At 45.2% G+C, this 65,000-nt stretch overlaps 2 protein-coding genes across 4 annotated transcripts in view; both read left to right on the top strand.

Moving 5' to 3' along the window:
• Positions 1–11,111: 11,111 nt before the first annotated feature.
• gc2 (guanylyl cyclase 2) lies at positions 11,112–40,279 on the top strand. 3 transcript variants are annotated; one of them, XM_029754502.1, is made up of 28 exons: positions 11,112–11,232; positions 11,368–11,444; positions 11,975–12,442; positions 12,751–12,852; positions 12,952–13,027; positions 13,102–13,281; positions 16,675–16,792; positions 17,340–17,527; positions 17,800–17,913; positions 18,217–18,348; positions 18,979–19,082; positions 22,529–22,647; positions 26,274–26,358; positions 26,647–26,743; positions 26,998–27,129; positions 27,387–27,467; positions 27,668–27,844; positions 28,224–28,380; positions 28,730–28,879; positions 29,376–29,524; positions 30,047–30,210; positions 31,001–31,193; positions 33,019–33,193; positions 33,330–33,428; positions 35,161–35,255; positions 35,544–35,632; positions 35,731–35,834; positions 38,513–38,649. In XM_029754502.1, exons 3-27 carry the CDS (start codon positions 12,090–12,092, stop codon positions 35,822–35,824), a joined length of 3,423 nt encoding a protein of 1,140 aa, XP_029610362.1. In that variant the 5' UTR covers positions 11,112–11,232; positions 11,368–11,444; positions 11,975–12,089; the 3' UTR covers positions 35,825–35,834; positions 38,513–38,649. The 3 variants fall into 3 exon arrangements, with proteins under 3 accessions (XP_029610362.1, XP_029610360.1, XP_029610359.1); XM_029754500.1 differs by lacking the exon at positions 35,731–35,834 and having other exon boundaries at positions 11,368–11,412; positions 38,513–40,279; XM_029754499.1 differs by lacking the exon at positions 35,731–35,834 and having other exon boundaries at positions 38,513–40,279.
• A 6,991-nt stretch (positions 40,280–47,270) lies between these two features.
• LOC115194642 (insulin receptor substrate 2-B) overlaps positions 47,271–65,000 on the top strand; it is a 20,166-nt gene continuing 2,436 nt past the window's right edge. The window contains exon 1 of the mRNA XM_029754498.1: positions 47,271–51,735. Within this exon, the coding sequence (XP_029610358.1) occupies positions 47,583–51,735 (4,153 nt within the window). The 5' untranslated portion in view covers positions 47,271–47,582. The remainder of the gene's footprint in view (positions 51,736–65,000) is intronic.

Raw genomic sequence — 65,000 nt, 5'->3', positions numbered from 1 at the left:
CCACTGTGGAAAAGGGAGACTCTCTCGAACACAATAGTGTTCTCTGTTTCGCTCTATGACCGATGTCCCCTCTAAGCAGCTCCCCCGGGACTGCCGGGGGAGCTGAGAAGCACGAGATTGAACTTCTCTCAACTTTCTAGAGTTTTCCCCATTAGTTAACACTATGAACATTTCCATTTACTGTGGGAATTCTGATCGAATAAAAACAATATTAGCCACTTTCAATGCAACATACTGAAACAAAACAAACTATGCAAGAGATTGTGTTGTAGGCAGAACGCATTGGCGTAAGATTCTATTGCATTGGCAGGCAAATACTCTACACAGATCGATGTGCCATTAACCAATCAGAGCTACAGTAGGCCTATATGCAAATAGATCAATGCCATATAAGGATCTGTGGCATTCACTTTGAACTGGACTGTTTTAAAAAAAAAACATTTTTAAAATATATTTTTTTGTGGTACTTTATACCGCCAATTTCGTTATATACAATTGGTAGTTACAGTCTAGTCCCATCGGTGCAACTCCCGAACGGACTCGGGAGAGGCAAAGGTCGAGAGCCATGCGTCCTCCCAATCATGACCCTGCTTCTTTGACACACTGCTCGCTTAACCCGGAAGCCAGCCGCACAAATGTGACAGAGGAAACACCGAAGTCCACGTACATGCGCCCAGCCGCCACAAGGACTCGCTAGAGCGCAATGGGACAAGGACATCCCATCCCACCAAACCCTCTCCTAACCCGGACGACACTGGGCCAATTGTAAGCCGCCTCATGGGTCTCTCGGTCGAGGCCGGCTGCAACACAGCCTGGGATCGAACCCGGGTCTGTAGTCACTCCTCAAGCACTGCGCTGTGCCACTCGGGAGGCCCGAACTGGACTGTTTTTACAGCATGAGCAGTTGTGAGAAAATGCACTAGTTTTGAGATCAAAGCGAGAGCTAGATGTAGTGACTTGTGTACATTTTGTTTATATCCTTTGATAGTGAGTGAGTTATTAGCCCAGTTATAGATCATTTGTAGTCAGCAATGGGGGAGTGATTGCTTCCTACAGAGCACAGAAAGTGTGCATTTCTAGACATCTTTGAAAAGCGAGTCAGATAAAGAGCTTTTTCTTTTGTCTTAAAGGGGCAGTGTTGTATTTCAGACAGGCTTGAATAAGCTAAGTAACCAGTAGGCAAAGGGTAGCATAATCTGTCTGATTCTCTATAATAATGGTACAGGAATAATGATGCAGTTTATATGTAAAGTGGTTTCTTGCATCAAAGAACAAAACAACATTTTCAGTTACCTCCTTGTCTGAAGGACAAGTGTATAAACAGGTTAAGCTACAGGACTGCTTTGCTAGCACAGACTGGAATATGTTCCGGGATTCGTTCGATGGCATTGAGGAGTACACCACATCAGTCATTGGCTTCATCAATAAGTGTATCGATGACGTCGTCTCCACAGTGACCGTACGTACATACCCCAACCAGAAGCCATGGATTACAGGCAACATCTGCACTGAACTAAAGGCTAGAGCTGCCGCTTTCAAGGAGCGGGACTCTAACCCGGAAGCTTATAAGAAATCTCGCTATAACCTCTGACGAACCATCAAACAGGCAAAGCATCAATATAGGACTAAGATTGAATCGTACTACACCAGCTCTGACACTCATTCAACACCATAGTGCCCTCTAAACTCATCAATAAGCTAAGGACCCTGGGACTAAACACCTCCCTCTGCAACTGGATCCTGGACTTCCTGAAGGGCCGCCCCCAGATGGTAAGGGTAGGTAACAACACATCCGCCATGCTGATCCTCAACACAGGGACCCCTCAGGGGTGCATGCTCAGTCCCCTCCTGTACTCCCTGTTCACTCATGACTGCACGGCCAGGCACGACTCCAACACCATCATTAAGTTTGTGTCACGACTTCCGCCGAAGTTGGTGCCTCTCCTTGTTCGGGCGGCGTTCGGCGGTCATCGTCACCGGCTTTCTAGCTACCACCGATCCACGTTTCTTTTTCCATTTGTTATGTCTTGATTGTTCACACCTGGTTCCCATCTCGTTATGATTGTTTTCCCTATTTAACCCTCTGGTTCTCATTATGTTTTGTGCGTGATTGTTTGCTTGTGATCGTGTTCGTTGTTTTGTGGCAGGATTATTTATCCCTGCGTAGATTTTGACTTACGAGTTTCTTCGAGAGTAAAGTACGTTATTTTACTCAGTTCTGTGTCCTGCGCTTGACTCTATCCTCACCTCCACATAACTGACACTTCCTGTCACGTCCTGACCAGTATAAGGGGATTATGCGATAAATCTCCTGGTAGACGCAGCACTACCCAGGAGTCACGTGTATCCTCTGTCACAGGAGGAGACGGCAGCTATGGAAACATATGTCTCCGAATCTCTGGGACAGGGATACATTCGGCCTTCCATTTCACCTGCCTCCTCGAGTTTCTTTTTTGTGAAGAAGAAGGATGGATTTGCGCCCGTGCATTGACTTAGAGGTTTAAATCAGATCACTGTGAAGTATAGTTACCCTCTGCCTCTCATAGCCAGTGTGACTGAGTCATTGCATGGGGCGCGCTTCTTCACCAAATTGGATCTCAGGAGTGCTTACAACCTGTTGCGTATCCGGGAGGGGGATGAATAAAAGACAGCATTTAGTACCACATCTGGGCACTATGAGTACCTTGTCATGCCGTACGGGTTGATGAATGCTCCATCAGTCTTCCAATCCTTTATAGATGAGATTTTCAGGGACCTGCACGTGCAGGGTGTAGTGGTGTATATAGATGACATTCTAATATACTCCGCTACACGCGCCAAGCATGTGGCTCTGGTGCGCAAGGTGCTTGGTCGACTGCTGGAGCATGACCTGTATGTGAAGGCTGAAAAATGCTTGTTCTTGCAACAGTCCGTCTCCTTCCTAGGGTATCATCTGTCAGAGTCAGGGGTGGAGATGGAGAATGACCGCATTTTAGCCGTGTGTAATTGGCCGACTCCAACCACGGTAAAGGAGGTGCAGCGATTCTTAGGGTTTGCCAACTACTACCGGAGATTTATCCGGGGCTTTGGGCAGGTAGTGGCTCCCATTACCCCACTGCTTAAGGGGGGACCTGTGCGACTGCAGTGGTCAGCTGAGGCAGACATGGCTTTTAATCAACTGAAGGCTCTGTTTACCTCGGTTCCTGTGTTGGCTCATCCTGATCCCTCCTTACAGTTCATATTAGAGGTGGACGCGTCCGAGTCTGGGATAGGAGCTGTGCTGTCTCAGCGCTCGGGTACACCACCTAAACTCCGCCCCTGTGCATTCTTCTCGAAGAAGCTCAGCCCGGCGGAACGAAACTATGATGTGGGGGACTGGGAGCTGTTGGCTGTTGTCGGAGCTCTGAAAGCGTGGAGGCATTGGCTTGAGGGGGCTAAACACCCTTTTGTCATTTGGACTGACCACCGCAATCTGGAGTACATCCAGGTGGCGAGGAGAATGAATCCTCGCCAGGCAAGGTGGGCCATGTTTTTCACCCGTTTGTGTTTACCGACCATACCGACCAGGTTCCCAGAACACTAAGGCAGACGCACTGACTCGAATGTATGACACAGAGGAACGATCCGCGGACATCGAGCGGGCGTTACGTGCGGAGCCCACTCCCACCCAGTGCCCAGTTGGATGTAAGTACATTCCGTCTGATGTTCGTGATCAATTGATCTGTTGGGCTCATACGCCACCTTCCTCTGGTCATCCTGGCATCGATCGGACAGTGCGCTGTCTTAGTGGGAAGTACTGGTGGCCCACTTTAGCTAAGGACGTGAGGGTGTATGTATCCTCCTGCTCGGTGTGCGCACAGTGCAAGGCACCTAGACACCTGCCCAGAGGGAAATTACAACCCCTACCCATTCCACAACGGCCCTGGTCACATCTATCGGTGGATTTTGTGACGGATCTTCCTCCTTCACAAGGAAACACCACGATTCTGGTTGTTGTGGATCGGTTTTCTAAGTCCTGCCGTCTCATTCCTTTGCCGGTCTGCCTACGGCCCTACAGACTGCGGAGGCCCTGTTTACACATGTCTTCCGGCACTACGGGGTGCCTGAGGATATAGTGTCTGATCGGGGTTCCCAGTTCACATCAAGGGTCTGGAGGGCGTTCATGGAACGTCTGGGGGTCTCGGTCAGCCTGACCTCAGGTTTTCACCCCGAAAGTAATGGGCAGGTGGAGAGAGTTAACCAGGATGTGGGTAGGTTTCTGCGGTCTTATTGCCAGGACCGGCCGGGGGAGTGGTTGGTTTTTATCCCCTGGGCAGAGATGGCCCAAAATTGCCCCCTGCCACTCCTCCACTAACCTGTCTCCGTTTCAGTGTGTACTAGGTTATCAGCAGTTCTGGCACCGTGGCATCAGAGCCAGATCGAGGCACCTGCGGTGGATGATTGGTTTAGGCCCTCGGAGGAAACCTGGAATGCTGCCCATGTACGCCTGCAACGGGCCATCAGGCGACAGAAGGCGAGCGCCGACCGCCACCGTAGTGAGGCCCTGGTATATGTACCGGGAGACCGGGTCTGGCTCTCGACCCGAAACCTGCCCCTTCACCTGCCCTGCCGGAAGCTGGGTACGTGGTTTTTGGGGCCATTTAAAGTCCTGAGGAGACTGAACGAGTTATGTTATAGGTTACAGCTTTACACCATATTATCGTATTAACCCCAGAAATTTCACCGTCTCCACCCGGATCGCCCTGGGCCTCGTCCTCCGAGTCGTCCCCGAAGCCGGTGTCATCGCGCTGCTGACCTCTGTGATTGCCAACAAGGGTTTTGCCACCAAATACTAAGTCATGTTTTGCAGAGGGGTCAAATACTTATTTCCCTCATTAAAATGTAAATAAATTTATAACATTTTTGACATGCATTTTTCTGGATTTTTTTGTTGTTATTCTGTCTCTCACTGTTCAAATAAACCTACTATTAAAATGATAGACTGATCATTTCTTTGTCAGTGGGCAAACGTACAAAATCAGCAAGGGATCAAATACTTTTTTCCCTCACTGTAATGCATATGAACATATTGCCATTTTAGTGCATATTCTATAAAGAAGCATGTTGAAATATCAGTGATGTCATTTGCTGTGGAGTTCTGCAGGCGAGGCCAAAGTCATTTTCCTTCCTTAGAGACTGTATCTCCATCTGACCTATCGTCTCCTCCCTCCTTTCCCTCTCTCCCCCCTCCTTTCCCTCTCTCCCCCTCCTTTCCCTCTCTCCCCCCTCCTTTCCCTCTCTCCCCCTCTTTTCCCTCTCTCCTCCCTCCTTTCCCTCTCTCCTCCCTCCTTTCCCTCTCTCCCCCTCTTTTCCCTCTCTCCTCCCTCCTTTCCCTCTCTCCTCCCTCCTTTCCCCCTCTCTCCCTCCTTTCCCTCTCTCCCCCTCCTTTCCCTCTCTCCTCCCTCCTTTCCCTCTCTCCTCCCTCCTTTCCCTCTCTCCCCCTCCTTTCCCTCTCTCCCCCTCTTTTCCCTCTCACCCTCCTTTCCCTCTCTCCTCCCTCTTTTCCCTCTCTCCTCCCTCCTTTCCCTCTCTCCCCCTCCTTTCCCTCTCTCCCCCTCTTTTCCCTCTCACCCTCCTTTCCCTCTCTCCTCCCTCCTTTCCCTCTCTCCTCCCTCCTTTCCCTCTCTCCTCCCTCCTTTCCCTCTCTCCCCCTCCTTTCCCTCTCTCCCCCTCTTTTCCCTCTCTCCCCCTCTTTCCCCTCTCTCCCCCTCTTTCCCCTCTCTCTCCCTCCTTTCCCTCTCTCCCCCTCTTTTCCCTCTCTCTCCCTCCTTTCCCTCTCTCCTCCCTCCTTCCCCTCTCTCCCCCTCCTTTCCCTCTCTCCTCCCTCCTTTCCCTCTCTCCTCCCTCCTTTCCCTCTCTCCTCCCTCTTTTCCCTCTCTCCCCCTCTTTCCCCTCTCTCCCCCTCTTTCCCCTCTCTCCCCCTCCTTCCCTCTCTCCCCCTCTTTTCCCTCTCTCCCCCTCTTTCCCCTCTCTCCCCCTCTTTCCCCTCTCTCTCCCTCCTTTCCCTCTCTCCCCCTCTTTTCCCCCTCTCCCCCTCTTTCCCCTCTCTCCCCCTCTTTCCCCTCTCTCTCCCTCCTTTCCCTCTCTCCCCCTCTTTTCCCCCTCTCCCCCTCTTTCCCTCTCCAAGTAAAACAAACAGAGAGGGGTAAAAAAAATAAGAGGGAGGGCTTGTTTACACGGCCGTTCAACCTCTCCAAAATGTTTTCAGAACAGAACAGATCATTATTTTCACTGAAACGTCACTTCTGCACCACAACTGCAAACAATCTGAACCATTCATAGACACCAAATAAGTTTCAACGTGTTTCATTGAGAACATTCTCTGAATGGATCATCACAATCACAATCATTACAATAAAACAATATCCTCTAACGACTCTCTAGTGTACATTCTGTGATGATGATGATGATGATGATTATAGTTGAATAATAATCATCCCCTTGAAGAGAGCCAGACTGTTGTGAACAGCAGCATCAGGCATGTCAGGACACTGTGGGAAGATGTCTACATGGAGCTGCTAAGAGCCAGACAGTCCACATGGCACCCTATTCCCTATATAGTGCACTACTTTTGACCAGAACTCTATGGGTACTTGTGAAAAGTAGTGCACTATATAGGGAACAGGGTGCCATTTGGGTCGTATCATCAATCCTCAATCTTTTCATCCAGATAGACCTTCTGAGTGACTATCAGACCAGCTGTCCTCACCTGGGCAGAAGCCTGGGCTTGTTTTCAAAACGCCACCCTATTCCCTATGTAGTGCACTACCTTTGGCCAGGGATCTTTTGACCAGAAGTGCACTATAGGGAATAGGGTGCCATTGGGACTCAAGCAGCGTGTAATTTGAAGGAGGAATCCCCCATGCTTGAATCTGTAGTACTATAACAGGATACTCCCCACATCTAAGAGTGGACATTCAACTCCCCCAATTCACTCCGATTATAATGTAATGGGTGTGGGGCTAAGTTGGGCTGGGCTCTTCATGAGGCCATGAGAGAAGCCAGTCTATCCGCATCCTCAAATGACACCTTATTCTCTACATAGTGCACTACTTTTGACTAGAGCTCAATGGGTCCTGGTCAAAAGTAGTGCACTGTATAGGGAGACATTCTGTAACGGGGTGAGTGACTGGTTGCCGGGAAGTCAGGTACAGGAGAGCAGAGATGGGTGATAACAGGAGAACTTTAATATACACCCTGGCCCAAAGGCACAGGCGAGGCAGCACAAAGCACAACCACGGTAACATGAACCGGATTAAACAAAAACAAACCTAGGTTTGAAACAAACCTAGCGCAAGCCAGCCTGTAGCGTAACACCCTACACAAAGAACAATTCCACACACAGACATGAGGGAAATATACATTTAGTCTGATGAGGGAATGTGAATCAGGTGTGTGGGAAAACAAGACAAAACAAATGGAAAATGAAAGGTGGATCGGCGATGGCTAGAAGACCGGTGACGTCGACCACCGAACAAGGAGAGGAACCGACTTCTGTGGAAGTCGTGACACATTTGGAACACGGCCCTTGGCAGTCAGTCTCCCTACTAACATCTGGACCTGTTAGTGTTGGCAGACTACTGATGTTACTAATGTCAGGGAGGAGAGAGAGAGAGAGAGAGAGAGAGAGAGAGAGAGAGAGAGCGAGAGCGAGAGAGAGAGAGAGAACATGTCACCTCTGCTTAATAAGGCTACAACCTCTGTGGTGTAAAGCTTTCTGTCTTTCATTCTCTCTCTCCCTCACACACTCACTCTTAACACTCTTTTCTGTCACTTTGTTTCCCTCTCTCTAATTCTCTTTCACACAGTTTATTCTCTCTGTCACTTTAATATGACATTTTCAGAATGAGAGAACAGGCGAGAAAGAGAGAGGGTGAAGGAGAGGGAGAGTGAGAGAGAGAGAGAAAAAGAGAGAGAGAGAGAGAGACGAAGAAGGGAACAGATAAAGTTAAACAGTGCTTGCCAAGCCCAAAACATTACGTTCCCTCACTTAAATCTTCTTGTTTGTTCCCAACACCAAATAGTACAAGCTAGTTTATCACAGTGAATCGGTTGAGTAGGTCTGGGAGAATGAGGAAATAGTACAAGCTAGTTTATCACAGTGAATCGGTTGAGTAGGTCTGGGAGAATGAGGAAATAGTACAAGCTAGTTTATCACAGTGAATCGGTTGAGTAGGTCTGGGAGAATGAGGAAATAGTACAAGCTAGTTTATCACAGTGAATCGGTTGAGTAGTTCTGGGAGAATGAGGAAATAGTACAAGCTGGTTTATCACAGTGAATCGGTTGAGTAGGTCTGGGAGAATGAGGAAATAGTACAAGCTAGTTTATCACAGTGAATCGGTTGAGTAGGTCTGGGAGAATGAGGAAATAGTACAAGCTAGTTTATCACAGTGAATCGGTTGAGTATAGGTCTGGGAGAATGAGGAAATAGTACAAGCTAGTTTATCACAGTGAATCGGTTGAGTAGGTCTGGGAGAATGAGGAAATAGTACAAGCTAGTTTATCACAGTGAATCGGTTGAGTAGGTCTGGGAGAATGAGGAAATAGTACAAGCTAGTTTATCACAGTGAATCGGTTGAGTATAGGTCTGGGAGAATGAGGAAATAGTACAAGCTAGTTTATCACAGTGAATCGGTTGAGTAGGTCTGGGAGAATGAGGAAATAGTACAAGCTAGTTTATCACAGTGAATCGGTTGAGTATAGGTCTGGGAGAATGAGGAAATAGTACAAGCTAGTTTATCACAGTGAATCGGTTGAGTATAGGTCTGGGAGAATGAGGAAATAGTACAAGCTAGTTTATCACAGTGAATCGGTTGAGTATAGGTCTGGGAGAATGAGGAAATAGTACAAGCTAGTTTATCACAGTGAATCGGTTGAGTAGGTCTGGGAGAATGAGGAAATAGTACAAGCTGGTTTATCACAGTGAATCGGTTGAGTATAGGTCTGGGAGAATGAGGAAATAGTACAAGCTAGTTTATCACAGTGAATCGGTTGAGTAGGTCTGGGAGAATGAGGAAATAGTACAAGCTAGTTTATCACAGTGAATCGGTTGAGTATAGGTCTGGGAGAATGAGGAAATAGTACAAGCTAGTTTATCACAGTGAATCGGTTGAGTAGGTCTGGGAGAATGAGGAAATAGTACAAGCTAGTTTATCACAGTGAATCGGTTGAGTAGGTCTGGGAGAATGAGGAAATAGTACAAGCTAGTTTATCACAGTGAATCGGTTGAGTATAGGTCTGGGAGAATGAGGAAATAGTACAAGCTAGTTTATCACAGTGAATCGGTTGAGTATAGGTCTGGGAGAATGAGGAAATAGTACAAGCTAGTTTATCACAGTGAATCGGTTGAGTAGGTCTGGGAGAATGAGGAAATAGTACAAGCTAGTTTATCACAGTGAATCGGTTGAGTATAGGTCTGGGAGAATGAGGAAATAGTACAAGCTAGTTTATCACAGTGAATCGGTTGAGTAGGTCTGGGAGAATGAGGAAATAGTACAAGCTGGTTTATCACAGTGAATCGATTGAGTAGGTCTGGGAGAATGAGGAAATAGTACAAGCTGGTTTATCACAGTGAATCGGTTGAGTAGGCCTGGGAGAATGAGGAAATAGTACAAGCTGGTTTATCACAGTGAATCGATTGAGTAGGTCTGGGAGAATGAGGAAATAGTACAAGCTAGTTTATCACAGTGAATCGGTTGAGTATAGGTCTGGGAGAATGAGGAAATAGTACAAGCTAGTTTATCACAGTGAATCGGTTGAGTATAGGTCTGGGAGAATGAGGAAATAGTACAAGCTAGTTTATCACAGTGAATCGGTTGAGTAGGTCTGGGAGAATGAGGAAATAGTACAAGACGGTTTATCACAGTGAATCAATTGAGTAGGTCTGGGAGAATGAGGAAATAGTACAAGCTGGTTTATCACAGTGAATCGGTTGAGTAGGTCTGGGAGAATGAGGAAATAGTACAAGCTGGTTTATCACAGTGAATCGATTGAGTAGGTCTGGGAGAATGAGGAAATAGTACAAGCTAGTTTATCACAGTGAATCGATTGAGTAGGTCTGGGAGAATGAGGAAATAGTACAAGCTAGATTATCACAGTGAATCGGTTGAGTAGGTCTGGGAGAATGAGGAAATAGTACAAGCTAGTTTATCACAGTGAATCGATTGAGTAGGTCTGGGAGAATGAGGAAAGCATCAGCGGAATGAGCATTGTGTTCTATCATTCCATTATAGAGTTCTAGAATGAAACTCTCTGCTCAGAAGGTTCCAAAATGGGAATCCCATAGAACACTTAGCCGGGCTCCAGACTGGTGCAGTGGTCTAAGGCACTGCATCTCAGTGCAAGGGGTGTCTTTAGTTCGAATCCAGGCTGTTTCACATGAGGCTGTGATTGGGAGTCCCGTAGAGCAGAGCACAATTGGCCGGGGTAGGCCGTCATTGTAAATAATAATAAAGGATAACTGAGAATGAACCACTGTAGTTGCTGTCTTCTGCTGCCCTCTAGCTTCAAGAAAAATAACTGTCCATTTAGACACCAGCTAAATTGCCCAACTGTTGGTACACGTCTATGATCAGCTTATTCGCAGATCTTTAGCTTTACCATTACAAGGTAAAAACACAACACTGACTTTAAATCGATGTCTAATGGTAATTCCATCAAATATCTAGCACCACGTCCATTTGCAGACACCCATTAAACAAGGCAGATGCATTCCATGTTTCCATCTGTTTCAAAGACGGAACGGATGGAACATACCGACTAAATCAGAACGTCTCCATGGATGATATAGGCCTACAGGGGAAGTCCAGATGGAACGCCGAGTTGGAATCTAGAGCCTGCAGGGGCTGTGTTCTGGTCTGTACCAGAGAGTTCAGATGTAGAATATGTTTATTATGTTGCTATCAATTATCCCACTATTGTAGCATACAGATTAGCCTAATGGCCTGCAATGGATCTGCATGATAAGAACTCCCACAGTGCCACAGTAAGGTGTTACAGGCCTACCATATAGCCAGCTGCAGAAGATTGGATTTGATCTAATCTGAAGGGTCACTTGTTCTAGGTCGCTAAGGTTGTCACACACACTCACTCGCCATTGAGATGATACTGGTGAGAGGATTATGAGATTTGCCGCTCACTTGTATGGCGCACCCCGGACCCACTGGAAGAACTTTCGCTCGATAGGCCAAAATACAACTCAAATATAAAACGATGTACGTTTTAAAACGTTGCATTTCTATAGGCCCAATAGTCTTTGAGCTAGTATGTGAAACTTTGTTTTTTTTGTGTCGCTGAGGATGTAACTTGGATAAATTTGACTGCGCTGACACTTTCCTTTTCTGTGATAGGCCTACTTTTGTGCAGAGGAGGCGACGCCATAGAGGAGAATTCAAGTAAGCCTAGTCCTCCTTCTCATCCTAGCATGGTAAGTGATGTATTTGTATATTAACTCGTAAATAAAGGTGAGTTAAGAAGTTATTGTTGGCAATATTTTATAGGTTTAACACACAAAACCAAAAATATAATCAACATATGTGTTCTTTCTAATACCAAATAGACTAGAATTGATTGATACAAACATTAGATCAATTATTATTTAAAACTGTACAACTATAGTTAAGGCCAGTCTTTCCAAAGTTTCATATGAGACGCCTATGCGGGATAGGGATTATGGATGATAAATCCACGGTCATATTTAGTCAGATAATCCTGAGTTTTAGTAGAGCCGTTTACACCCTGTAGAATTACAGACATCAGTGTGAAATCATTTTTGCCAATTCATGAAAATGTAGAAACAGTGTGTAGAACGAATGGTTAGACAGGTGATGTCTACATGACATGATCTTGTAGGGGCTGCTTTTAAGCACTTTCTAACAGATGGATATGCGAACGCAAAATAAACTAATTTTGATTGATCACAATATGTGAATGCTGATGGTCCTCCTATTGTCTCAGATTTTCAGGAAGTTGTGGCCGACACGTTTAGAACTTTGTCTTCTAAGGACCTGTGACTGCAGTGACACGCGTGGAGCAGCGGCTTGGCGTGTGCATAGCGTGTGTTATCCTTGAGATGCGACCACCGCTCTGTGCCTTCCACAGCAAACCTCGGACATGGGCCGCGCACGGACACACAACCCCTGACCACCCTAAGGCACACCCCGCCCCCCTCCCTATCTCTTCCCCTCTATTTTCTTCCATCCCTCGCTCCCTCCAGCTCCCTCACTATCTCCAGCTCCCTCGCTATCGGTATGGTGTCCTTTGGTTCCTCCTGCTTGCCGCCCTGTGCCTTTGGCCCATTGGACCCTCCGCTGTTCACGCTGCTCACTTCCGTGTCGGGGTGGTAGGGCCGTGGTCATGTGACCCTCTCTTCTCCAAGGCGCTGCCGAGTGTGGCGGCCCAGCTGGCCGTCAACCGTATCAACAGGTAAGGCTGAGTTCAACACACGTTTTACCAGAATCAGCAGGTAGGGATGAGTTCAACACAAGTTTTACCAGAATCAGCAGGTAGGGCTGAGTTCAACACACGTTTTTCCGAATTGTTTAGTTGTTGGTTGCTAAGGCCGATTAGTTTAGGAAATATGCTTACTTAAGTTATGCAGGGGGAAAATGCCACAAATACTTTGAATTCAGAACATAATCTTGTTTATTTAAAGGTATCTGTCCCTAATTTTCAAATCGCTATGGATTCCTTCGATCAACTAATCGATTAATATGTCTGGTATGTCTCAATAGAGACCCTGTCCTCTCACTGGCAGCCACTTTTGATTATGTCATTCTGGAAGAGAAGTGTGAGACATCCAGGGCTCTGGATGGGTTCTTGGGCTTCTACACCAGGTTTGTTGTAATGTACATTACTTTTCTTTACAAAATGTCAAAGAAATCCTGTCAGGGTGCTACAGGGCGACATGACACGTTCACTCATTAATTCACCAGGGCTACAGGCTTCATCGGGCCGGCTAACCCTGGGTACTGTGACGCTGCATCGCTACTGGGCAAGGGCTGGAACAAGGTGGGTGATGGTAGTAAATGTCTTGGATTCTATTCCATTCCGTTATGTTCCATTCCATTCTCTCCTCTCCCCAGGCGGTGTTTTCATGGGGATGTGTTGGCTATGAGCTGGATGATGTCCGGAACCACCCTACCTTTGCCCGTTCCATGCCCCGACCCACCTGGGTGCTGATCAGCCTCATGCAGCACTTCCGCTGGGCACAAGTTGGCATCATTGCCTCCTCAGAGGACAGCTGGGTGGAGACCTCCAGCAAGGTACACACACATACACACACACCTGTGCATGTGACATTAAAACTTGAAACAAGAGGTGCTATTTGGAAATGGGGATGGATACAAGCCGAATGGAGTATGCACTGCAGTGGCGCAGCAGTCTAAGGCACTGCATCTCAGTGCTAGAGGCGTCACTACAGACCCTGGTTTGTTCCCAGGCTGTGTCACAACCAGCTGTGATCGGGAGTCCCATAGGGCGGCGCACAATGGGCCCAGCGTCGTCCGGGTTTGGGGAGGGTTTGGCCGGGGTAGGCCGTCATAGTAAATAAGAATTTGTTCTTAACTGACTTGCCTAGTTAAATAAAGGTTACATTGTGAATAATGCAGAAGCATGTCACTGTAAAAGCCTCAGGAGTAGAACATTTAGAAGCCTTTTATGGATCGACTACTTGGCTAATGCATGGCCAGGATTAGACAGACACCAGAAACACTACTTGGCTAATGCATGGCCAGGATTAGACAGACACCAGAAACACTACTTGGCTAATGCATGGCCAGGATTAGACAGACACCAGACACACTACTTGGCTAATGCATGGCCAGGATTAGACAGATAGAAACACTACTTGGCTAATGCATGGCCAGGATTAGACAGACACCAGAAACACTACTTGGCTAATGCATGGCCAGGATTAGACAGACAGACACACTACTTGGCTAATGCATGGCCAGGATTAGACAGACAGAAACACTACTTGGCTAATGCCTGGTCAGGATTAGACAGACAGCAGAAACACTACTTGGCTAATGCATGGTCAGGATTAGACAGACAGCAGAAACACTACTTGGCTAATGCATGGCCAGGATTAGACAGACAGAAACACTACTTGGCTAATGCATGGTCAGGATTAGACAGACAGCAGAAACACTACTTGGCTAATGCATGGTCAGGATTAGACAGATAGAAACACTACTTGGCTAATGCATGGCCAGGATTAGACAGACACCAGAAACACTACTTGGCTAATGCATGGCCAGGATTAGACAGACAGCAGAAACACTACTTGGCTAATGCATGGCCAGGATTAGACAGACACCAGAAACACTACTTGGCTAATGCATGGCCAGGATTAGACAGACAGCAGAAACACTACTTGGCTAATGCATGGCCAGGATTAGACAGACAGCAGAAACACTACTTGGCTAATGCATGGCCAGGATTAGACAGACACCAGAAACACTACTTGGCTAATGCATGGCCAGGATTAGACAGACACCAGACACACTACTTGGCTAATGCATGGCCAGGATTAGACAGATAGAAACACTACTTGGCTAATGCATGGCCAGGATTAGACAGACACCAGAAACACTACTTGGCTAATGCATGGCCAGGATTAGACAGACAGACACACTACTTGGCTAATGCATGGCCAGGATTAGACAGACAGAAACACTACTTGGCTAATGCCTGGTCAGGATTAGACAGACAGCAGAAACACTACTTGGCTAATGCATGGTCAGGATTAGACAGACAGCAGAAACACTACTTGGCTAATGCATGGCCAGGATTAGACAGACAGAAACACTACTTGGCTAATGCATGGTCAGGATTAGACAGACAGCAGAAACACTACTTGGCTAATGCATGGTCAGGATTAGACAGACAGAAACACTACTTGGCTAATGCATGGCCAGGATTAGACAGACACCAGAAACACTACTTGGCTAATGCATGGCCAGGATTAGACAGACAGCAGAAACACTACTTGGCTAATGCATGGCCAGGATTAGACAGACACCAGAAACACTACTTGGCTAATGCATGGCCAGGATTAGACAGACAGCAGAAACACTACTTGGCTAATGCATGGCCAGGATTAGACAGACAGCAGAAACACTACTTGGCTAATGCATGGCCAGGATTAGACAGACAGACACACTACTTGGCTAATGCATGGCCAGGATTAGACAGACAGAAACACTACTTGGCTAATGCATGGCCAGGATTAGACAGACACCAGAAACACTACTTGGCTAATGCATGGTCAGGATTAGACAGACACCAGAAACACTACTTGGCTAATGCATGGTCAGGATTAGACAGACACCAGAAACACTACTTGGCTAATGCATGGCCAGGATTAGACAGACAGAAACACTACTTGGCTAATGCATGGTCAGGATTAGACAGACAGCAGAAACACTACTTGGCTAATGCATGGCCAGGATTAGACAGACAGAAACACTACTTGGCTAATGCATGGCCAGGATTAGACAGACAGAAACACTACTTGGCTAATGCATGGTCAGGATTAGACAGACAGCAGAAACACTACTTGGCTAATGCATGGCCAGGATTAGACAGATAGAAACACTACTTGGCTAATGCATGGCCAGGATTAGACAGACACCAGAAACACTACTTGGCTAATGCATGGTCAGGATTAGACAGACACCAGACACACTACTTGGCTAATGCATGGCCAGGATTAGACAGACACCAGAAACACTACTTGGCTAATGCATGGTCAGGATTAGACAGACAGCAGAAACACTACTTGGCTAATGCATGGCCAGGATTAGACAGACAGCAGAAACACTACTTGGCTAATGCATGGCCAGAAAATGACTGACATATTTCTAAATACCAGTGTCACCGAGTTATCTAATCTCTCGTTCCATGATGGACATATAGTAAAAATAACGAACAATAAAACTACATAGATAAAAAGGGATATCCGATGACTGTTTTGCTTCTCCCAAACTTGATCTTTTCATAAAGCTTTGGTGATTAAGATTTATTTCAAAGCGGTCTCACGAGCCAAACTCTTTATCCATAGTCTTGACTACTTGGCCAAGGCACTAGGCAGGACAAAAAACAGAAGCCTTCATTGAGAGGAGGGAAGGCTATGCTTGATTTTTAATGAAATTAAACGAAATGGGATAAAACATTTGTTTTTTATGTTTCTAAATGCAAGGTTTATGGGCACAAAAAGCACATCTCTCTTGTTCCAATTGCATATGGGCACTGTGCGTCACGGCTGGATAGGCTGCGCATTCGTTGTCAAAATCCATAACCATTAGACCAACCATTCCCACTATACTGAAATTGGCACTTTGGCGAACCTCAGCGCAAGCAAGCTCATATAAAACAGGTAAATTACCACTCGTGGGTTTGAAAATAGAAGAGCGCAGGCTTTAACAGATCGTTAGAGTTCGGCACTAACGCCACTTTAACGTCAGCCGAAAAGGCTTTTCCAAATATATTACTAATGTTTTATTATTGTTATTGTTGTTATTATTCTTATTATTATCATTATTATTATTTATTTAAACAGAATGTTACTGCGTTGGGCACTAATAAAATACAAGTCACGTTTTTATACTGTAACTTTGTCCAATAAGGATCTATGACCTCTGACCTTTCTGCAGGTGGCCAACTCTCTGAGGAGTCATGGGATGCCGGTGAGGCTGGTGGTTACCATCGGTAACGACCCTGGTAGTGTCAGGAAGACCCTGGCCAAGCTCAAGAAGGTGGAGGACCTACGATGTGAGTACTGATATCATACACAAGGAAGAATGCTACTTTTGACTGTATATCTTGTGAAGGGAGGAAGCCACTTTACACTATCCAGAAAGACTTATGTTCAGTTTGAATATTTCACAAAGTGTGACTGGTTGTGATGTAAAAAAATATGGTGGAACTCAAACGTTCACTTATTCAGTCAAGTCAAGTTCATTTCTTAGATTGCCAGTAAGCTATAGGCAGGTAGCCTTGAGGTAAGAGCTTTGGGCCAGTATCCAAAAGGTCGCTGGTTTCAAATCCCAGAAAGACAAGGAATGACATGGTGAAAAATCTGTAGTTGTTCCCTTGAGCAAGGCACTTGAACCCAGTCGCTTCAGGGGCGCTGGACAATCATGACCCCACTCCCTGCGGGTGTCTCAGGGGGAGTTGGGATATGCAAGACACATTTCATTACACACTTGTGTGTAACAGGATACATATAAGCACACCCCCCCCCCCCAAAAAAAAATTATAAGCTCTTCCTCTTTTTTCTTTCCACTTTCCCCTGTATTCTCTCGTTACTCCCCCCTAGTGGTGATCATGTGTATGCACTCTGCCCTGATCGGAGGGGGACCTCAGAAGCTCCTGCTAGAAACAGCCCAGGACATGAGACTGACCGAGGGATCCCTGGTGTTCCTACCCTACGACACCCTACTCTACAGCCTACCCTACCACAACGTCACCTACCCTGCCCTGAGGAGCAACAGCAAGCTACTCAAGGTGATCAGTCTTGGTTTTTTGTTGTGTGTCAGCATATGTAAAGAGTATTCATTGCATAGTGTATGTATTTTCAGTTGAATTGTATGTGTGGATTGACACCCATCTTGCCCTAACTGTCTATTCTGTTGCCCATCTAATAACGATGATTACTAGTCTGACTTTAATCTTCAATCCCTTTATAATGTGTGTATTGTTGTAGTCACATGACTGAGGAAACTGTACATGTGTTCTAAATCTGGCAAATAAAATGGATTCATTCATTTAATTTAAAGGCCTACGATGCAGTGTTGACAATCACTATAGACTCTCCCAAGACATCTTTCTACCAGGCCTATCAGGAGGCTATAAACAGGGGAGAGATAGCGGGGAATGTCAAGCCAACACAGGTAAATACATACGGTGTGTGTGTGTGTGTGTGTGTGTGTGTGTGTGTGTGTGTGTGTGTGTGTGTGTGTGTGTGTGTGTGTGTGTGTGTGTGGTACGATACGTTGAAAAATAAGAATACTTTCAAAGTCCAACCAAGCATCATTCTTTGATTCTTGAAGGATTGCGGAAAACCGTCTGGACTGAGATTTGTACAAACATGGATGTGAATAGGTTTACGCCTCATTATTTCTTCGTTGTTCACCATCTTGAACTTCCTCTCTCTCTCTCTCCATCTCACTTTCCCGCCCATCTCTCCTCTCCAGGTGTCTCCTCTGTTTGGGACCATCTACAGCTCCGTGCTGTTCATGGCCCATGCTGTCCACAGGGTCAAGGCCTCAGGGGAGTGGCTCTCTGGGGGGAACCTGGCCCGACACACCCACAACTTGGCCTTCCAGGTACATGGATGATTCAGTGACTTATATGTATCAATACTGTATTCACTGTTGGGCACTGGCCACCCGGGCTAGTTTGATACATGGACACTGATGATTTAAAGGGGTAATCTGGGATTCAAACAACAAGAAAGTGGTTACCCCCACCACTTTTTTGGGGAAACAGCTGAGGCTTGATGCTGGAGAAATGCAACCACAAAGTTATAGATGGAAATATGGATGCAAGGACTGACCGTCCATGATGTCAACATGATCGTTTAAAACCATGTTTTGAAGGACTGACCGTCCATGATATCAACATGATCGTTTAAAACCATGTTTTGAAGGACTGACCGTCCATGATATCAACATGATCATTTAAAACCATGTTTTGAAGGACTGACCGTCCATGATATCAACATGATCGTTTAAAACCATGTTTTGAAGGACTGACCGTCCATGATGTCAACATGATCGTTTTAATCTTGTTTTCAGGCTGTATTATTATTAAATGCTAAACTCTGCCAGGGCTCCAGCCACCCTGACACACACACACACACACACACACACACACACACACACACACACACACACACACACACACACACACACACACTCCTAACCCTATCTAAGCAGTTCTGTGATCTGTTCCAGGGCTTCAGCCACCCTGTGAGGACTAACATGTCTGGAGCTGGTTTGGCTGACTACGTAGTACTGGATACAGACGGAAAAACCTGGGACCTCAGGCCCACACACAGGTAGGATGGGAGAGTGACCCTAACACTACTGCATCCGTACAGAACAGACAGGTAGGATGGGAGAGTGACCCTAACACTACTGCATCCGTACAGAACAGACATGTAGGATGGGAGAGTGACCCTAACACTACTGCATCCGTACAGAACAGACAGGTAGGCTGGGAGAGTGACCCTAACACTACTGCATCCGTACAGAACAGACAGGTAGGATGGGAGAGTGACCCTAACACTACTGCATCCGTACAGAACACACAGGTAGGATGGGAGAGTGACCCTAACACTACTGCATCCGTACAGAACAGACAGGTAGGATGGGAGAGTGACCCTAACACTACTGCATCCGTACAGAACAGACATGTGGTTGACATGGTGAGGTTAGGATAACGGTTATATGGTGACATAGTATGTTGATGATTTTGGTGGTTAACGCTTTGGTATCAAACTCATTTTGCCCCGGGTGCTGCGTTCTGTCTTCAATGTGGATATATTTTCTCTCCGTCAAAATTAGCAAAAAAACAAGTCCTCTAACCTTCGTTTTGGGAGTTTTTGTAAGCTCTTTGACTATCTAGCTTTCATTTTGGTGATTATCAGTGAGCTAGACACTGTGTGAATATACAGTGGGGGAAAAAAGTATTTGATCCCCTGCTGATTTTGTACGTTTGCCCACTGAAAAAGAAAGGATCAGTCTATCATTTTAATGGTAGGTTTATTTGAACAGCGAGAGACAGAATAACAACAAAATATCCAGAAAAATGCATGTCAAAAATGTTATAAATTGATTTGCATTTTAATGAGGGAAATAAGTAATTGACCCCCTCTCAATCAGAAAGATTTCTGGCTCCAAGGTGTCTTTTATACAGGTAACAAACTGAGATTAGGAGCATACTCTTAAAGGGAGTGCTCCTAACCGCAGCTTGTTACCTGTAAAAAAGACACCTGTCCACAGAAGCAATCAATCAATCAGATTCCAAACTCTCCACCATGGCCAAGACCAAAGAGCGCTCCAAGGATGTCAGGGACAAGATTGTAGACCTACACAAGGCTGGAATGGGCTACAAGACCATCGCCAAGCAGCTTGGTGAGAAGGTGACAACATTTGGTGCAATTATTCGCAAATGGAAGAAACACAAAAGAACTGTCAATATCCCTCGGCCTGGGGCTCCATACAAGATCTCACCTTGTGGAGTTGCAATGATCATGAGAACGGTGAGGAATCAGCCCAGAACTACACGGGAGGATCTTGTCAATGATCTCAAGGCAGCTAGGACCATAGTTACCAAGAAAACAATTGGTAACACACTACGCTGTGAAGGACTGAAATCCTGCAGCGCCCCCTGCTCAAGAAAGCACATATACATGCCCGTCTGAAGTTTGCCAATGAACATCTGAATGATTCAGAGGACAACTGGTGAAAGTGTTGTGGTCAGATGAGACCAAAATGGAGCTCTTTGGCATCAACTCAACTCGCCGTGTTTGGAGGAGGAGGAATGCTGCCTATGACCACAAGAACACCATCTCCACCGTCAAACATGGAGGTGGAAACATTATGCTTTGGGGGTGTTTTTCTGCTCAGGGGACAGGACAACTTCACCGCATCAAAGGGACGATGGACGGGGCCATGTAACGTCAAATCTTGGGTGAGAACATCCTTCCCTCAGCCAGGGCATTGAAAATGGGTCGTGGATGGATATTCCAGCATGACAATGACCCAAAACACACGGCCAAGGCAACGAAGGAGTGGCTCAAGAAGAAGCACATTAAGGTCCTGGAGTGGCCTAGCCAGTCTCCAGACCTTAATCCCATAGAAAATCTGTGGAGGGAGCTGAAGGTTCGAGTTGCCAAACGTCAGCCTCAAAACCTTAATGACTTGGAGAAGATCTGCAAAGAGGAGTGGGACAAAATCCCTCCTGAGATGTGTGCAAACCTGGTGGCCAACTACAAGAAATGTCTGACCTCTGTGATTGCCAACAAGGGTTTTGCCACCAAGTACTAAGTCATGTTTTGCAGAGGGGTCAAATACTTATTTCCCTCATTAAAATGCAAATCATTTATAACATTTTTGACATGCGTTTTTCTGGATTTTTTTGTTGTTATTCTGTCTCTCAGTGTTCAAATAAACCTACCATTAAAATTATAGACTGATCATTTCCTTACCTCCCTTATCCTACCTCATTTGCACACACTGTATATAGGCTTTTTCTACTGTATTATTGACTGTATGTTTGTTTATTCCATGTGTAACTCTGTCTTGTTGTATGTGTCGAACTGCTTTGCTTTATCTTGGCCAAGTCGCAGTTGCAAATGAGAACTTGTTCTCAACTAGCCTACATGGTTAAATAAAGGTGAAATAAACATTTTAAACAGTGGTGGAAAAAGTACCCAATTGTCATACTTGATGTAAAAGTAAAGATACCTTAATAGAAAATTACTCAAATAAAAGTGAAAGTCACCCAGTAAAATACTACCTGAGCAAAAGTAGGTATTTGGTTTTAAATATACTTAAGTATCAAAAGTAAATGTAATTGCTAAAATATACTTAAATATCAAAAGTAAAAGTATAAATCATTTTAAATTCCTTATTGAGTAACCTAGACAGCACCATTTTTTTATTTTTTTTATTTACGGATAGCCAGAGGCACACTTCAACAGTCAGACATAATTTACAAACGAATCATTTGTGTTTAGTGAGTCTGCCAGATCAGAGGCAGTAGGGATGAGCAGAGATGTTCTCTTGATAAGTGCGTGAATTGGACCAATCTCCTGTCCTGTAAAGCATTAAAAATGTAATGAGTAGTTTGGGGTGGCAGGAGTAAAAAGTACAGAATTTTCTTTAGGAATGGAATGTGGAATAAACATTGTCAAAAATATAAATAGCAAAGTAAAGTACAGATACCCCCAAAAATGACTTAAGTAGTACTTTTTAAAGTATTTTTACTTAAGTACTTTACACCACTGATTTTAAAGTATATTGAGTTTGTCCATTTTTTTTTTTATTACTCAAACCACCCATGGGTATTTGACACCCCTGTTCTACAGGATAGACATATTTCTGGCGTGGTGAGGTTAGTACTCGTACTACTAATGTTAAAGACGCACTCCAGCTATGTTTGAACTTTAGTGTTAAAAAACAAAATCCCACGTATAAATGCAGTAAAGTACACACACTTAAAAAATATGTTGTGAGCAAAATAGTTTTTTGTTGTTGTTGAAAGAACTGCATACTTCATGGAGTAGGCCACTCACGGAGTTGATCTGACGGTGCTCTCTGATGTCATCGGCCTTCTCCCTTCGCTTGAAGAACAATAGAGGAGCATTAGAGAACTAAAGAGGAAACACTCACCACTCTACTTGTGATGTCATGACTGACCTGGATCAGTAAATCAGGTGTTAAATGAGATGAAAAGGAGACAGGAGTGTGACTTTAACCACAACCCCTTCCCGTACAGGATAGAGATGGCTGCTGACATGGTGAGGTTCCTGGGTAGAGATATCCACTTCCCACACGGTATCTCCCCCAAGACTGACTCCAACTGTTGGTTCATCAAAGGCATCATCTGCACTGGAGGTACACACAGTTAATCAAACTGCTCAAATCTGATAACTACTGAACCAAAATGATATAATGCCTAATTAAATCAAATCAAATTGTATTATTCACATGCGCCGAATACAATTGGTGTAGACCTTAAAGTGAAATGCTTACTTATGAGCCCCTAACCAACAATGCAGTTTAAAAAAATACGGATAAGAATAAGAAATAAAAGTAACAAGTAAATAAAGAGCAGCAGTAAAATAACAATATCGAGACTATATACAGGGGGTACCGGTACAGAGTCAATATGTGGGGGCACCGGTTAGTCGAGGTAATATGTACATGAAGGTAGAGTTATTAAAGTGACTATGCATAGATGATAACAATAGAGAGTAGCAGTGGTGTATGCAAAAAGTCTGGGTAACCATTTGATTAGGTGTTCAGGAGTCTTATGGCTTGGGGGTAGAAGCTGTTTAGAAGCCTCTTGGACCTAGACTTGGCACTCCGTGCGGTAGCAGAGAGAACAGTCTATGACTGGGGTGGCTGGAGTCTTTGACAATTTTTAGGGTTTTCCTCTGACACCGCTTGGTATAGAGGTCCTGGATGGCAGGAAGCTTGGCCCCAGTGATGTACTGGGCCGTTCGCATTACCCTCTGTAGTGCCTTGCAGTCGGAGGCCGAGCAGTTGCCGTACCAGGCAGTGATGCAACCAGTCAGGATGCTCTCGATGGTGCAGCTGTAGAACCTTTTGAGGACCCTGAGGGGGAATAGGTTTTGTCGTGCCCTCTTCACGACTGTCTTGGTGTGCTTGGACCATGTTAGTTTGTTGGTGATGTGGACATCAAGGAACTTGAAGCTCTCAACCTGCTCCACTGCAGCCCCGTCGATGACAATGGGGGCGTGCTCTGTCCTCTTTTTCCTGTAGTCCCCAATCATCTCCTCTGTCTTGATCACGTTGAGGGAGAGGTTGTTGACCTGGCACCACACGGCCAGGTCTCTGACCTCCCTATAGGCTGTCTCGTCATTGTCAGTGATCAGGCCTACCACTGTTGTGTCATCGGCAAACTTAATGATGGTATTGAAGTCGTGCCTGGCTGTGCAGTCATGAGTGAACAGGGAGTACAAGAGGGGACTGAGCATGCACCCCTGAGGGGTCCCTGTGTTGAGAATCAGCGTGGCGGATGTGTTCTTACCTACCCTTACCACCTGGGGGAGCCCGTCAGGAAGTCCAGGGTCCAGTTGCAGAGGGAGGTATTTAGTCCTCGGGTCCTTAGCTTAGTGATGAGCTTTGAGGGCACTATGGTGTTGAACGCTGGGCTGTAGTCAATAAATAGCATTTTCACATAGGTGTTCCTTTTGTCCTGGTGGGAAAGGGCAGTGTGGAGTACAATAGAGATTGCATCGTCTGTGGATCTTTTTAAAAAAAAATTTTTTTACGTCATTTAGCAGACACTCTTATCCAGAGCGACTTACAGTAGTGAATGCATACATTTCATACAATTTCATACATGTTTTGTTTTCTGTGCTGGCCCCCCGTGGGAATCGAACCCACAACCCTGGTGTTGTAAACACCATGCTCTACCAACTGAGCTACAGGGAAGTGGCGGTATGCAAATTGGAGTGGGTCTAGGGTTTCTGGGATAATGGTGTTGATGTAAGCCAAGACCAGCCTTTCAAAGCACTTCATGGCTACAGACGTGAGTGCTAAGGGTCGGTAGTCATTTAGGCAGGTTACCCTAGTGTTCTTGGGCACAGGGACTATGGTGGTCTGCTTAAAACATGTTGGTATTACAGACTCAGACAGGGAGAGGTTAAAACTGTCAGTGAAGACACTTGCCAGTTGGTCAGCGCATGCTCGCAGTACACGTCCTGGCAATACGTCTGGCCCTGCGGAATGTTGACCTGTTTAAAGGTTTTACTCACATCGGCTGCAGAGAGTTTTCCGGAACAGTCTTCCCGGAACAGCTGGTGCTCTCATGCATGTTTCAGTGTTATTTGCCTCGACGCGAGCATAGAAGTAGTTAGGCTCGTGTCACTGGGCAGCTCTCGGCTGTGCTTCCCTTTGTAGTCTGTAATGGTTTGCAAGCCCTGCAACATCCGACGAGCGCCCAAGCCGGTGTAGTACGATTAACGTATATATAGTTTGTCAATAACTGCTGAACACTGTAACATTCTACATATTTACCTCACAAATGTATCAGTTTGACATCAATTTATGTTGGAAAGTAAAACCAAATCATGTATGGATGTGGCTGTAAATACTACATCATCATTCTCCATCAGCCACTGTGCTTCAATAGGACAAAGTAGAAAGACTCCCTATGTGCTACCATTATAGCGTAGTGTACAATGCACTGCTGAAATACCTGGGATTATACAGTATATAACAATATATTCCAGCCAGTATCTGAATTTCATTGATACATTAAGCTGATGAATTTCAAGCAGAGAGACAGGAGATACTGTGTCGGTTGACAAGTCACGTAGAAAAGGTGATATTGTACAATTATCCATGGGGCAGAAATGGAATACAACACCGTGGTACGTTTTTACCGTAGCCGACTGCTTTAAAATACCACTATATCTGATTATTTGACCTACGTACTGTATGTACTGTAGTACTGTATGTACAGTAGTACTGTATGTACTGTATAAGGATAATGAAACTAAAATTGTGCATGTCAAGCTATAGTCAAATTCTGTATGGAAAATTATATTGACAATCTACTATTTTTTCTAACAGCACTTCTAAAATAACCGTTTTTAAAACGTGTATCTTGTATTCTTTGCTATTCGATTTAATGTTAGTTAATTAATTGAGTTAATTTATTTTAGTTAGTTAATTAGTTACAATACCACTATTTCTGATTATTTGTACTGTATGAGGATAATGAAACTAAAATCGTACTGTATCTACTGTAGTACTGTATGTACTGTAGTACTCTATGTACTGTGGTGCTGTATGTATTGTAGTACTGTATGTACTGTAGTACTGTATGTACTGTAGTACTCTATGTAATGTGGTACTGTATGTACTGTATAAGGAAACTGTAAGACTGATGTATTTCTCAACATGCTCATAACCTGCCATTGGATACAAATGATGTAAAGAATTGTGCATGTGAAGTTATAGTCAAATACTGTATGGAAAATTACCATCTAATATTTGTGTGTTCAGCACTTCAAAAATAACAGTTCTTAAAACGTGTATCTTGTTTTGCTATTGGACTTAACGTTAGTTAAAATGACTAAATGGTGAGCATATCATTATCTGATGTATTGGTGACTAAACTAAATGTTCTCATGAATGACCCTGGGGTGAAAGATGTGTAAAACTCTAATGAATGCACAATCAAAGGTTCTGAACAGAAGACAGCGGGTATTACGCTGGGCTGGAAAGTAAAACCGGCTTCCCTGTGGCTCAGTTGGTAGAGCATGGTGTGTGCAACGCCAGGGTTGTGGGTTCGATTCCCACGGGGGGCCAGTACAAAAAAATGCATGAAATGAAATGTATTCATTACTGTAAGTCGCTCTGGATAAGAGCGTCTGGTAAATGTATTACAAATGTTATCAGTTTAGAGTTTTGTACTTAAGAGTTTTGAAAATACTTGTGAAAATAACACCAACACGATTGAAAAATTGCTGAAATGTTTTCCCCAGGTGTGGATCCGTTCTCTGCTGTTAGGATCTTCCTGGGATTCGTCCAGATTGGTTTCGTCTTGTTTATTCTAACCTACTGCATCAAGTAAAGCTCTACAACATGATCTTGCCTATACAGTCCTTCTCATACACGTTCCACTATACATACTGGCCACAATTCCAAACTAATGGGAAAGATAGGCACCATCTAACTCTTAACATCTTAGTTGTCTGACCAGTTGAGTTGGGTGAACTGTCCCTGAATTGTTAGCATTGGCCCTTTGAAGGGCCACCCCTAGAGTGAATGTGTAACATAATTCTATTGGTTATGGTCTTAATGAGGTCAACCATCCATAACTTCTCTTTGTTTGTGTCTCTGTCTCTTGTTGTCTAGGCGACGCATCAACCACATCCGGTTGTTCCGGGGTCCCAACAAGATCCTGCTCACCCTTGACGACGTCACCTTCATCAACCCGTCGCTTAGCAACAAGGTCAGCAGTTCTAGATCAACTTTTAAGGAACTTTTTTTGTTGCTTTATCGTTTGAGCCTTTTCTATTTGCAAAATGTTAATATTTGTTTTAAAAAATATATATATATTATTGAATGTACAGAGCGACAGACCGAAACAGTTGGGGGCAGGGGTCCATGTTCTTTACTGATTTGCCTAGTTAAATAAAGGTCAAATGAATAAATAAATGTTGTAGTGAAACTTAAACTATGATGTCTCCTCTGTAACATTCTCAGAAGCTTAGTATAGACAGTAACAGAAAGATCAGTGGAGTCTCTCTGACGAGCCATTCACAGCACAGCCCCACGTCCCCCTTCTCTGAACAATCACCTGCTACCTACGAGAACTCCAACGTCGTCCTCTATGAGGTGAGACAGAGTAGAATGGTTGATTGATTGATCAAATGTTTGATTCATTTGTTATGACAAACTGCGTAAATGTAATACATGTTTGTGATGAACATCTGAGGGTGTAAATTCTTGACTATTATGGCCCAATATCTTAAGATTGGTTCAGTAAGATAGATTTGGAGCCAAATACAAAGAAACGGACACATACTTGTAATAGGCTATTTTAGTATTTGATACCATAGATAAATAAAATGTTGTTGTTTTTTTTTCTCCAGGGAGACTGGGCATGGCTGAAGAGACTACCTCATGGCGCGTTCAGGAATATCAACCCCAAAACCAGTGACGTATTTGAATTGGTGGGTTTCCTTTAGAAATATATATTTATTCATGTTTATTCATATCCTTGGGTATAGTTTCCTTTAATGTTGATGCTGTTCTGTTGTTGTTGTATTTTCAGTAGTTCTCCACCCTGTTGCAAATACGATACCAAATCCATACAATTCCTACTTCAATCTGCACTGACCCCCTAACCTCTAACCCCTGACCCCCCCCCCAGATGAAGGACATGCGTCATGAGAACATTAACCTTTTCCTGGGTTTCTTCCACGACTGTGGAGTGTTTGCCATCGTAACCGAGTTCTGCACCAGGGGAAGCATGGAAGACCTTTTGCTCAATGAGGATGTCAAACTGGATTGGATGTTCAAGTCATCACTACTGCTGGACCTTATTAAGGTAGGGTGGAGGGAGGGCGAGAGAGGGAGAGGGAGAAAGAGAGGAGAGGAAGGGATGGATGTTCAAGTCATCTCGACTATTAGACCTTATTAACGTGAGGAAGGGAGGGATGGAGGCATGACTAGGAAAGGAAGAAGAGGGGATAGAGAAAGGGCAGGAGATGTCAAAGTTCCTCAGCCGGAGGGAGGAAGGGAGGGATGGAGGCATGACTAGGAAAGGAAGAAGAGGGGATAGTGAAAGGGCAGGAGATGTCAAAGTTCCTCAGCCGGAGGGAGGGAGGGTTCTAAAGTGAATGAGGTAAGGTGGAAGAGCATGTCTGGCTTCCATGCTTATCTCCAGTGTTCTGTCTCTGAGTTCTATGTTCCGTGTTCTCCCCCAGGGTATGAAGTACCTGCACCACAGGAACTTGTATCATGGTCGTCTGAAGAGCAGGAATTGTGTGGTGGACGGACGCTTCGTCCTGAAGATCTCTGACTACGGATACAACGAGGTTCTAGAGGCAGCAAAGTTCCCCTACACAGAACCTCCTGCAGAGGGTGAGTAGGTCTGGAGAGGAGTGGAGAGAGTTTTGCCTTGAGTCTGGACAGAGTTCCGTCTGGACAGGGTTCCGTCTGGACAGGGTTCCGTCTGGACAGGGTTCCGTCTGGACAGGGTTCCGTCTGGACAGGGTTCCGTCTAGAGAGGGTACCATCTGGACAGGGTTCCGCCTGGACAGGGTTCCATCTGGACAGGGTTCCGTCTGGACAGGGTTCCGTCTGGACAGGGTTCCGTCTAGAGAGGGTTCCGTCTAGAGAGGGTTCCGTCTGGACAGGGTTCCGTCTGTGTTTATGTACAGTATGTGTTTGTTTGGTTCTCTTCCTGTGTGTGTGTGCCCCTCCCTCCTAGACCTGTTGTGGACTGCCCCTGAGATTCTGCGTGGCCCCTCCCCCGGTCTCTACGGCAGTCTCCATGGAGATGTGTACAGCTTCGCCATCATCATGCAGGAAGTGGTCATGAGAGGCCCGCCTTTCTACATGCTGGAGCAGTCTGCTGCAGGTAAGAGACTACATTACCCAGAGTACACCTGTACTACAGGCAACAGAAGTGGTCATGAGAGGCCCGCTTTTCTACATGCTGGAGCAGTCTTCTGCAGGTAAGAGACTACATTACCCAGAGTACACCTGTACTACAGGTAACAGAAGTGGTCATGAGGGGCCCACCATTATGCATGATGGGGCAGTCTTTCGCAGGTAAGAGATTTCTTGGTATCACTTTATTTGGATAGTACCATTTGTCAGTAAGACCTGTCCCTCTCCATTAGATGTTTCTGCCATTGTGAGACAATAAAGTTGTGATTTGAATTGAATATGACTGGCTCTATGTAAATGTCTTTCTGTGATTCCATGAATTTTATCTCATCGCCTCCATCGCAAACATATTGGAGGAGACGATCTCAGGCCCCTCCCCTCAAACCTTCTTTTCCAATGAGTTTTAAGGAGGAATTGAGGAAATATGAATTTAGCTGAATAGTCCTCTGACCCCTGTCCTCCAGAGTTGATCCAGAAAATCCGTAAGCCCCCTCCTCTGTGTCGTCCGGTGGTCTCCCCTGACTACGCCCCTATGGAGTGTATCCAGCTGATGAAACAGTGTTGGAACGAAGAGCCAGACAGACGGCCATGCTTCGACGAGATCTTTGACCTGGTACAGAGGGTGGGGGTGGGTTATACAATGCCTTCAAATCTGTGTGTTTGTTTCAGAAACTCAAACTCTCTCTCTCTATTCCTCTCTCTCTCTCTCTATCTCTCTCTATCTCTCTCTTCCTCTCTCTCTCTCTCTCTCTCTCTCTCTGTCCCCTCTCTCTCTCTCTCTCTCTCTCTCTCTCTCTCTCTGTCCCTCTCTCTCTCTCTCTCTCTCTCTCTCTCTCTCTCTCTCTCTCTCTATCCCTCTCTCTCTATTCCCTCTCTCTCTCTTCCTCTCTCTATCCCTCTCTCTCTCTATCCCCCTCTCTCTCTATCCCCCTCTCTCTCTATCCTTCTCTCTCTGTTCCTCTCTCTATCCCTCTCTCTCTCTATCCCTCTCTCTCTCTATCCCCCTCTCTCTCTCTATCCCTCTCTCTCTCTATCCCCCTCTCTCTCTATCCTTCTCTCTCTCTCTTCCTCTCTCTCTCTCTCTCTCTCTCTCTCTCTCTCTCTCTCTCTCTCTCCCCTTCTTCTCTGTCTCCAGTTTAAGAACATCAACAAGGGCAGGAAGACCAACATCATAGATTCCATGTTGAGGATGCTGGAGCAGTACTCCTCTAACCTGGAGGAGCTGATCAGAGAGAGGACCGAGGAGCTGGAGATAGAGAAACAGAAGACTGAGAAACTACTCACTCAGATGCTGCCACCGTAAGTACACACACACACACACACACACACACACACACACACACACACACACACTGGAGGAGCTGATCAGAGAGAAGACCGAGGAGATGGAGAAACAAAAGAAGGATAAACTACTCACTCAGATGCTCACACATACACACACACAAACCCCCCTCACACACTCCCTCTCTTTCCTAGGACGGTTGCGAATGCCCTGAAGGTGGGTGGTACAGTGGAACATACACACACACAAACCCCCCCCTCACACACTCCCTCTCTTTCCTAGGACGGTTGCGAATGCCCTGAAGGTGGGTGGTACAGTGGAACATACACACACACAAACCCCCCCCTCACACACTCCCTCTCTTTCCTAGGACGGTTGCGAATGCCCTGAAGGTGGGTGGTACAGTGGAACATACACACACACAAACCCCCCCTCACACACTCCCTCTCTTTCCTAGGACGGTTGCGAATGCCCTGAAGGTGGGTGGTACAGTGGAACATACACACACACAAACCCCCCCCTCACACACTCCCTCTCTTTCCTAGGACGGTTGCGAATGCCCTGAAGGTGGGTGGTACAGTGGAACATACACACACACAAACCCCCCCCTCACACACTCCCTCTCTTTCCTAGGACGGTTGCGAATGCCCTGAAGGTGGGTGGTACAGTGGAACATACACACACACAAACCCCCCCCTCACACACTCCCTCTCTTCCTAGGACGGTTGCGAATGCCCTGAAGTTGGGTGGTACAGTGGAACATACACACACACAAACCCCCACTCACACACTCCCTCTCTTTCCTAGGACGGTTGCGAATGCCCTGAAGGTGGGTGGTACGGTGGAACCGGAGTACTTTGACAACGTGACGCTGTACTTCAGTGACATCGTTGGCTTCACCACCATCTCAGCCAATAGCGAGCCCATCGAAGTGGTTGACCTTCTGAACGACCTCTACACGCTGTTTGACGCCATCATTGGCAACCACGACGTCTATAAGGTAGAGAGAGAGAGAGAGAGAGAGAGAACCACACTTTAATCACACAATGACACTCACCAGTGCCCTACAACTAAGAATCTGGAGCAAAGTTACTAGCTACTACTAAAACTTCCTGTAGGGAAACTTAACAGTGCCCAATTGGCTTCGGTCTGCCCAGTACATTTCCCTTTATATATACAGTACCAGTCAAAAGTTTGGACACAGATACTCATTCAAGGGTGTTTTTTATTTTTACTATTTTCTACATTGTAGAATAATAGTGAAGACATCAAAACTATAAAATAACACATATGGAATCATGTAGTAACCAAAAAAGTGTTAAACATATCAAGAAATATTTGTATTTATAGATTCTTTAAAGTAGCTACCCATTCTCTCAACCAGCTTCACCTGGAATGCTTTTCCAACAGTCTTGAAAGAGTTCCCACATATGCTGAGCACTTGTTGGCTGCTATTCCTTCACTCTGTGGTCCAACTCATCCCAAACCATCTTAATTGGGTTGAGTTCGGGTGATTGTGGTGGCCAGGTTTTCTGATGCAGCACATCACTCTCCTTCTTGGTCAAATAACCCTTACACAGCCTGGAGGTGTGTAGGGTCATTGTCCTGTTGAAAACAAAGGATCACTAAGCACAAACCAGATGGGATGTTGTATCGCTGCCATGCTGGTTAAGTGAGCATTGAACTCTAAATAAATCACTGACAGTGTCACCAGCAACCACACCATCACACCTCCTCCTCCGTGCTTCACGCTGGAAACCATACATGCAGAGATCATCCGTTCACCTACTCTGTGTCTCACAAAGACAAGGTGGTTGGAAACCAAAATTCTAACATTTGGACTCATCAGACCAAAGGACAATTTCCACCGGTCTAATGTCCATTGCTCGTGTTTCTTGGCCCAAGCAAGTCTCTTATTATTATTGGTGTCCTTTAGTAGTGGTTTCTTTGCAGCAAGTCGACCATGAAGGCCTGATTCACACAGTCTCCTCTGAACAGTTGATGTTGAGATGTGTCTGTTACTTGAACTCGGTGAATCATCTATTTGGGCTGCAATTTCTGAGGCAGGTAACTCTAATGAACTTATCCTCTGCAGCAGAGGTAACTATGGGTCTTCCTTTCCTGTGGTGGTCCTCATGAGAGCCAGTTTCATCATAACGCTTGATGGTTTTTGCGGCTGCACTTGAAGAGACTTTAAAAGTTCTTGAAATGTTCTATATTGACTGACCTTCATGTCTTAAAGTATTGATGGACTGTCGTTTCTCTTTGCTTATTTGAGCTGTTCTTGCCATAATATGGACTTGGTCTTTTACCAAATAGGGCTATCTTCTGTATACCACCTCTACCTTGTCACAACACAACTGATTGGCTCAAACGCATTAAGAAGGAAAGAAATTCCAAAAATGAACTTTTAACAAGGCACACCTGTTAATTGAAATGCACTCCAGGTGACTACCTCATGAAGCTGGTTGAGATAATGCCAAGTGTGCAAAGCTGTCATCAAGCACAGGGTGGCTACTTTGAAGAATCTCAAATATAAAATATATTTAGACTTGTTTAACACTTTTTTGGTTACTACATGATTCCATATGTGTTATTTCATAGTTTGGATTTCTTCACTATTATTCTACAATGTAGAAAATAGTAAAAACAAAGAAAAACCCTTGAATGAGTAGGTGTGTCCAAACTTTTGACTGGTACTATATATATATATATATATATATATATATATATATATATATATATATATATATATACTGTATATATCACCTGAAGTTAATTGACCAATCAAAATGTTTTCCACCCGTCCTCCTCTCTACCCATAGGTGGAGACGATAGGCGATGCCTACATGGTGGCGTCAGGGTTACCGGTTGCCAACGGAGATCGTCACGCGGCAGAGATATCCAACATGGCGCTAGACATCCTCAGTGCTGTGGGCACCTTCAAGATGAGACACATGCCTGACGTACCTGTACGGATACGCATAGGCCTACACTCAGGTGAGAGATACAGGGGGTACACACATACATATGAACGCACATGCACAAAAAACACACAGTGCCTATCTATAGTGTGTGTGTGTGTGTGTGTGTGTGTGTGTGTGTGTGTGTGTGTGTGTGTGTGTGTGTCTTGTAGGTCCGTGTGTGGCGGGGGTGGTGGGATTGACCATGCCTAGATACTGTCTGTTCGGAGACACTGTCACCACAGCCTCTCGTATGGAGTCCACCGGGATGCGTAAGTTATAATACACGATGCACTGCTGCAGTGCCTTCGGAAAGTAGTGCGACCTCTTAACTTTTTCCAAAGTTTGTTACGTTACAGCCTTATTCTAAAACAGTTTTTTTTCAATCTACACACAATACCCCATAATGACGAACCAAAAACAGGTTTTTAGAAATAAAAAATATATTTAAAAAAATGAAATCTAACATTTACATAAGTATTCAGATCCTTTACTCAGTACTTTGTTGAAGCACCATTGGCAGTGATTACAGCCTCAAATCTTCTTTTGTATGATGCTACAGGTTTGGCACACCTGTATTTGCAGAGTTTCTCCCATTCTTCTCTGCAGATCCTCTCAAGCTCTGTCAGGTTGGATGGGGAGCATTGCTGCACAGCTATTTTCAGGTCTCTCCAGATGTTAGATTGGGTTTAAGTCTGGGCTCTGGCTGAGCCACTCAAGGACATTCAGAGACTTGTCCCGAAGCTACTCTTGCATTGTCCTAGCTGTGTGCTTAAGGTCATTGTCTTGTTGGAAGGTGAACCTTCGCCCCAGTCTGAGGTCCTGAGCACTCTGGAGCAGGTTTTCATCAAGGATCTCTCTGTCCTTTGCTCCGTTTATCTTTACCTCAATTCTGACTAGGATTGCCGCTGAAAACGTCCCCACAGCATGATGTTGCCACCACCATCATTCACCGTAGGGATGGTGCCAGGTTTCCTCTAGACGTGATGCTTGGCATTCAGGCCAAAGAGTTCAATCTTGGTTTCATCAGACCAGAGAATCTTGTTTCTCATGGTCTGATAGTCTTTAGGTGCCTATTGGCAAACTCCAAGTGGGCTGTCATGTGCCTTTTACCGTCTGGCCACTCTACCATACAGGCCTGATTGGTGGTGTGCTGCAGAGATGGTTGTCCTTCTGGAAGATTCTCCCATCTCCACAGAGGAACTCTGGAGCTCTGTCAGATTGACCATCGGGTACTTGGTCACCTCCCTGACCAAGGCCCTACTCCCCCGATTGCTCAGTTTGGCCAGGCGACCAGCTCTAGGAAGAGTCTTGGTGGTTCCAAACTTCTTCCATTTAAGAATGATGGAGGCCACTGTGTTCTTGGGGACCTTTAATGCGGCAGACATTTTTTTGTACTCTTCCCCAGATCTGTGCCTCGACACAATTCTGTCTCTGAGTTCTACGGACAATTCCTGTGAACTCATGGCTTGGTTTTTGCTCTGACATGCACTGTCAACTGTTAGACCTTATATAGACAGGTGTGTGTCTTTCCACATCATGTCCAATCAATTAAATTTAACACAGGTGGACTCCAAGTTGAAGAAACATCTCAAGGATCATCAGGGGAAAGAGGATGCATCTGAGCTCAATTTCGAGTCGCATAGCAAAGGGTCTGAATACTTATGTAAATAAGGTACTTATGTTAGATTTTATTTAAATGAATTTGCTAAAGTTTCTAAAAACACGTTTTCGCTTTGTCGTTATGCGTTATTGTGTAGTAGATTGCTGAGAAAAAACAATATATTTCATCCATTTTAGAATAAGGCTATAACGTTACAAAATGTAGAAAACGTCAAGGGGTCTGAATACTTTCTGAAGGCACTGTATATGCACTGTTCTAGCTTCTGTTCATTCTAAAGAAGTTAAGGACTTGTCGTGGGTGCATGAAAGAGCCATGAAGCTTCTCTAGAGAGTGTCTATGTGAACTTGACTTTGTGAGTGTCCTGCCGCCTGTATTTGCAGCCTACAGAATCCATGTCCATAACAGCACAGTTAAAATCCTGTTGGAACTCAAGGCAGGATACAAGGTGCAACTGAGAGGCAAAACTGACCTGAAGGTAAGAGACAAAAGACTGACTATACCTGGGACCACCGTCATGTTGCATACAGTAAGCTCAGATCTCCCTAGAACTACCAAGAACTGTCTAGAACTACCAAGAACTCTCTAGAACTACCAAAAACTCTCTAGAACTACCAAAAACTCTCTAGAACTACCAAGAACTCTCTAGAACTACCAAGAACTCTCTAGAACTACCAAGAACTCTCTAGAAACTCCCTACTGAACTCTCTGTCTCTCACTCTCTCCTCTCCCTATCCTTTCCTCCTATACTCTCTCCTCTCCGCAGGGAAAAGGAGGAACAGAGGAGACCTACTGGCTCATAGGGAAGGACAACTTTGAGAAACCTCTCCCCGTCCCCCCTGAATTCAAGAAAGGGTAAGGAACGCCTTCCTCCCTTCCCTCCGCCGTCACTCCTCCACTGTCTGTGCCTTTTCTTGTTGATCCTGCCTCTGTGTCCGATTCGTTTTCCACAGGCAAATGGCTCATGGCCTGCAGATGGAGGAGATAGCGAGGTACAAGAAGAAAAAAGCTGAGAAACTGCAACAGCTTACAAAGAAGAATAACTGAATTACATAAGGTAATGTTATGCATGGAAAATGTATAACATTACTTGTTTGGTGACGTTTTTACTTGCTGTAGTTTGGGACTTGCCAGGCGGTCATTGTACATAACAATTTGTTCTTACCTGACTTGCCTGGTTAGATCAAGGTTCAATAAATAAAACTCAATCAAACCTGGTTTGGTTTACCACTCAATATCGTTCATATTCATTTATTGGTCACTGATCAAATCAGTTCTTCTACTTTACAAGTTTAAGGCCGGGATTCAATCAAATGTGCGTTTTCGACAATGCACTTTTGATTCAATCCCGGCCTAAGTTTCACTTGTAAACAGTGATATGTGAAGATTTGATTCTGAGTATTTCACTATAATTTTACTGGTATGAGAGCACTAATGTGTTTTGTAATAGAGCAAATAATCCTGATCCTATCATAACTACCCCTGGGAGGGCAGAGACCTTGATACATCTGGGACACGTACCTACCATATAGTTAATATGTTATGTGAGCTGGGACAGGTACCTACCATATAGTTAATATTTGAGCTGGGACAGGTAGCTACTATATAGTTAATATGTTATGTGAGCTGGGACAGGTAGCTACTATATAGTTAATATGTTATGTGAGCTGGGACAGGTTGATACTATGTAGTTACTATGTTATGTGAGCTGGGACAGGTAGATACTATGTAGTTAATATGTGAGCTGGGACAGGTGGCTACTATATAGTTACTATGTTATGGGAGCTGGGACAGGTAGATACTATATAGTTAATATGTGAGCTGGGACAGGTAGATACTATATAGTTAATATGTTATGTGAGCTGGGACAGGTAGCTACCATATAGTTAATATGTTATGTGAGCTGGGACAGGTAGCTACCATAGTTAATATGTGAGTTGGGACAGGTGCCTACCATAGTTACTATGTTATGTGAGCTGGGACAGGTAGATACTATATAGTTAATATGTTATGTGAGCTGGGACAGGTAGCTACCATAGTTAATATGTTATGTGAGCTGGGACAGGTAGCTACCATATAGTTAATATGTTATGTGAGCTGGGACAGGTAGATACTATATAGTTACTATGTTATGTGAGCGGGGTCAGGTAGCTACCATAGTTAATATGTTATGTGAGCTGGGACAGGTAGTTACTATGTTATGTGAGCTGGGACAGGTAGCTACTATATAGTTAATATGTGAGTTGGGACAGGTGGCTACCATAGCTACTATGTTATGTGAGCTGGGACAGGTAGATACTATATAGTTAATATGTTATGTGAGCTGGGACAGGTAGATACTATGTAGTTAATATGTTATGTGAGCTGGGACAGGTAGATACTATGTAGTTAATATGTTATGTGAGCTGGGACAGGTAGCTACTATATAGTTAATATGTTATGTGAGCTGGGACAGGTAGATACTATGTAGTTACTATGTTATGTGAGCTGGGACAGGTAGTTACTATATAGTTAATATGTTATGTGAGCTGGGACAGGTAGATACTATATAGTTAATATGTTATGTGAGCTGGGACAGGTAGATACTATATAGTTAATATGTTATGTGAGCTGGGACAGGTAGTTACTATATAGTTAATATGTTATGTGAGCTGGGACAGGTAGCTACCATGTAGTTAATATGTTATGTGAGCTGGGACAGGTAGATACTATATAGTTAATATGTTATGTGAGCTGGGACAGGTAGTTACTATGTTATGTGAGCTGGGACAGGTAGCTACCATAGTTAATATGTGAGTTGGGACAGGTAGATACCATAGTTACTATGTTATGTGAGCTGGGACAGGTAGATACTATATAGTTAATATGTTATGTGAGCTGGGACAGGTAGCTACCATATAGTTAATATGTTATGTGAGCTGGGACAGGTAGATACTATATAGTTAATATGTTATGTGAGCTGGGACAGGTAGCTACCATAGTTAATATGTTATGTGAGCTGGGACAGGTAGATACTATATAGTTACTATGTTATGTGAGCTGGGACAGGTACCTACCATATAGTTAATATGTGAGCTGGGACAGGTAGCTACTATATAGTTAATATGTTATGTGAGCTGGGACAGGTAGCTACCATAGTTACTATGTTATGTGAGCTGGGGCAGGTAGATACTATATAGTTAATATGTTATGTGAGCTGGGACAGGTAGCTACCATATAGTTAATATGTTATGTGAGCTGGGACAGGTAGCTACCATGTAGTTAATATGTTATGTGAGCTGCCTAGATAGACTGCTGCCTACAGTGTGGAATCCCAGATATGTTGTTGTTTGTACTGTATGTTACGCGGTCTTTGTATGTTGTATGTTGTCTATGTTTGTCCCTTAAGTTTTGTTCCTAAAAACTCACTAACTTTTTGTGTCGTAGTTACATATTTATCATTTGATGCCAATACCACTATAATGTTTATATGATATTGAACAGAGTTGGTGTTTCATGAAACGTATGAACCCTTAACTGGTCCACAGTACTGTTTCTCCCTGATAGTTCTTTGATGTATTCTTAAATGTCACCAGTGAGTCTAGTCGCCTGGTGTCCCAGGTCTGATTCTGACCAGCAGTACTGCGGCTGGACGTCGAGGCCTGGAACTGACTGACCCCTAGTGTAAGCCACTGTTATGTGGAAACACTCTGGGCTAAATCTCTCTCTCTCTTTGTTGTATTTTGTGTGTTCCAGGTCTGTCCAGGAGATCAAGGACTTCAAGCTGCTCCTCCAGAAGGCTGTGAAGAAGATCTCCACTGTCAGAACGGTGGCTATGGTTACTATGGTGGACGACGACAACGTCATGATGCACCACCACTGACCAATCAGACTTCATGACGCACCACCACTGACCTTTGACCCTAGCCAGAAAGAGGCATCATGGGAGCTACAGCAAAGGCATATTTTGACTCCATTTTGAATCAATGGAACTTGGGGCTGACCAATGAGGACCAGCAATCCTTACTGTCGCTCCATGGTCAACGAGGAGGGAACAGCAGGGAGGGAGAGGACCCAGTGACAAGTTTGCATCTGCAAGTTATTGGTGAATATTCAGAAAGGGGCACTTACAAGTGTCTGGTCATGCATTGCCCAAGCAACAGTGTGTGCGTGCTCCTGCGTCTGCATGCGCCGGCGTGTGTGTGTGTGACGGGGGAGGGGAAGTGAAAGGATGTGCTGTGTAGAGATTACTGCAGCTTGTTTTAAATATGAAGCATCTTGCCGGACGGTAGGACGATGAGTCACCTGGGCCAGGGACTATTATTAGAACTATCAGTAGGACTGTTACTCAGTAAACCACGGATCGGATCTGTCCAGTGAGTCTACTCGCTTGGTCTCCCATGAACGCTTTGCTCAAAGCCTCTTCCTGCTTTTCTTCTCCTCCTAATTTCCTCCTTCTCATCCTCCTCTCTTCGTGCCCTGATGAAACAGTCTCTCTTGATCGTCATGCTCCCCGCAGTCCCACGTTTCCAGGAAGCACACTCTGTCCGTCTGCTGACTTACTGAAACGGCAGCTTTGCTTTTTCTTGTTCTTGCATGTTGTGTTATGTTGATGTTCTTTAATGTAAACCTCAGACTCTTCCAGGAAAACTCCAGCAAAACTCTCCCAGAATTCTGAACCGCATAGGTCAAATCAAATTGTATTTGTCACATGCACTGAATACAACAGGTGTAGGTTTACTTACGAGCTATTTTCCCAACAATGCAGTGCAAAAAAACAACAATTACAAAAAATATGATGGGTCAGTGACGGGCCGCTACAGATGTAAAAATCCCCGTATAAGTGATGCGTTTCTGTAACATGTATAACACATCTGTGAAATCACTCACAAAAGGCTTGAGATGTTTAAATGAATGAGTATATTGGTGGGGCCTAGAAGGGACTGTTATATACAGTAGGTGCTCACTGAGACACTTTGTAAGTGAGAGACAATCCATCAAATATACACTCTGATGACACACAAACAAGTCAGTTAAGAACAAGTTCTTATTTTCAATGACGGCCTAGGAACAGTGGGTTAACTGCCTTGTTCAGGGGCAGAACGACAGATTTTTACCTTGTCAGCTCAGGGATTCGATCTTGCAACCTTTCGGTTACAAGTTCAACACTAACCACTAGGCTAAAATACAAAAAATACATTCTGATGACGCACAAACATTCCTATACGGATGTCTTTCTGAATAATTCTTTCCATCATCATTTTTCAACATGCCTGTATTATAACCAATTCAAGATGATATAATATTTTGTTTGTTTACTTGTGTTGATTGTATTCATGTATAATTGTGTACTGTAACTTGTTAGCATGGCTTGCAATACAAATGTGAAAATTGTCACTAGTGGTCAGTTAACCCACAATAATGCACTTTCATGCCCCATATGTGACAGACAATATGTAGGTCTACAGTGTGGTTATATAGTTCAATGATGAAAAGACGGCACACGGTTACAATAAACGTATTCGCTAGATCACAAATACTGTATTTTTGGTATTCTGAATGGCATTCAAATTAGATACACAGAGGTAAACCTAATAGCCTTATCAATTATGAAAACAATTTGTATCGGTGGTTAGCAGAGGTAATTTACTCTACCCTTCTCCCATGTACTGTCCCCACTCCACATGTCACAGGTTTTAACCAGTAGAGATTAAAAGGGACTTCTGACATGCAAACCAATCTTTAATTTTAGAATAGGTTATAATTAGGTTAGAGTCAGGGTTAAGGCTAGGGTTAAGGCTAGGATCAGTTTAAAATTTGGGCTAGTCGGTTTGCGTGCCAAAAAAAGTCCCTTTTAGTCTCACCAAAACAGTTTTAATTAGACTACAACGCCCTCTAATGGCAGACAGAGCAGATGCATCAGATGGGGACCCAGAATGCAACTGGGATTGGGATTATCTACTGCTCTATTCCTGTCCCGACCAGTCTGTCTGCTCCTAGAACATCATGTACAGGAGGGGCCGGATTGTAATCCCACTATAAACCTGCTCATAGAGATATGGTGCCTGGGGATATATATCAATCCACAGTACAGTACCATTTACTGTAAATCAGGGTTCCAGATCCTACAGTACAGTACAGTACCATTTACTGTAAATCAGGGTTCCAGATCCTACAGTACAGTACCATTTACTGTAAATCAGGGTTCCAGGTCCTACAGTACAGTACAGTACCATTTACTGTAAATCAGGGTTCCAGATCCTACTGGGTTTTGCAGGTTTTTGTTACAGCCAGGCACTACATTATATGATAATACACTGCTGCCTGGGAATATGTTTCCGTCCACCAGTAGAGGCAGGTGGGAGGAGCTGTAGAAAGACGGGCTCATTGTAATGGATGGAATGGAAGATAGTTTCCATATGCTTACATTTTACATTTGAGTCATTTAGCAGACTAAGAGCGATTTTACAGTAGTGAGTGCATAGATAAAAAAATAAAATAATAATAATTTGTTCTGGTCCACCATGGGAATCAAACCCACAACCCTGGCGCTTGCAGCATGCTCTACCAACTGAGAAATGAATTCCATTCCAACCATTACAATGAGACAGTCCTCCTATAGCTTCTCCCACCCAGCCTCCACCGGTATCAACAGTACCGTACCATGTACTGTACTTCTGAGTGAGCAGAGCAAAAATATGAAGTTTGCAGGTTTTAGTTCCTGCCCAGCACTAAACACACCGGTTTGACATGATCAATTAATTATATTGAAATGTGATGCATAAAAGAGAGGAGACTAGAGTGCTTTCATCTAGGGAACTGTTATGTCATCTGGGGTTTAGTGGTGTGCGAGGAGGGGGGTTGAAAGGGGAGGGAGGAGAAAGGGAGGGAAAGGGATGGCGGGTGAGGATTGGGCAGGGAGGTATAGCATGATATGTGTAAATATGGAAATGAGGTAAACTACTAATACTATTCTGTGCAGTTTAGTATCTCTCCCGCTTGAGGAGACCCATCCACCACTGTTCTATTTCAGTGATATGTTCATGCATTTTGGGGGGAAAATAACCCAACAATACAGAACAGTGTGAAGTTGTATTAGTCGTATGTACATGGTATACACTTCCAACGAAATGCTTCCTTGAAGGTTCCTTTTCGAAAATGCAACAATATTAAGAAATACTAAAAGATAAGAATACAATCATAAAGTACACCCAATTGCATTTTTATTGCTCAAAGTATTTCTTAATTAGTCAAATTACCGTATTTTAAAACATTTTGGGGGGTCCCATTTTTGTAAAATGGCATCACACCTGAAGCACAACGGGAAGCAGACCTACAGTAATGCATTAAGGTAACCAGTAAACGGCGCCCCTGCAATACTGAAGGGAAGAAATAAAAAAAGCATAGACAGGGTAGTACCTATTTAATTAAATAAAAAGTTACTTGGTATCATGCCTTATATGTTATCAGAAAATCTCTCGCTGAATCAATTGCACAGAATCGTCTCTTAAAACTCTTATCTTAAAATGACTTCTAAAAAATGACTCATATTTTGAAACAATTGTTGCAATGTTCCCATAATCTAGACCTAGATTCAATGAGATGAAGTGTTAACCAGAGATAGCAGACACCCGCATAGCAGATGTTTTGGTGGTGTCAGAGGGAGTGGAACTGCATTGGAGCCATTAACTCGCTGAGCAGTTGCTCTTGCAATCATTGTCACAAAGCCACACCCGACCCCACAAATATTTGTTTCTTTTTTTTTTTGCTAAAAAAACTAGGGGGCCAAATAAAAACACCTGTGGGCCAAATTTGGTCCACAGGCTGCCAGTTAGGGAACCCTTGTGTAGACTATATAGAAACAATTACGCTAAAATTAAAAAATCATTCAACGAAATAATGAGGTTTTCTATCATCCTAATGGAGGTGTAGATTACATCTCACATTCCAGTGTTCTTAATGGAGGTGTAGATTACATCTCACATTCCAGTGTTCTTAACGGAGGTGTAGATTACATCTCACATTCCAGTGTTCTTAATGGAGGTGTAGATTACATCTCACATTCCAGTGTTCTTAATGGAGGTGTAGATTACATCTCACATTCCAGTGTTCTTAACGGAGGTGTAGATTACATTTTACATTCCAGTGTTCCTAATGGAGGTGTAGATTACATCTCACATTACAGTGTTCTTAACGGAGGTGTAGATTACATTTTACATTCCAGTGTTCTTAACGGAGGTGTAGATTACATTTTACATTCCAGTGTTCTTAACGGAGGTGTAGATTACATCTCACATTACAGTGTTCTTAACGGAGGTGTAGATTACATTTTACATTCCAGTGTTCTTAACGGAGGTGTAGATTACATCTCACATTCCAGTGTTCTTAACGGAGGTGTAGATTACATTTTACATTCCAGTGTTCTTAACGGAGGTGTAGATTACATTTTACATTCCAGTGTTCTTAACGGAGGTGTAGATTACATCTCACATTACAGTGTTCTTAACGGAGGTGTAGATTACATTTTACATTCCAGTGTTCTTAACGGAGGTGTAGATTACATCTCACATTCCAGTGTTCTTAACGGAGGTGTAGATTACATTTTACATTCCAGTGTTCTTAACGGAGGTGTAGATTACATTTTACATTCCAGTGTTCTTAACGGAGGTGTAGATTACATTTTACATTCCAGTGTTCTTAACGGAGGTGTAGATTACATTTTACATTCCAGTGTTCTTAACGGAGGTGTAGATTACATTTTACATTCCAGTGTTCTTAACGGAGGTGTAGATTACATTTTACATTCCAGTGTTCTTAATGGAGGTGTAGATTACATCTCACATTCCAGTGTTCTTAATGGAGGTGTAGATTACATTTTACATTCCAGTGTTCTTAATGGAGGTGTAGATTACATCTCACATTCCAGTGTTCTTAACGGAGGTGTAGATTACATTTTACATTCCAGTGTTCTTAACGAAGGTGTAGATTACATTTTACATTCCAGTGTTCTTAATGGAGGTGTAGATTACATCTCACATTCCAGTGTTCTTAACGGAGGTGTAGATTACATTTTACATTCCAGTGTTCTTAATGGAGGTGTAGATTACATCTCACATTCCAGTGTTCTTAATGGAGGTGTAGATTACATTTTGCATTCCAGTGTTCTTAATGGAGGTGTAGATTACATCTCACATTCCAGTGTTCTTAACGGAGGTGTAGATTACATTTTACATTCCAGTGTTCTTAACGGAGGTGTAGATTACATTTTACATTCTAGTGTTCTTAATGGAGGTGTAGATTACATCTCACATTCCAGTGTTCTTAACGGAGGTGTAGATTACATTTTACATTCCAGTGTTCTTAACGGAGGTGTAGATTACATTTTACATTCCAGTGTTCTTAATGGAGGTGTAGATTACATCTCACATTTCAGTGTTCTTAACGGAGGTGTAGATTACATTTTACATTCCAGTGTTCTTAACGGAGGTGTAGATTACATTTTACATTCCAGTGTTCTTAATGGAGGTGTAGATTACATTTTACATTCCAGTGTTCTTAATGGAGGTGTAGATTACATCTCACATTCCAGTGTTCCTAATGGAGGTGTAGATTACATCTCACATTCCAGTGTTCCAAATGGAGGTGTAGATTACATCTCACATGCCAGTGTTAGAATTTGTAAACAAGGCTGCATGGGATTTATGTCAATGTGACTCTGTGCAGCCAATGGCAATGTCCACTTTAGTTGATAATGCAGAAAGCCAGTTGTGTATTTGACAGCTCTAACACAGTTCCACCTCAGACACCGTCAAAGCAACTGCTATGTGGATGTCGGTGAAAGCAGATCTGATTGAATAGAGCCCCTATTCACATTATGACCGAAGACACTACTGTTGTGTATTTACTTAAAGGGCCAATCAGCAGCTGCTACACCCATTTTTGGACTTATACATTTACGATATGTACCCATTTATTCTTGAAGAATATAACTTATAAATGGATCATAAGCCTAGTTCAACATGTGTATCCCATCAGAACCCAAAATATGTTTTATGACAACGTTTGTAAATAAAGTAACTGTAAACAAACACTCTATAGCCTAAAAACACGATTAAAACTATCATTTTCATATCATGGATGGTCAGTCCTTGCATCCATAGCCCTGTCTTTGAATTTGAGAGTGGTTACTTTTCTCCAGCCCCATCTCCTTGCTTTGTAAGGAAACAGTGTTGGGGAGTAAGCTTTGTTATTGTTTTAACTGCTGATTGCCTCTTTAACAAGTGAGGTGTTTGGATAGAATTAATAAGTTATTATGATGCGTTACACCCATCCCTGTCTCTCTGGGGCTTGACCAGACAGGGCACAGGTAAATGATTTCTCAAGCGCCTGAATAAATACCTAGCCAAGATTGCTGAGTCATGAGGAGTCACACCACTACAGCAAGCAAATAATGAATCATAAAAGGAATGCAGAAAAACAAAACAATATGAATAGATTTCAAAACACCCACTGTGACCCAGGGGTCACGCATAAAGGGTCTCAGAGCAGGAGAGATGATCTTTTTTAATATGATTATGGAGATGGATGGCCTGTTCCTAGATCAGCACCTTTACTCGTCGTAATGTGTGTTTTGTCCTATATTTTTATTTTATTTATTCACATTTTTTAATCCCAGCCTCGTTCCAGCAGGAGGCCTTTTGCCTTTTCAAATCAAATCAAATCAAATTGTATTGGTCACATACACATGGTTAACAGATGTTAATGCGAGTGTAGCGAAATGCTTGTGCTTCTAGTTCCGACCATGCAGTAATATCTAACAAGTAATCTAACAAATTCACAACAACTACCTTATACACACAAACGTAAAGGGATTAATAAGATGGCCAACGGCCGTCAATGTAAATAAGAATTTGTTCTTATCTGACTTGCCTAGTTAAATAAAGGTTAACTAACTCTTTAGGCGCGTTATGAATATTGGCCCTGAAATAACCGGATAGGTGGTATTCATAGCATTCCAATGGATTTAGGGTAGTCACTGCCATGTTGCTTACACCTATCCAGTTCTTTGGGATCTGCAATCGCATCTCTGCATGTCTGGCAGACATATCAGTGTGGATGACGGATCACCACCTCAAGCTGAACCTCGGCAAGACGGAGCTGCTCTTCCTCCCGGGGAAGGACTGCCCGTTCCATGATCTCGCCATCACGGTTGACAACTCCCTTGTGTCCTCCTCCCAGAGTGCTAAGAACCTTGGCGTGATCCTGGACAACACCCTGTCGTTCTCCACTAACATCAAGGTGGTGACCCGATCCTGTAGGTTCATGCTCTACAACATTCGCAGAGTACGACCCTGCCTCACACAGGAAGCGGCGCAGGTCCTAATCCAGGCACTTGTCATCTCCCGTCTGGATTACTGCAACTCGCTGTTGGCTGGGCTCCCTGCCTGTGCCATCAAACCCCTACAACTCATCCAGAACGCCGCAGCCCGTCTGGTGTTCAACCTTCCCAAGTTCTCTCACGTCACCCCGCTCCTCCGCTCTCTCCACTGGCTTCCAGTTGAAGCTCGCATCCGCTACAAGACCATGGTGCTTGCCTACGGAGCTGTGAGGGGAACGGCACCTCCGTACCTTCAGGCTCTGATCAGGCCCTACACCCAAACAAGGGCACTGCGTTCATCCACCTCTGGCCTGCTCGCCTCCCTACCTCTGAGGAAGCACAGTTCCCGCTCAGCCCAGTCAAAACTGTTCGCTGCTCTGGCACCCCTATGGTGGAACAAGCTCCCTCACGATGCCAGGACAGCGGAGTCAATCACCACCTTCCGGAGACACCTGAAACCCCACCTCTTTAAGGAATACCTGGGATAGGATAAAGTAATCCTTCTAACCCCTCCCCCCCCCCCTTTAAAAGATTTAGATGCACTATTGTAAAGTGGTTGTTCTACTGGATATTATAGGTGAATGCACCAATTTGTAAGTCGCTCTGGATAAGAGCGTCTGCTAAATGACTTAAATGTAAATGTAATGTAAATGTAAGTATACCAAAGGGGTAGGAGATAAGGAAATGTTTTAGGGCACATTTGGCCTTCAATGCCTACAAATAAGTAGCAGAGGAGAAACTTGCAATATGAAACTTGCAAACTAAAACAGCACAGCCATTGGTCCATGTGGTCACACTGTGATTTGATAACCTCGGCGTCAATTAACCCTATTGTCCAATGAGAGTGGTAGCATCAACGAACGCCTATCACTCTACCGATGATCATTGGCCAGTCATATGTCGATCATCACAAAAACGTACCCTCCTCTTTTTACCTCAATGAAACTCCGTGCGATATCATTAGTCGACCGTATTGACGTAAAACACAAATCACCCTCAATTATTGGCTCTTTTAGCTGTCAGTTCCTGTCAATCTCGCTGAACGTCCAATGAGAAGCCCCGACTCGCTCATTGTTCCTCCTACTTATGGCTACGCGCAAGTCACGTGTTGTTTGTGCTCCGCTCGGTAGAGTTGTGTACAGAGGGAGAAGGGGACTGATTGCTAGCTTGGGAGCTAACGATTATAGAAACGGGGTTGAACGTGGAAATGTTTCACACGATGGGCTTCTTTTCGTAAAAGCGTACATTGGATACCTGTTTTGTGACAAAGAGGCCTGGACCGGCCGTTTTCAAACAGAACTAACATACATTTACGCTTGTATTGTAGCCAACCATCGCGCCGTGTAGCCACAGCACAACAGCGCCAGTCGGAGCCCGTCTCCAAAACAAGAATGGGGTCTAGGTCCACAGCACGGTTTAGGTAAAGTGACCTTTGGTTGTGCTCTCTAAATGGCAAATTTCACGAATTACCAAGAAAGCAAAGCTGCTATGTTGTTAGTGGAGACGCAACAGAGGGGCATCGGGACGAAACCAGCGGCAGCCAATGATGGAGACACCTCGGTCGGGGAACCCCCTTCCCCGTTATTGAATATCGGTGGCGTCGGGGCCAGTGGAGCTCGTTTCCATCAGCACTTGCCGCCCTCCAGCCACCATCACTACCCCCAGAGCTCGCTGCCTAAAGAACAACAACACCCGCTGTCGCACCACTACCAGGCGGCGACGGAGCATCATCTCTCTGTTGAAAACATCACGGAGTCCCCGGTAAGGAAAGCCTCGTCATCGTCTTTGATCCTGGTACAGCAGGACCCCGCTGCGAGCCACCACGCACTCGCTGCGTCGGTAAACGCGGCATCAGCCGCGATACAACTAGCCGCGAATGCTAATGTTAGCGTGGCTACCTCAGAAGGTGTAGTGGACGACATTCAGAAGTGTGGCTATCTGCGGAAACAGAAACACGGCCACAAGAGGTTTTTCGTGCTGAGGGCGGCCAGCCACCTAGGCCTCAGTCGGTTGGAGTACTATGACAGCGAGAAAAAATTCCGTAATAGCCTGCGGTCTGCTGCTGCGGCAGCTGCAAACGGTACGGTCGCCGCTTCTCCCCCGAAAAGGGTGATCTATCTGTATCAGTGCTTCACTGTCAACAAAAGAGCAGATTCCAAAAACAAACACCTCATAGCCCTCTACACTAAGGATGAATACTTTGCTATTGTAGCTGAAAACGAGCAGGAACAAGATGATTGGTACGTAGCCCTGAGTGAACTGATGAGTGAGGGGAAAAAGGGGCATCTAGACTCGGACGAGTTGGATGATGGTTATGGTACAGTCACACCAGGTACGGTTTTCAAAGAGGTGTGGCAGGTGAACGTGAAACCCAAAGGGCTAGGTCAGACCAAGAACCTCACAGGTGTGTATCGTTTATGCCTCTCTACTAAAACTATCCACCTGGTCAAACTAAACTCTGAGACACCGTGTGTCAACCTTCAGTTGATGAACATCAGACGCTGTGGGCACTCAGAAAGCTTCTTCTTCATGGAGGTGGGTCGGTCGTCCTCTATAGGACCTGGGGAGATATGGATGCAGGTAGATGACTCTGTAGTGGCCCAGAACATGCACGAGACCATCCTGGAGACCATGAAGGCTCTGAAGGCCTTCGCAGAGATCCGCCCCAGGAGCAAGAGCCAATCATCTGGCTCCAACCCCATCGCTTTTATCACCACCCGCCGTCACCTAGGTAACCTGCCTCCAAGCCAGACAGGTCTCCAGCGCCGCTCCAGGACCGAGTCGGTGGTTGGGACGCCGCCATCGAGTAAGAGCTCTGGCGCCAGCGGCTATCGCTTCCGAACATCGAGCGAGGGTGAGGGGACGATGAACCGGCCATTCCGATCCGTTACAGGCAGCCTGATCCACCTGAACACTGCCCGGATACACCTGGGGCGCCAGGAGGGCGGGGTAGGGCCAGGGAATACCGGGAGCACCGGGGTTGTAGGGCGCTACGCCAGGGCACTACCAGGGTCCACCTACCACGCTCGCTCCGCCTCGCTCCCCGTCTCCCACTTTCCCTCCACCACCTCCCCCGTCAGCGTGTCCAGCAGCAGCGGGCATGGCTCGGTCTCCGATACCCTCACCCGGCCCTCCTCAGCATCCATCTGCGGTTCCCCCTCCGACGGAGGCTTCAACTCCTCAGACGAGTACGGTTCCAGCCCTGGGGACTTCCGCTACTTCAGGGTCCGGAGCAACACTCCTGATTCCCTTGGCAACACCCCACCAATCAGAGAGGAGAACTGCATGAGCGACTACATGGCCATGGGCTGGCACCGTGAGGTGTTCGGAGCCGCCAGCGGTGGAGGGAGTAGTTCTGGCAGCGCGGAGACCCCCAACCGGGACGAGAGCACGTCGACGGATGACGACAGGTCCCTGAGGAGACGGACCCACTCGTTCACGCGGCCCGGGGGTCAGGGGGGTGTTGCCGGCGGCAGCAGTGGCGTGACGGTGTACCAGAAGATGACCCAGACCACCTTCTCGCTGGACGAGTCGGTGTCCGTGGGAGAGGCCCTGTCTCTCGTCCGCACCGACAGCATCACCCAGCCTTCCTCCTCTTCTTCTTCCCTCCGCTCTGACTACAGCTCCTGCTCCGAGCACAGCCAGGGCCGACCCCCTCTTTCGGCCAAGGAGGACAGCGGCTACATGCCCATGTTGTGTGGGGTGGCAGCCTCACCCTGTGACGCACCGGACTACATGCCTATGCAACCCAGCTCCCCCTCTCTTCACCACCACCAGCCCCAGCCCTCCCACTCTCCCCAGGCCCCCCGCTCAGTCCAACAGCCCACAGACCCCCGTGGCTACATGATGATGCTACCAGGGGGGCGGAGCTCCTCTTCCCCAGTCCAGGCCTCCCCCAGCCCCCACAGCAGTAGCAGTAACATGGGTCTGGGTGTGGGTGGAGGTAGTGTCAGTAGTTCTGGTAGTATAGTGGAGCGGCCCGAGAATGGAGAGTACATGGACATGTCGTACAGCAGTAGCGGAGGAGGTGGAGGGGACGCGGCAGGGGGACGGAAGTTCTGCAACGAGGGGGGATACTACGCACTGAGCAACCCTGAAGGGAGAGACCCCAAATCATACAGCTACAGCCCCTACTTCTCCCTGCCTCGCTCCTACAAGGCCCCCGCTGCGAGAGAGAGGGAACAGAGAGAGAGGGAACAGAGAGAGAGGGAACAGAGAGAGAGGGAACAGAGAGAGAGGGAACAGAGAGCGCATGATGACTATGTACCCATGAGCTCCCCGGCGAAACCAGTCTACTCCCAGGTTGCTACCGGCAACGTCGCCGAGAGGGGCGTGACGACGAGGGGTGTTGGTAGTGGGGGGTCAGACACCCCTCACATCCTCCCTCACGCCTACCCGCCCCCTCCCTACGGGGTGCACCACCAAGCGGCTAACGGTGACCGTCGGACGATCCCGGTCCGGCCCAACCGCCTCCCCCTAGGGCGCCGCAGCTTCCACGGGTCACTGAGGGTCAGCGAGCCGGACGCCGCCGAGGTACTCTCCAGCCCTGGAGAGTACATCAACATCGAGTTTGGGGGCCGCTACGGACCCCCAACGTCCTGCCCCCTCTCTGCCCAGGATGGCTCACCCTCGGTGGGCTCTGCTGAGCAGCGCCGCTCCCCTCCCCATCCTCAGAACCAGGACTATATGAGTGTAGAGGTGGAGGGTGGGGGTGATGATGGAGGACGCCTGGCTAAGAACAAGTCTCCCAAACCCTCACTGGTGGCTCCCTGGAACCCACCCAGCTACATCCGACCTCTTGCCGCTGGGGCCTCCGTGAGTGGGGCCCCTGGTTCTTCTGGAGCTCGATGGCGGACGGGGACAGATGACTACACAGATATGACCTTTAACCTCAGCAGGGGTGAGGAGTCGCGGGGGTTACGGAGTAGTCCCACGGCCATGCTGCAGCACCTGTGTTTGATGGAGAGCTGCTACCCCCCCACCTTAACCCCCACCTCTGCCTCCCCTCCCTCCTCCAGCCCCCAGCCTGAGCCCATCAAGGTGGTACGCGCGGACCTCCAGGGGCGACGCCGACACAGCTCCGAAACGTTTTCCTCATCCTCTACCTCCGGAGGAGGCGGAGCCCCAAGCTCCAACCCCAACCCCTCCTCGGGCTCAGCCAACCCCTCCGCGGGCCCAGCCAACCCCTCAGCCCTCAACGTAGCTCATCTGGCCGAGAGCTCGAAGTGGACCGGCTCTGGCTCCTTTGACAGTGTGTGGATGTGTGTTGAGGGGGTAGGGGGGGACTCGGCCGGTCTCCCTGCCCGTCCAGGGCCTTCTGATCTGGGCATGGCCTCAGCCTCATCTGTGTGTCCTCCTGGGGGTCGGATGTGCAGGAACATGTCTGTGGGGTATCAGAACGGACTCAACTACATCGCCCTGGAGCTGAGAGAGGACCGGGACTCTAACCCTCTACCCGTACCCCAGCAGCAGCAGGGAGGTACCGGGGCGACCCCCAACGCCCCCCAAGCCAGTAACCTGACTGTGCCAGTAGCAGAGGACAACGGAGCCTATGGCAGTATAGACTTCATCAAGTCAGACGGGATGACTGCCACGTCCAAGGGTGAGTGACAGAGGGATTGTGGGGGGGTGCGGTGAGGCTTGGGCGGTATACCGTATACCGGGGTGTTTGGATATAGCCACAGGAGGGTTTTTTGATACCGTCAATACTGTTGAAACAATTTCTTCTAAGTTTTTCTATACATTTTAATATTTGTAGCTACTTTTTAAAGTAAATACCTGCAGTCAACTTGTGCAACGTGTTAGAAGATAAAGCAGATGGCGTTCTTCATTTCACCTGTCACATTATTTTACATCATGAAGCTAACCGTAGTTGTCCAGAACAGTTAAAATACTACTTTATTTTACATCATGAAGCTAACCGTAGTTGTCCAGAACAGTTAAAATACTACTTTATTTTACATCATGAAGCTTACCGTAGTTGTCCAGAACAGTTGAGCCAGTCAGGTGTTTGTTTGTAAACAATGGGAGAAAGCAGGAGCAGGTGAGTCCAGCTGTGTAGTGACGGGGGTCTGGTTTTATATTGAAGGTTAAGTGTTGTTTTGCTTCAATAGAGAATCAGGGACTTGAAACTATAGTTTTCCTTCACATAAAATACATTAGTGCAGCACATTCAGCAGAAAACAGCTTCATTTTCATCAGATGACAGCAGAAGTGCAACGTTAATTGGCTGGCAGCCACACAAGTAGGCTAAATGAGTTTACAGCGAAAAAGCAAGGTATGTTTTGCAAAAACGATGCATGGCCATCATATTAATGTTTATCATAGAATGTAGCCAGCTACATTTCCTAATGTTATTCTTCAAGTTGATGTAGCATTCTACCAGAGAACAGCAGCTACACATCTGTCAGAGAGCTGTCTGCTGATAGAATGATGGAGAACAGCAGCTACACATCTGTCAGAGAGCTGTCTGCTGATAGAATGATGGAGAACAGCAGCTCCACATCTGTCAGAGAGCTGTCTGCTGATAGAATGATGGAGAACAGCAGCTCCACATCTGTCAGAGAGCTGTCTGCTGATAGAATGATGGAGAACAGCAGCTACACATCTGTCAGAGAGCTGTCTGCTGATAGAATGATGGAGAACAGCAGCTACACATGATGAGTTATCTGTCATCTGCCACCGCTCTCTTCATTTTATAGCATTTTTCTTCTCCTCTCAGTTGTCCGTCTGTTTGCTCCTCCCCCATCTTCAGGACCGTTGCCGTAGCGACTCCAGACTCCACACAGACACAGCGTGCCTGCTACTATAGAGCCAGTACTGTTCATTTGCACAATGTCTCTCGTTCACATTCGCTTGTAGATGTCCAAACTCACCAAAAAGGACATTCGGTTGCTCCTACCTGTATATGTATAACTATATGTGCTGGACTGCCTGTCTGTGCAATTTTTCTTTTTTCGTTTGCGCTCGTTAGCATATTTAGCTAGCAGCCTCCATGGAAATTCGCTAGTACATGTGCTAATTTTGTTAGCATTCTGATAGACACCCAATGGGTTTATATTAAGCTGGTAATACAGTAAATCCCAGGATAGAGAACACTAGTCTGTGTGTGCGCGTGCTGGCCCTCCAGTCGTCGGCATGCCCTGCAGTGCGAAAGGTAATAATGATAAGAGAGGGATTTTCAGCTGCTGTACTCCACACACTTCATTGACCCAGGTCCTTGCCATTGTGACAAAGTGGGTCAAACAGTACCAGGTACTATGGAGAAAGCTTGACCTGCAGTTGCCCGTGTGTGTGTGTGTGTGTGTGTGTGTGTGTGTGTGTGTGTGTGTGTGTGTTTCCACCAGAAAGAGAGAGAGAGTGCTTGTGTTCACTGCATTGACTCCTTGCTGCCCTCCTGGGCGAGGTCCTTCCTTAGTTTCGTTCCAATGGAAAACCAACACTCCATTTGTGGGTGTCGTGTGTGTGTGTGTGTGTGTGTGTGTGTGTGTGTGGTTTTCCATAGAAAAACCAACTCTCTTCTCCAATAAAGCTTGTCACTGTTTGAAGTGTTTCCACTGTCATACTAGTGTATGTGTGTGTGGAGTCATGCAGAGGGTCTTTGATGTGCTCTAATTGGCCCAGTGTGTCGGGGGCACCACAGCAATAGAACCGAGCCACAGGAAACGCACCATCATCACAGGAATACACTTCATGTGACCTGCCTTCAGCAGCCAGTCAGGCCCGTTTTCAGCGCACCTTCTGAAACAGGGAAGTATGCTACTGGGTCCTGTTCGTTAGGGAATGCTGTAGCAATACCTTTTTACATAGACTAGCGAGTGTTAGCTAGCTAGCTGCGCCCTGTCCTATCCCACATCCAAAGGCCTCCTTCATAGAGTGACAGTGTGAGCCTACTAGTTGTATTGGTCTTGGAGCTGCTTGGAGCTGAGTTAAGGTCCTGTAGTTGAGATTGCTGAGAGCGCTGGCTAGCTGCTGCTGCTGAGAGCGCTGGCTAGCTGCTGCTGCTGAGAGCGCTGGCTAGCTGCTGCTGCTGAGAGCGCTGGCTAGCTGCTGCTGCTGAGAGCGCTGGCTAGCTGCTGCTGCTGAGAGCGCTGGTTAGCTGCTGCTGCTGAGAGCGCTGGCTAGCTGCTGCTGCTGAGAGCGCTGGCTAGCTGCTGCTGCTGAGAGCGCTGGCTAGCTGCTGCTGCTGAGAGCGCTGGCTAGCTGCCCTTTCCTATTTCACATCTATATTTACTGCTTTATTTTCAGACTGACAGTTATTTATGAGATGGGTCTAGCAGTAAGCATGTGTATGCTTCATCCCAAATTGCACCCTGAGCCCTGGTCAAAAGTAGTGCACTTTATAGGGAATAGGGTGCCATTTTGAGACACAGAATGTGTACTGGCCCTAAAGCAGGAAGGTGCACAGGCAACTGGATCGCCTTTCGTGTGTGTGTGTGTGTGCGCGAGTGTGTGTTTAGTGTTGAACCTGAACTCTCTCACTCTCTCTCTCTCTCTCTCTCTGATGTAAATACATACACACAGATGTTAATATAATCTCAAGATGTTATGTCAAATCAAATTGAATGTTTTAGTAGGATGTAGATTCTACCCCTGTCATTAATTGGTTTAATGCTGTATAATAAGTTGCTATGAATATATAACCGGTAATCAACCATGGACTATGCGTTCTATGGAAAAATAATGAATGATGTGGACGGTGTGTTGGAACTGACCTTCCACAGTTGCATTATTATCCAGAGAATGCATAGATCCCCTAGTTATAATATGAAATGTGTTCATTTGCCGGTAGAAATGTGTTCAACATCTACTGAAGTAGCTAGCAAGCTTACTTGTTGCACCCTCTACAACCACTGTGATTATTATTATTTCACCCTGCTGGTCATCTATGAACGTTTTAACATCTTGTCCATGTTCTGTTATAATCTCCACCCGGCATAGCCAGAAGAGGACTGGCCAACCCTCAGAGCCTGGTTCCTCTCTAGGTTTCTTCCTAGGTTCTGGCCTTTCTAGGGTGTTTTTCCTAGCCACCGTGCTTCTACACCTGCATTGCTTGCTGTTTGGGGTTTTAGGCTGGGTTTCTGTACAGCACTTTGAGATATCAGCTGATGTAAGAAGGGCTATATAAATACATTTGATTGATTTGAAATTTGATACTAGATAGCTACAGTAGTTACCGTGGTAACCAAACAGATTTGCTAGTTTAGTTTACCAAACCATCAGTCCTAGCTTGCTATTATGCTAATCGAGTTCAACAATACCAATACTGTTTCCAACCCGACTTTTGCTTTGAAAAGAAGCTCAAACAAAACATACCATGCGTTATATGAAAATAATGCATGCTCTGAAACACCAATCAGAAAGGAGTGTTCAACAATGTCATGGCATACGACGATGTAAGACTTGCATACTAATACTAGTGTTACAGCAACTGCTTCAAGTAGTGTTATCAGCCATTTCCATGGCAATGCCTCTTCCTGTGTAGCTTCATTAGGCCTATATGGACTTGTATGTTAGTGTGTCCTTTGTTACTCCATAGGTAACCGTCTCCTGTCTGAGTCAAAGCCAGGGTATTTTGTCATGTAGGAGTATATTAGCCTAGTGACTAACAGGCTAGCTGTTTACTGTTGTAAAGTGTGTGTGTGTGTGTACTGTGGTAAGCCTGAATGTTTTCTCATATTCTCTAGGACAGGGATCATCAACTAGATTCAGCCGCGGGACGATTTTTTCTTTTCTTGAACGGATAGTCGGTGGGGCGGAAACGGGCACGTCTCTCTATTGTGCGTGGGAATACTTACGAACAGATTTTTCCAAAAATCACTTGGAGCTGATTTCCTGATGTTTTTACAGTCTTATGTCCAACAATATATATATTTAAAAAAAGAATGTAATTCTCAGAAAACGGCAAATAAAATCAGTGGTGGGCCATCCTGCTGTAGGATGTTGAATGACTGGGATAGTTGTAGGCTTTGCTGGGGAGTGAATGTTCTCCCACATTCAGATAGGAGGAGGTGAGGTGACTAATAGGAAATTGGTTGAGTAATCAAATTCTTGGGTTACCATGTGCCTCGAAGGGAAAACATCTACTCCAAAGCTTTTTTTATTGTTGGACATAAAAGGCTGAAAAAACAGAAGCAAAATCAGCTCCAAGGGATTTTGAAATCTGTTCCAAAGTATTCCCACGCATAATAGAGGTGTGTGTGTGTGCATTCTAGGTACGTGCCATGTGGTCTTTCCCCCAGAATGAAACTGGAATGTCCACTAGTGGCGCTCTGAAGAGCCCAGGACATGATAACGACTCCTGACAGACCTAGACATGCCCTCTAGCACCTCCAACCCTCCACGAGACCTCATCCCTGGTCTAAAAGTGACAGCGGAATAGCCTAGTTACTGTTCTGGTTTTCCTGAGAGACTCGCCAGGGTCCGTTATGCCGGAATTGTGATGTCATCAATTAGATTTAATCCAACATCTAAACAGATTCAGAATGGGAAGGTTAGGAGTTCTACCTCCCCGTAAAGGGCATTCCTTGACATCTAGTAGAAGATGGTATTGTCGTTAACATAATGTGTGTGTGTTACTGTAGTGTGTGTGTTACTGTAGTGTGTGCGTGTTACTGTAGTGTGTGTGTGTGTTACTGTAGTGTGTGTGTCACTGTAGTGTGTGTGTGTGTCACTGTAGTGTGTGTGTGTGTGTGTTACTGTAGTGTGTGTGTGTGTGTGTTACTGTAGTGTGTGTGTGTGTGTGTGTGTTACTGTAGTGTGTGTGTGTGTGTGTGTTACTGTAGTGTGTGTGTGTGTTACTGTAGAGTGTGTGTGTTACTGTAGGTGGTGTGTGTTTGTGTTACTGTAGTGTGTGTGTGTGTGTGTGTTACTGTGGTGTGTGTGTGTGTGTGTGTGTGTGAGACTACTATTCCCTCACTGTATTGCCGTTCCTCCTTGTATTTTGATCCTCCACAGATGGTCTTGATAAAGGAGCAGGTTTTTACTAGTTTAACTCTCTCCCTATAGGAATGTGATGTTAGCTAAGTTTATTAGCCACACACACACACAGACACCGGGACATGGAGAGGGATAATGCAGAGACACTTGTTGTTGCTAATGTTTGCGCTGTGTGTGTTTTGGCATTGCTGGCTTCTAAATGGACACACACACTTGCTTTCTCTCGCTCTCTCTCCTTTTGTCCTTCTGAATTTCAAATTCAGAAGGCCTATTTAGGGTCTGTGTGTGTCGGAGAAATTGTATTTTCACTGAACAAAAAATATAAATGCAACAATTCCAAGTATTTTACTGAGTTACAGTTCATATAAGGAAATCAGTCAATTAAAATAAATTCATTAAGCCCTAATCTATGGATTTCACATGACTGGGCAGGGGAGCAGCCATGGGTGGGGCCTGGGAGGGCATGGGCCCACCCACTGGAAACACGGAGGGCAATGTTGCCAAAGCGAAGTGTTGCACACAAAAATTAAGAACGGCGACAAAAACAAGAATAGTACATATAAAACCATAATGTATAAAACAAAGAAATATACAAAAATGTAAGTAATGGCTTATGTTCAGAATCTAATTCGACAAACAATAAATTACTGGTGGTACTTGTATTGTTTGTTACTTATTATACAGAAAATAGTAGGCTACATTACATGTTTCCTCCCTTAGCTCGTCTCTCTGTCTCTCTGTCTCTCTGTGTGTTAAGCCTGTGATTTTCCATGTTTCCTCCCTCAGCTTGTGGCAAGCTGTGACGTATTGTGCTGCCAGCTCTTTAACATCAGACCTTAGTTTGATTGTTCTGTGAATGTAGCACTTTTCAGTTTGAATTTAGGGAAGAAGGAATCTTCTATACTGAACAAAAATGGAGAGCCAGGCCCAGCCAATCAGAATGAGTTTTTCCCCATAAAATGTTTTATTTTTTATTTTATTTCACCTTTATTTAACCAGGTAGGCAAGTTGAGAACAAGTTCTCATTTACAATTGCGACCTGGCCAAGATAAAGCAAAGCAGTTCGACAACATACAAAAACACAGAGTTACACATGGAGTAAAACAACATACAATCAATGATGCAGTAGAAAAAAAACAAGACTATATACAATGTGAGCAAATGATGTGAGATAATGGAGGTAAAGGCAAAAAAATGCCATGGTGGCAGAGTAAATAAAGTATGGCAAGAAAAACACTGGAAAGGTAGATTTGTAGTTTGAAGAAAGTTAAAAGTTAAAATATAAATAATATGGTGCAAAGGAGCAAAATAAATAAAATAAATAAATACAGTAGGGGAAAAGGTAGTAGTTTGGGCTCAATTAAAGATGGGCTATGTACAGGTGCAGAGATCTGTGAGCTGCTCTGACAGCTGGTGCTTAACCTCTCTGGGGTATGTGGGACGATTTCGTCCCACCTACGTAACAGCTACTGAAATTCCAGTGGCGCGATTTTTGAATCGTTAGAAATACTATTACTTCAATTTCTCAAACATATGACTATTTTACAGCTATTTAAAGACAAGAATCTCGTTAATCTAACCCCACTGTCCGATTTCAAAAAGGCTTTACAACGAAAGCAAAACATTAGATTATGTCAGCAGAGTGCCCAGCCAGAAAAAATCAGACAGCCATTTTTCAAGCTAGCATATAATGTCACACAAACCCAAACCACAGCTAAATGCAGCACTAACCTTTGATCTTCATCAGATGACACACCTAGGACATTGTGTTATACAATACATGCATGTCTGTTCAATCAAGTTCATATTTATATCAAAAAACAGCTTTTTGCATTAGCATGTGACGTTCAGAAAACGCATAACCCCCGGCAAACTTCCGTTGAATTTACTAACAGTTTGCTAAATTACTCACGATAAACGTTCACAAAAAGCATAACAATTATTTTAAGAATTATAGATACATTACTCCTCTATGCACTCGATATGTCCGATTTTAAAATAGCTTTTCGGATGAAGCACATTTTGCAATAATCTAAGTACATAGCCCGGCATTACAGGGCTAGCTATTTAGATACCCACCCAGGTCAGCATCCACCAAAATCACATTTCCTATAAGAAAAATGTTCTTACCTTGCTTGTTCTTCATCAGAATACACTGCCAGGACTTCTACTTCAATAACAAATGTTGGTTTGGTCCCAAATAATCCATCGTTATATCCAAACAGCGACGTTTTGTTCGTGAGTTCTAGACACTATCAGAATGCTTCTTCACGGTCCCGCGCATGGCGCATTGGCGTGTCAAAAATGTCTAAATATTCCATTACCGTACTTCGAAGCATGTCAACCGCTGTTTAAAACCAATTTTTATGCCATTTATGTCGTAGAGAAGTGATAATATTCTGACCGGGAGTATGCATTGAGCCTAAACAGCCGAATAAAATTTCTCCTCGGGAGCGACTCATGCACGCGCATCATTCAAAGGTCCTCTGAGCATCCACTTACAAAAGGCGATAATCTGTTTCAACCTGAGGCTCCCTCGTAAACCTTCAGTTATTTCGCGGGCTCTGAGAGCCTATTGGAGCCCTGGGAATTGTCACGTTACAGCTAAGATCCTTACTTTTCAATAAAAAGATGCAAGACGCACGACTCCTTGTCAGACAGGGTACTTCCTGCTTGAAACCTTGTCAGGTTTTTGCCTGCCATAGGAGTTCTGTTATACTCACAGACACCATTCAAACAGTTTTAGAAAATTCAGAGTGTTTTCTATCCAAACCTGAACAATAATATGCATATTCTAGCTTCTGAGTTGGTGTAGGAGGCAGTTAAAAATGGGAACATATTTTTTCCAAAATTCTCAATACTGCCCCCTACCCCAAACAGGTTAAAGCTAGTGAGGGAGATAAGTGTTTCCAGTTTTAGAGATTTTTGTAGTTCGTTCCAGTCATTGGCAGCTGAGAACTGGAAGGAGAGACGACCAAAGGAGGAGTTGGCTTTAGGGGTGACCAGAGAGATATGCCTGCTGGAGCGCGTGCTACAGGTGGGTGCTGCTATGGTGACCAGTGAGCGGAGATAAGGGGGGACTTTACCTAGCAGGGTCTTGTAGATGACCTGGAGCCAATGTGTTTGGCGACGATTATGAAGTGAAGGCCAGCCAACGAGAGCATACAGGTCGCAGTGGTGGGTTGTATATGGGGCTTTGGTGACAAAACGGATGGCACTGTGATAGACTGCATCCAGCTTGTTGAGTAGGGTATTGGAGGCTATTTTGTAAATGACATCGCCGAAGTCGAGGATTGGTAGGATGGTCAGTTTTACGAGGGTATGTTTGGCAGCATGAGTGAAGGATGCTTTGTTGCGAAATAGGAAGCCAATTCTAGATTTCACTTTGGATTGGAGATGATTGATGTGAGTCTGGAAGGAGAGTTTACAGTCTAACCAGACACCTAGGTATTTGTAGTTGTCCACAAATTCTAAGCTAGAACCGTCCAGAGAAGTTCTGCTGGATGGGCGGGCAGGTGCAGGCAGCGATCGGTTGAAGAGCATGCATTTAGTTTTACTTGTGTTTAGGAGCAGTTGGAGACCACGGAAGGAGAGTTGAATGGCATTGAAGCTCGTCTGGAGGGTTGTTAACACAGTGTCCAAAGAAGGGCCAGAAGTATACAGAATGGTGTCGTCTGCGTAGAGGTGGATCAGAGATTCACCAGCAGCAAGAGCGACATCATTTATGTATACAGAGAAAAGAGTTGGCCCAAGAATTGAACCCTGTGGTACCCCCATAGAGACTGCCAGAGGTCCAGACAGTAGGCCCTCCGATTTGACACACTGAACTCTGTCAGAGAAGTAGTTGGTGAACCAGGCGACGCAATCGTTTGAGAAACCAAGGCTACTAAGTCTGCCGATGAGGATGTGGTGATTAACAGAGTCAAAAGCTTTGGCCAGGTCAATGAATACGGCAGCACAGTAATGTTTCTTATCGATGGCGGTTACGATGTCGTTTAGGACCTTGAGCGTGGCTGAGGTGCACCCATGACCAGCTCTGAAACCAGATTGCATAGCGGAGAGGGTGCGGTGGGATTCAAAATAGTCGGTAATCTGTTTGTTGACTTGGCTTTCGAAGACCTTAGAAAGGCAGGGTAGGATGGATATAGGTCTGTAGCAATTTGGGTCAAGAGTGTCACCTCCTTTGAAGAGGGGGATGACAGCAGCTGCTTTCCAATCTATGGGAATCTCAGACGACACGAAAGAGAGGTTGAACAGGCTAGTAATAGGGGTTGCAATAATTTCGGCAGATAATTTTAGAAAGAAAGGGTCCAGATTGTCAAGCCCAGCTGATTTGTAGGGGTCCAGATTTTGCAGCTCTTTCAGAACATCAGCTGAATGGATTTGGGAGAAGGAGAAATGGGGGAGGCTTGGGCGAGTAGCTGTGGGGGGTGCAGTGCTGTTGAATGCAGTAGGGGTAGTTAGGTGGAAAGCATGGCCAGCCGTAGAAAAATGCTTATTGAAATTCTCAATTATAGTGGGCTTATCGGTGGTGACAGAGTTTCCTATCCTCAGTGCAGTGGGCAGTTGGGAGGAGGTGTTCTTATTCTCCATGGACTTTACAATGTCCCAGAACTTTTTAGAGTTGGAGTTGCACGAAGCAAATTTCTGTTTGAAAAAGCTAGCCTTGGCGTTTCTAACTGCCTGTGTGTATTGGTTTCTAACTTCCCTAAAAAGTTGCATATCGCGGGGGCAGTTCGATGCTAATGCAGAACGCCACAGGATATTTTTGTGTTGGTTAAGGGCAGTCAGGTCTGGGGAGAACCAAGGGCTATATCTGTTCCTGGTTCTAAATTTCTTGAAAGGGGCATGCTTATTTAAGATGGAGAGGAAGGCATTTTTAAAAAATAACCAGGCATCCTCTACTGACGGGATGAGGTCAATATCCTTCCAGGATACCAGGGCCAGGTCGATTAGAAAGGCTTGCTCGTTGAAATGTTTCAGGGAGCGTTTGACAGTGATGAGTGGAGGTCGTTTGACCGCTGACCCATTACGGGTGCAGGCAATGAGGCAGTGATCGCTGAGATCTTGGTTGAAAACAGCAGAGGTGTAATTAGAGGGCACATTGGTTAGGATGATATCTATGAGGGTGCCAGTGTTTGCGGCTTTGGGGTTGTACCTGGTGGGTTCATTAATAATTTGTGTGAGACTGAGGGCATCAAGCTTGGATTGTAGAATGGCTGGGGTGTTAAGCATGTCCCAGTTTAGGTCGCCTAGTAGCACGAGCTCTGAAGATAGATGGGGGGCAATCAGTTCACATATGGTGTCCAGAGCACAGCTAGGGGCCGAGGGGGGTCTATAGCAGGCGGCAACGGTGAGAGACTTGTTTTTGGAGAGGTGGATTTTTAAAAGTAGTAGTTCAAATTGTTTGGGTACAGACCTGGATAGCAGGACAGAACTCTGCAAGCTATCTCTGCAGTAGATTGCAACACCGCCCCCTTTGGTCGTTCTATCTTGTCTGAAAACGTTGTAGTTAGGGATGAAGATTTCACAGTTTTTGGTGGACTTCCTAAGCCAAGATTCAGATACAGCTAGGACATCCGGGTTGGCAGAGTGTGCTAAAGCAGTGAATAAAACAAACTTAGGGAGGAGGCTTCTAATGTTAACATGCATGAAACCAAGGCTATTACGGTTACAGAAGTCATCAAAAGAGAGCGCCTGGGGAGTAGGAGTGGAGCCAGGCACTGCAGGGCCTGGATTCACCTCTACATCCCCAGCGGAGCAGAGAAGAATAAGTATGAGGGTACGGCTAAAAGCTATAAGAATTGGTCGTCTGTGACGTCCAGAATAGAGAGAAAAAGGAGCAGGTGTCTGGGGGGCCTGTGTCTCTCTCTGCCTGCCTGCCTGTGTCTCTCTCTGCCTGCCTGCCTGTGTCTCTCTCTGCCTGCCTGCCTGTGTCTCTCTCTGCCTGCCTGCCTGTGTCTCTCTCTGCCTGCCTGCCTGTGTCTCTCTCTGCCTGCCTGCCTGTGTCTCTCTCTGCCTGCCTGCCTGTGTCTCTCTCTGCCTGCCTGCCTGTGTCTCTCTCTGCCTGCCTGCCTGCCTGTGTCGCTCTCTGCCTGCCTGCCTGCCTGTCGCTCTCTGCCTGCCTGCCTGCCTGTCGCTCTCTGCCTGCCTGCCTGTCTGTCTCTCTCTGCCTGCCTGTCTGTCTCTCTCTGCCTGCCTGCCTGTCTGTCTCTCTCTGCCTGCCTGCCTGTCTGTCTCTTTCTGTGTCTCTCTCTGTGTCTCTCTCTGCCTGCCTGCCTGTCTGTCTCTTTCTGTGTCTCTCTCTGTGTCTCTCTCTGTGTCTCTCTCTGTGCCTCTCTCTGTGCCTCTCTCTGTGCCTCTCTCTGTGCCTCTCTCTGTGTCTGTGTCTCTGTGTATTAAGCCTGTGATTAGTTGATAATACCATTAGCTGCCTAAGACACAGAGTAGGGGGAGGGGCTAATGCCCGGATTCTACAAATGTTTAGGATGCATAACTGTGCCTTGGCCTACAAGGGTTGTGCTCCGTGGAGATCTAACATAATACAAACATCCCCATGGATATCTGTCTGTCTAAGCTGATGTTTTGCATGGCCTGCATCTCAATCCACTGCATCTTCTGATATCGCCCTTCCTCACCTGCTTTGAAAGGTGGCAGAGCCAGAGTAGTGTTTGTCAGACCATGAGACATCCGGTCAAAAGTTTTAGAGGGTTTTTCTTTATTTTTTACTATTTTCTACATTGTAGAGTAATAGTGAAGACATCAAAACTATGAAATAACACATATGGAATCATGTAGTAACCAAAAAAGTGTTAATCAAATCAAAATATATTTTATTTTTGAGATTCTTCAAATAGCCGCCCTTTGCCTTGACGACAGCTTTGCGTAGAGCTCCTGAAATGTTTTCCTTAGGTAAGGGCATACTTAAGGGGTTTTACGGTAGTTTGAAGGCATGTACAGCAGAAAGAGTCTCTGGTTACCATGGAGATGACCTAATTCACTGACTGAACTCTCCTCAATGAGATCACATTTTAATTTGGGAGATCGCAAAATAGAACTGATACATTCAAGACGAGAGAAACAAATATTCAGAAAATGATAAAACACAAAAAAAAAACTAAATGATTTCTATTACTTTCTAGCACGTCAAGCTAACTGAGTAGCCAGCTAGCTTTGTAACCATGGACTGAGTAGCCAGCTAGCTTTGTAACCATGGACTGAGTAGCCAGCTAGCTTTGTAACCATGGACTGAGTAGCCAGCTAGCTTTGTAACCATGGACTGTGTAGCCAGCTAGCTTTGTAACCATGGACTGTGTAGCCAGCTAGCTTTGTAACCATGGACTGTGTAGCCAGCTAGCTTTGTAACCATGGACTGTGTAGCCAGCTAGCTTTGTAACCATGGACTGTGTAGCCAGCTAGCTTTGTAACCATGGACTGAGTAGCCAGCTAGCTTTGTAACCATGGACTGTGTAGCCAGCTAGCTTTGTAACCATGGACTGTGTAGCCAGCTAGCTTTGTAACCATGGACTGTGTAGCTAGCCCGCTAGCTAGCTGCCTAGCTGGTGGAGGTTTTCCTTTTGAAACCAGGCCAGAGGAAAGCAACATTCACCTCCACATATGCTGTTTACTTTGATGTCCATTCTGAATGAAGCACTTCAGGGTCCTCATGGGCATCCTTTAACTTTTTCACTTAATTGACTTAACTTTATGGGAAAAGAGAAGGGGGAAATGAACTTTTTAAAGATGTTTTATGCAACCGGGCCAAGACGATTTGGCAGAGGTCAAATGAAAGGTTACAATAGCCAATGAAAGACTTTTGGTTGTAAAAATAGTTTTTATCTGGCTTTACATGTGGAAATGTTGTATAATGGACCTTTAACAGAAAAACACCTTTCAGTGTACAAACCACTGAAATTAAAAACAAATGAC

The sequence above is a fragment of the Salmo trutta genome, chromosome 5, assembly GCF_901001165.1.
Source record: "Salmo trutta chromosome 5, fSalTru1.1, whole genome shotgun sequence".
NCBI classification, from domain to species: domain Eukaryota; kingdom Metazoa; phylum Chordata; class Actinopteri; order Salmoniformes; family Salmonidae; genus Salmo; species Salmo trutta.
Note: the sequence above shows the minus strand (reverse complement) of the source record. Positions and strands in the feature narration are given on the sequence as shown.

Coding starts and splice junctions, on each gene's coding strand:
- gc2 (XM_029754500.1), top strand. CDS start 12,090: ATGCGACCACCGCTCTGTGCCTTCCACAGCAAACCTCGGACATGGGCC. Junction 27,845..28,223: donor TACTGCTGGACCTTATTAAG/GTAGGGTGGAGG, acceptor GTTCTCCCCCAG/GGTATGAAGTACCTGCACCA. Junction 28,880..29,375: donor GCTGGAGCAGTCTGCTGCAG/GTAAGAGACTAC, acceptor CCTGTCCTCCAG/AGTTGATCCAGAAAATCCGT.